We start from the raw sequence: 71,290 nt of genomic DNA, 5'->3' as shown, positions 1-71,290 counted from the left end.
GAACGGAGCTCAACTGGAAACGAGCAGAGCCTTCAGATGGGTTAAGATTGAAGCCTGCACCGTGCTGAGCACCGGCCATCGACAACAAAATTCTATTAAAGCAAAATCAATGCATTAGCATCGAGCTCCTCAGAAGCTGTTAAATTGCACAGCCCAGGCCAGAGTTATGAGGTGAAGTTGCACAAGGTGGGGCCTGTGGTGCCGACCCAAAGGCCACGAGCACCGCAGAAAATCACCTGGGGGAGAAACTGCACATGTGGCTCCTTTCCCTGAGCTTTTGGGTGCAGGGAGAAAATACTGGGCTGCTGGCAGTACGTGGCAGGTGGAGCTCCCAGCCCTGGTGCTGTCACAGCCAGGAGTTTGGCTGGTTTTTAATTGGATTCTCCATGCAAAGCCAGGCTGCAGGAATTCCCACACGAGGAGCTCTCGGGAGCCTCTTCCCACAAAAAGGAGGACTGGGGTCCCCAGCCAGCCCACAGTACCCAGAGCTGGGGCCATTTGGGGCACCAGCTGCTCAGATTTGGCAGGAAATAAGCCAAAACTTATGGTGCCCTCAGAGTGACCATAGGGCTCACAGCCCCACCCAGGACCCAGGAGCTGCAAAGGTTTGGGGAGATTTTGGAAAGGCCAAACCCCTGAGGGAGGTCAGGTTTTGCTCAGGAGTCTTCACGGTGTGGGAGCAGCTACTCTGTTCAAAAATCTGGCCACAAACCTTTATCACATGGTGCTGAAGCTTGATCATTTTGCCTGCATCGCTGTCCTCGGGGAACGTTTTAGGTACACATTTGAATTAAGTGATTTTTATTTTTTTTTTTTACAATATGATATAAAGAAGGGAAAATATTCATCTCTCCTCTTTTCTCTGTACGAAACTGGATGAGTTGATAGTTTTTCTGTCATATAAATCAGGTAGCACAAAAAATCATTGCATCTTTTCTCTGTCGTCGCTACTCAATATCTATCGTTCTGACTTTTATTCTTATTGGAGATCATCAAAACATTAATTAAAAGCCTGGTGATCAAACAGCCGAATATTTATGATTCACGCCCTTGCTTATTAACAAGTGGCATATTGATACACCACATACCCAAGCTGTTTATGCTCTTGCACTGAAATAAAACAGGAAGAATTGTTACCCTTACACACTGCTTTGAAAGATTTATTCAGACACCAGAGCTCCCTTCCTGCCACCATCCATGTCAAAATAAGCCATATCACCAGAAAAAAAAAAGATGTTCTATTTTAAAACAGGGAGATGTAATTAGCATCCCTTTGGGGCCTAATATGTAAGAATTTCAGTGGATCGGTCTCAGGTGTTTTTTCCAGGTTTTTGTTACTTAAGCTGAGAGGGAGAAGGACACTTAACTTTAAAAATGGCTGTCATTAGTGCAATAGTAATTGTTGGGTTAAAAGAATATCTTTGAGAATCTGCTAACAAACCTGCCCAGTAATTACTTGTCAATGCAAGTTATTATGGGTTTTATTACCTACTTGTAAAAGTATTTACAAGACTGACCTCCCCAGCTTTTTTAGAGATCAGGGAGGATATAAAAAGTCATTTTAAAAATCAATAATTATATATTAGCACGATGGGGGGTGAAGCCTTCCAAGCCAGTTTTACAGGCTATTGAGCCAACTCTCATGCATTCAAATGGCAGGATTGTTTCCCTAATTTTTGCCCTCTTTTTCTTTCCTTAATCATGTTTTGATAAAGTGCCATATTTATTGATTGCTTCATACCCACAGTTCAGCTCCTAAACCAGCAGGGGATATTCCCACTGGGAAGCACCTGTGCAGGATTTGCATGGAAAAGGAGCTGCCCCAGGTGACCAGGAAAAGGAATGTTGTGGTTTTGGGTGGGAGCTGCTGAGGGGACACTGGCTCTGTGCTGGTTCCCCACAGGCTGCTTCAGCCTCATCCCAGACACTCAGGGTCATGCTGGGGGTGCTGTTTTGGGATCAAACCTGTTTGGAACACCAGGGAACGAGGAAGGCAGCCTGATTTTTGGCAGAGATTGAAGAGGTGGCTCTGGCTGGGCTGTCCCCTGTCCATTTTCCATCGTCACTCCGGGGCTGGTGGAGGCACATCTCCATCACACAGGGCTTTTGTCTTCTCCAACAGATATACGATGCAATTTATATTTAAAATTCTCTCTATAAAGACAGTATTGATCACAGATTCCAGATCAATACCTTGCAATTACAGCAGGCTTTAAAGGCCATCTGTCCCCGAGCAGGAGCACCGAGAGAGCCACTTCCACGGATTGTCAGCAAGTGCTGCTGGTATGTGCCCATCTTCTCCCAGCACAGACGTGTCACTTCTGCTCCTGGGAAGCTGGGTTAGGAATTATGGAGCTGTAGCTCCTGGATATTGAGCACCCCAGAGCCCCCAGAGCAGCTCCTCCTTGGGTTTCACAGCAGGGTCACTGACACTGGGGTTTTCCTCACCTGGGTTTTCTGCCCCCCATCACAATTTGTCCCACAGGTCACAGCTTTTCTTGTCCTCAGCTGGAAATGGCCAGCAAGAAGTTCCTGAATTTCACTAGAACCAAGAACATTTCCCTAATGGTGCTGAAGAGTTTGGGTTGGACACTGAGGGTGCAAACAGAGCCTTTTTTATGTCACAGAATCATTTAGGCTGGGAAAGATCTCCAAGATCATCGAGTCCAGCCTTTGACCATTTGTGTCAGTCTGGACCACAGCAAGTGCAATATTTTTAAACATAACAAAAGAATAAAGGACGTGCATCTAAAGGCAGATTTCAATTACATTTCAGCAATGAGGTCTTAAATTGTCAGCACCTGAACTCAAGACCAGCCTGTTGGTTGATGGCCCTGGGTGAGCCACTGGGTTATTATTCCAGAAATGCTTCCTGGCTTTTCTTTTTTCTTCATTATTTCCTGCAGTGGAAAGCACACAGAATTTAGAATTCTTATCCTCCAACTGTCTTCTGAAGGAAAGCGAAAGAATAAAATAATAAAAATAAAGAGTTTGGAAGCTGACCCACCTTTGTACCCCACACGTGCTGTGCCACATTCCCCCCAGTCCTCCCTGCAAACACCTCCCTCCCATTTCCATCCAGTGTCTGAAAAACACAGGCTGCATTCTGGATGCATTTATTCCTGGGTAAATCCAGAGCCACCCTTTCAAACCCTGCAGATTTACCCTCTCCCTGCCCAGCTCCTAACGCCATCCTCGTGGTCCCAAGCTCAGATTCTGAACATATTTAGGCATTTTCAAAAACAAGTCCAGCAAACTTCAGTCTCTAGCTCCAGGCAAATTAAATCTCCTGCACTTGAGAAGGTTTTAAATTATGTCAAGGAGGTAATTGCAAAACTTTGTTATCGATGTGACCATGCTTGTAAAATAACACCAGTTGTATCACTATAAAGCACTTTATAGTGGTACAGCTCCTTTTGCCCTGCTGGACCACTTTTATACCAGTGCAAGCACTTTCATCCCAGTATTCCCCAGCCTAGTGGTGGATTTTTTGCTCTCATTCTGCCAGAAGAGATGGGAAGAGTAGGTGAGGTTTCAGACAACACTTGTTTCTCGTACCAAAATGTTTGCACAATCTTTTCTTGGAGAGTATTTTTGAAAGTGAACTCGCTGTACCACTGGACTTAGCTGCAGAGTAATAAACTTGCAGTTCATCATCCCTCTCAGCTCATGCCATGTCTTTAGGCCTTTGTAAAAAGCCCTGCTTGAGACAACAGATTAAACACTAATCCTGGCAGATCGCACGGCTCCACTTCACACCACCGAGCTGAGCAAATTTTTTTTTCCTTTCCTTTTTTGATCTAAGTAAAGGCAACAAATTCTTTCATTAGATTCCTTAGATGAGATAGCAGGGGGAAAAACGATCGGTATTTCATGAAGAAAACAAAAATAACATCTTGCAAAAATGCAGCCACGTTAAAGGCAGGGAACGCTTTCCCCATCCCCACACGGCATCACATCCTCCCAACTGCCCGAAACGGGGGAGATCTCTGAGGGCAACACCTTCCCTTGGAGGCTGGTCCAGGTAACATTTGAGAATGGCCTACCTGTGTGTGTCCAGGAGGACCTGCAGGTGCACACAGACCTTTCCACAGCACCACCAGACGCGGGCACACAGGTGTGAGTGTGTTGGTGCATCCCTGCAGCAGCAGGCAGCGGCGCCGGGGCTGGGGCAGCAGCTGGGCACTGCTGGCAGCAGGAACCTGCAGGATGTGCAGGGCAGGATCTTGGCTCTACCCCGCAGCAGATGCTGGAATGTGCAATACAGGTTGCAAAAGCTGACAAGCTCAACAGTTCTCATTTGGCTCAGGGTACTTCTCTGTCCTATGTCTCTGGTACAATGCGCCCTTTTGTCTCGTGCTCAGGCACCTCTTCTTAATCCTTTGTTGGTCTTTTTCTCTGTGTGTTTGTTTTGGGTTTTGTTACCTGGAACATGTCAGCACGAATCAGGAGGGACCCAGCCCCATTTCAGTGGTGGAGCACAGCTGGCCACGCTGGTGAGTCTGGACTGGGCTTTGCCCTGCCCCAGCGCTGGTGCTTCGTCACACGTTCGCTGTTGGCAGCACCCTCAGGTTCCATCTGTGACCCGTGCTGTCAGGATCCTCTTTCGAAAACAATAAGGAAAATAAAGAATCAAAAGCTCATTTCTCTTTAAAAAAACCCCACAAATGTATATACTCCAAAAGGCAAAAAAAGGCGAGATTAAACCCATTTTTTATACGAACAGCGCAGCCGGGACTCCCTCGCGAGGGGCTGGTGGTGACTTTCCCTGGCGAGCGTCTCGGTGCTCCTGCACTCATTTTGTACCCAGTGCATGCTGTACAGAACATATTGCCTGTAACCTGGAGAGGAGGGGGCCAAGCTGCTCCTCCTCGGGCACTGCAGCTTGTTTGGATGAAAAGTTGCGCCTTTGATGCATTTTTATACTGTACATATTTGTATATATTAACTATATTGCCATGGTATGAACACAGATTTTGTTATATTTGCTTGTTTCGGTTTCCTACAAAAAAAAAAAAAAAAAAGGTCCATAATGGGGGATATTATTTTTCTTTTTCCATCGAAAATACGCTTGTAATTTTTGTTTGTTTGTTTTCTTGGTCATCATCTTTTAATGGCTCATAAAGGAATTAGAGAGGAGTTTTTGGAGGAACTCGGAGAAGCAAGTCTGTGTTTGCATGAGACCTGCCCAGTTGCTGGCTAGAAAGGGGGGCGGGGGGAAGAGGGGAAACCTAATTCAAGTTTTGCTTTTAAAGCATGCTTAGTCCCATGGGAAACTCATACATGTACAATTATTCTCTTTGTATTTTATCTAATAGTGCCTGAATTATTTTTTTTAATGTCTTCTTGGAGGAACAATTCATAATTGTCAAAATTTGAAACATTAGCTTAATTTTGTTTTCATGACCTCTCATTTCTTCTCCTTATTTATTTTGTTGCTGTTTATAATGGGCCCCAAGGCCATCTCTGACATTGCAGTGTTCTTCTTCCACATTAAGGATGTTTTTAAAATTACTGAGATTATGGAGCCAACAGGCTGCTTTAATCAAAACCATGTTTCACTTGGTTTGGGTGATTATGAATGGGCCTCGCACGGAAAAAGCCCTTTCTGCCGGGAGGACCATACCATCTAGTGGCCCAGAGCTTCATCACACACAGGCACCTTCCCAAGATCCACTTTCTCCAAGCCTGCCTGGCAATTTGGCTTCCAATTATTTGCTTATTATAACGAACTTCAACTAAACAAATTGATAATGTTAATGGCTTTTTCCCCCCCCCTCCTCCCTTCGGTTGATTGCTAAATAAATTCGTATAATTTATACTAGAGGAGATTATTGCTTTTATTGTTTTGGGTTCCCCCAAACCAATTATTAACAATCAGGACTATGTATCTCATTAAATTTAAATCAGGTCAAACCTATTTATCTAAGGCCTTTTCTGATTTACAGGAAGATGACTGCATTCCAGAGCATTTAAGATGTATTTCTGTGTATGATTTTGTAGCATTGAAATCTATTAACGTTGATTTTTTTGTTCTGTATTTTCACCACGGTAAATACATTGTATTAAAAAAAAATCCCTCAACTTTCCCACAGAAAACATTACTTTTTATGCCCAGGGATTTTTTTTTTAATAAAATCACTGCAGTTTTAGAACTGTAATTAAAGCCCTGAATAATAGATCACACATCTTTATCTGTTGTGTTTAAAAGGAAAAAAAAATAGCCCAAACTGTTCACATAATCCTGAATGCCTCATTTCCATAAAAAAGGTTCCTATACATATATTATTTACATTTTTAAACATGGTAATTCTTCCCTTTGTGGCATAAAATGTCTCTTTTCCACTGCAGCTACTGGAAAGCGACTGCTCACATCTGAAATGTTATCGTAATTTGCATCAGGAAACCCAACTGCAGACATTAAGGACTTGGGTGTGTTCAATTATGATTTTGCTGGAGGCTGTCCCTCATTTTAATGCTGCACTCATTGAACTACCTTTCTGAAATCTAGCTGATATGGCTCACCACAGACATGCTTCACAACATCATTAGCTTTGCAAATGGCTTCATTTCAGTCAATGCAGACTTCGGGTTTTTTTGGCCAATTGTAAAATGGAAATTTGAAAAGGGGGGGAAAAAAAAGGGAAAAAAAAGAAAAAAAAAAAACAGATGCACTTAAAACATGAAAAGAATTATTTATATGATAAAAATATATTTAGATTTTCAAAGCACAAGACTGAACAGAAGTGCTCTTTTTATGCTTTCTGAAGATGTTACTGTTAAAAGTCTTTCTACATCAGGCTTAATAAATCTGTAATGACATTTGATGGATTGATTTCTGTGTGGGTTTTTCTCTTCTTTCGTTCTTTTTTTTTTTTTTTTTTTTTGCCTTTCTTTCTCTGCAGAGAAAGAAAAAGACTGACCTGGAGAGGCTGTGGGAGTGAAAAAACCACAGGAATGTGCCTGTTTCAGTCAAACTCACTCAGGATTGTCACAAGCTCTTTTCCCTTCAATAATAATAATTTAAAGTAAGAAAAAGGGAGGGGGAAACAACACCACCACGCTGTGTTGGTTTCTCCCAGTCTGCCCCTCTCCCTCCTCTGGCTGTGGGGTTATTTATGGGGTGGGGGGACACACCCACCCCACCCCATCCCACCCCATCCCATCCCCCTGTGCACACCCCACGCTGCCTCTGATCCTGCACACTGACCTCTTCTCTTCTTCCTAAAGTGATTTAAAAAAAAAAAAAAAAAGGAATATATTGCACACATTTCAAGAAACCCCTCTAGGGTAAAATAAAAAATATATATAGATGGCTAAAATAACAAATGAATCATAAAACTTCGAGATGGAAAAGGACTATTAGATCATCCAATCTATCTTGCTGTCTGCCAATACAGGTTTGCTGCCTTCCCCTGGGCTTTGTCTCGCCTCTCTGGCTGAACTCCAGCTCTGGGTCCTCTGCCCCTTCCTGCAGGGCCCTGAATGGCTCAGGAGAGGTTTGTAGGGACCAGATCCTGCCTGCAGGGAGGCTCACCTGCACTGCCAACCCCAGGGATTCCAGTGCCCCACAGCGCTGGAATGTGCTGGGCTGGGGGGGGCTCCACCTGCCTATGGCCCCCCTGGGCTGTGGGGCTGGCACTGGGATCCACAGGGATCCCCAGGGACCCACAAGGATCCCCAAAGACCCCCAGAAATCCCCAAAGATGCCCAGGGATCTGCAGGAATCCCCAGGGATCCACATCCCCCCTGTGCCAGAGCCTTGGTGCCCCCCCAGCACGGCATTCCCAAATCCTGGAGACCCCAAAGCAGCTGGAGGCAGCTCCCAGCAGCCTGGGGAGAGTAAATCAGAGACAGCTCTGATTTATTCCAAGGGTTGGACTCGCTCGTCTCCCTTTATTTTTTGTTTTTTTAATTATTGGTGATTCACTCCAGCAGAAGAACAAACAAACAAACAAACAAATAAAATCAACCCTTCAGCTTCTCAGATGGATGTTTTGGCTACAGGGCAGCTTTGAAAGCTGGTTCAGTTGTTTTTTGCTTTCATTTTTTTTCTCTGCTCCTCAAAACTGTCTTGAATTAATAAAAGTTAAATGTTTTCATAGGAAAATCAGGCTGGGTGGTTTGTGATTCTTTTATGTACAACACGAATATTACATTATTCAACAATTCAGGAATAAATTTAATTCTGCCTACCTTGGCTGAGTGTTTTACAATTGAGATGGTCTGGGGCTCGGGGGCACAGCCCTGGGAACAGGGCAGGCAGAGAGCAGAGCCTGGCACCAGGGTGGGCACACAGCTCAGGGGGAGGTGACACCTTCCTGAGACCACCAGAGAGGGCATCCCATCAATCCATGGAGACACCTCCAAGCAGGGCCAGGAGGGGCTGCCAGGCTCTTCCCAGGGGTGCCCAGGAGCAGCTGGGCATGAGGAGCCAGGATGGGGCACGAGGGCTGAACGTGGTGGGAAGGACACAAGGGGGAAGAGGAGCAAGGAACACAAACTGAACCAAACAGGTCCCACCTCAACATCAGGACAAACCTTCTGTGGAGGGGGCAGAGCCCTGGCACAGCTCCAGGGAGGGCGTGGATCTCCCCCTGGAGACTCCCCAAAGTCACCTGGATGAGTTCCTGGGCTGGCTGATCCCATCCCAATCCCAATCCCAATCCCATTCCCATCCCATGGGTGTGTGACCCCATGGTTTGCTCTGCAGTCTCCAAGCACAGAAGGGCCCCTGGAGCTGGTGGCCCTGCACACACAGCCCCTGTCCCTGTCCCTGTCCCTGTCCCTGTCCCCTCTGAGGGTGGGGCTGTCCCTGGCCCAGGACATCTCCAGGTGGGCCTGGCTGAGCTTTCCTGGGAGCTGCAGCTCCTGAGCCAGGCTGGGACCCACAGCCAGCACAGGGCTCTGTCACTCAGGGAGATCCTTGGGAAGGTGAATGTTTGGAGGAACAAACCCCTCACATCTGCTCCAGCTCCAGGGACTGCCCAGCCCTGCTCAGAGGCAGCTCTGGAGCAAACCAAGCTGTTCACTGGGCTCCAGAGCTCAGGCTGCCCTCAGGGAAAGAGCAAAGCAAACACCACAAAAACCAACCCAAAATTCAGCATTAAACAGCAGCCTGCATCCAGCTTCTCCCTAGCACTGGGAAGATCTTTGTCCAGGGAAGGAGCTGAGACCTGAGGATGATGATGGTGATGAAGGGGATTCTCCTGGGGTGCAGCACACACAGAGCACTGGGCTGGGACTCATCCCCCTCCATCCACAGATCCAGGGCTCTGTCCCAGCAGGGACAAACAGCCAAATAAAACATCCCAAGTTCACCTGCAGGCACACAGGGCCCTGGCTCTGGTGATCACAGCACAGCTGGCACCACAGGTGAGCATCAAAAGGGATCTGTTCCTATGGGGCTCCATCCTTTTGGGGACAAAGAGCTCTCAGGGGTCCCCATGGCCCTGGTACTTTAACCCCAGCCTGTGCCTGCAGCAGTTTTGTCCAAGCTGTGCCTGGGCAAACACCCCTCAAATCCTGCCTTGATTTCCTCTCAGCACTGCAGACCAGGCCAGGCTCCTGGAGCAAGGTCCAGACCTTGTAACTTTGTAAAATTTAGGATTTGGCAGAGTTTGCTGCAGTCTGAGTGGTAACCTGGCCTGTGCCACCTCCTCTGGCTGTCCTGCAAAACACACCTGGAACTGAAATGTGAGCTCTGAGCCTGTCGGGAGGCCCTGGCCCCCAGGTGTCCTGCAGTGACCAGGCAGAACAGGGTGCACCCCTGGCCTTGGCATTTCAGGTGGCACTGCACCAAGGAAGCATTAAATTACATAAATGATTTCCCACAGAAATCCACCTTAAATACATTTCTTTTTCTACATATATGCAAATATGTGCCAGCTTTACATTAATGCTCAGCTTTAATTTATAATGATGCAAGTACACCTACAGCTCCTCAGTTACCATTCATGGCCTCCACCAAAAAGTGCTTTTTGCTGTCCAGCTATCACTTATTTCTTCTTTTAAAGCATTCACAACCAAATTCACCCAGTCTGGCTTTCTGAGTGTGCAGGCCAGCAGTGTGGGCCAGCTCAGGTGGGATTAAGGTATCTGAGACTCTAGAAACTCAGGGCAAAAAGTCAGTAACAAATCTTTAAAAAAATAAAAATCCAGAATAAAAACCAAACCCAAAGCATTTCGTGCATCAGTATATTCAATATTCCCCTGTAACTGACAAGAGCTGAACAGTGTCACAAGCCTTAAAGAATTTTGTTTGCTTGTTTTTCCAAGCTAATAAAACACCACAGCTCTGGCTAAACTCATCCAGAACATATTGAGGTTAAATTAACAAAAGGAGAAGCCCCTGAGCCCAGGCAAAGAGCAATCATGCCTGGTTGGAGAAGGGGGAAATCACATTTTTATACGAAAAGTCCATCTGCAAGCAATTGTGCTAATGCTTCAAAGATGATCAGCTCAGGCTTTTGGAGTCAAACAGGAAAACAACCCAAAATCTTATCAGGAACGAGATTTTTCACCCTGAAAACAGATTCTGTCAAAATGTCAAAGGCCCAGATTTAGGTTCTGCCAAAAGAGACTTTAACAAGAGCCACTTTGAAGAGAAATGCTGAGTTCAGTTACCTCTGAACCTCAGGGAACAGCTGGAGGGAGAGCAGAAATCCAGCCCCAAACTGAAAGGAAACTGAAATTAAACAATGCCCATCTCCCCCTCAGCCCCTCCCTGAGCACACGGAGCAAACCCAGCCCAGCAAGGGCAGGTGTCCCACAGAGGGGGGAACCCCAAAACCTGAGCCTGGAAACGCTCCCAGGGGCAGGAAATGTCCTGGCCTGCTGCTGGCAAGCTGGGAGCTTTCAGGAGGTTCTGGGGGGAGTGGGCTGTGAGGAAACAGAAGGCAAAAAAAAAAAAAAATCAAATTTTGTGAAAAGTATTTCAGCGTTAATTATCATTTCACTCAGTTCTGATCTTCTCTTTTCCCAAACTATTTATGCTCAACTTTGACATTAAAATTTCATTGGGTTTGCTCAGATCTACTTTATTTAGCAATGTTTAATTAGACTTTTGAGAGCATACATATAGATATTAAAAATTCAGAACTACCCTAAACTGAAATAATATTTTATGACAAAATGTAATTTTTTAATTTTTTTTTTTTGCTCTTTCCTGATTTTCCAGAATGATCAGTAAACCAAGGAGCCTGTGGTTTCCCTGGCTTACATGGACAGCCCAGGCTCTGCCTGTTCACCCTTTCCCACTTGTTCCACTGAAGGGATGAAATCACAGGAAAGTTCTTTGTAATTATTCAACAAGACAAAAAATCAGTAATTAGGTCATGACTTTCAGAGAGGATTAATGAAAACATTTTACACGAGCAAAATGAGTTTTAAATGCCAGTGTGCCCCACAATTATTTATGTGGCTGAATTTGCTCATGCAGAAGGTTCTGTCCCCCGTTCCAGCCGCATCCCTTCGTTAACGGCACGATCTCCAGCAGGCTCAGATAATCTCTGCCAGCAGCTAAATCCGCCCGGTGGCAACACATCTCAGGAAATATCGATGAGGAGAGGAGGGAAAATCCGGGATAACCCTTCAGGATGGGCGGGTTTGCTCCCGTTCATCTCCCTGTGCCCGGAGCTCCGGGTGATGCCGGGCACCGAGCGGGGCAGAGCCTTCCTCCTGCGGGGCTGCACCGGCGGCTCTTGTGCTATCCCGGGTTAATTCGGGCATTTGCAGGGACCGCTGCTGGGGACGCGGCTCCGGCTCCGCTGCTTGGCCGACACCGCCACCTAATGCTGGGCCGGGAGCGCCGGGAGCGCTGGGCAGCGGGAACTGCGAGCCCTGGCACCGGAATGGGAATGGGAATGGTGTTCCTGGAGCCCTGGCTCCGGGAATGGGAATGGGAATGGTGTTCCCAGAGCCCTGGCACCGGAATGGGAATGGGAATGGTGTTCCCAGAGCCCTGGCACCGGAATGGGAATGGGAATGGTGTTCCTAGAGCCCTGGCACCGGAATGGGAATGGGAATGGCGTTCCCAGAGCCCTGGCACCGGGAATGGAGCTCAAGTGCTTTTCCTCTGGCACTGGGAATGCTGCTCCAGAGCCCTGGCATGGGAATGGAGCTCCCGAGCCCTGGCATGGCACTGGGAATGGTTTTCCCAGAGCCTTGGCATGGGAATGGTGTTCCCAGAGCCCTGGCAGCGGGGATGCTGCTCCCAGAGCCTTCCCTCTCCCCTGGAGCAGCCGGTGCCCCCCAAGCGCTGGGATTCCCTCGGGATGCAGCACGCACGGAACCTCTCTGCATCCCCCGGAGGCTCAGGGACATTTGGGAGGTGTTAAAACAACCCAGGCGAGCTCCTAGAGGCTGCAGGATGGAGCTCTGAGTGCTGGGAAAAGGTGTAAACAGAGGGGAAGCAAAGGGGAAAACTTCTGGAGAGGGAATATTATTCCCAAATTCCAGATTTCCTGTCCTGCAGAAAGGGCTGGAGTGGATGGGGGGCTTTGATTTCACACACACAGGAGGATAAAAAGCTGCTGGGGCAGCCCAGAGAGAGCTGATCCCACAGTGAGGGAGGGCTGGGAGGACACCTCACCTTCCCCTCCGGATCCTCCAGGAAGGAGAGCCTGGGGCAGCAGGAGAAGCAGCACCCAGAGCATTCTGTGCTTTGCGATGCTCATCCCAGCAGCCTCCTCCCTGGAATTCTGCTCCAGCTGCTCCCCCAACTCCTCATTTTTGCTGTATTCACCCCTGACCCAATCCTGGACTCTGTCCACCAACAAAGAACCCCAAACCAAGTAAAGCTTATCACACACCTGACCCTCGTTCCAGGTGCCAAAATGGGCATTCTTGCAATTAGCACGTGATTGCTCAATCTGCATAATTACACGTGGTAATCACGCTGCAGCCTGTTTGGAACTGCCAGGTCTCATTTGCCCCAGTAATCCTGGATCATATGAATATCTTCAGTAGGAACTTCTACTTTAGATGTTATGAATTAATATTAAGATGAAATTGAATTAAATGTACTGATTTTAATGTCATGAATGCACTCATAACTATTTTTTTCCCCTGAGAACCATCTGCAATTTAGAGACTTGCTAATCCTAATTAAATGCACTTTTCTCAAGTGTGTGCAAATGAACAGAGAAATCTGCTCGGGAAAGCACTTGCATATTTTCCTTTTTCACAAAGGGGGAGAAGAAACTGTTTGCTGGTTTAATATTAGCTCTTCCTCCTAAGTGAGAACAAGTTGCATCCTTGCAATTTCAGGACACAGAGCAGTCAGAGATGGATCTACAGGGGCAATTTGCTAAAAGCAGAGAGAAAGAGCCCTCTAACAAGTGTTGGTGATGCTGCTCTGAGCATTCACACCTGAGTTTAGCCATTTTGGACAGCGCTTGAACCCCCAAAATTCTGCTTGGAGGCTGCAAACAGGGCCTGGCACTCAGGTATCAAGCACACAGAATATTCTGTCCTGGTTCTTACCTTCAGCAGCTCCTCAGGCAGCACTGGAGCTGCTCCTTGGTTGGAGTTTTGTGAGCTCACAGCCCTGTCCCGAACAGCCAGCCCTGTGTGGCTGACCTGAAACACCCTGGGGACGCTGAGCCTGGCTCAGGGTGGCTCAGAGCTCACACCCACCCTGCAGTGCCCCCCAGCCCTGGGACCCTCACCAGTGGCACTGCAGCCCCCTGTGTGCCCCACAGGCCCGTGCAGGACTCACCATTTCATTCCACATCGTTTTGGCCATCAACTCCCACCTGTGGAAGGTTTCACCCTCCCCAGCAGAGCTGCTTTAGTTAAACCAAGAGCCCAGCCCAGCCCATTCCTGCAAACAGCCCAGCCTGGACATGCAGGGGGCTGTGCCCCCCTCGTTAGTGCCCCAAAGGGGGCTGGCTCACACTGGGGCTCTCACTGGTGAAACCCCTCTCTCCCCAGGAGGAGGTGCCTCGGACCTGTCTCCCCCAGATGCCTTCCAAGCTGATAATTTCAGTTTTTAGATGTGGTCAGAGGTGCTGGTGAGGTCTGGCACCTCAGAGTTCCAAGAACACAAAAGACCTAGAAAATTTGGAGAACACATTTGGTTTAAAAAACTTCATAATAATTTAATGCAAATTATGAAGTCTCACATTAAAAAACACAATTAATGCTCCTCTCAATGTTATTATCACAAAAAAATACATTTAATAACTCTGCTTCCTTTCTTGAAGGAAAATAACTGCAAGAGAAGAAAGCAAAAGTTTCTTCCTTATTTCAAGACAGATTTTCTGGGAGTGACTCAGTATTTTCATGGAACTGAACATGAATTTGGATTTGGTTATTGGCAGCTTCTCCCTCTCCCCCAGCACTGCGAGGATGGCGAAAGGTCAAGTGAACATGAAATTCCAGGCAACTCCTTTTAAGCCTTAAAAGCAAGACACAGAAACCAGTTTTGCAAAACACCAAGTCTATATTTACATCCACATGTAATAATATACTCAACTAAAGTGAAATACATCATAAATTAAATGAGTAATGTGTGCCTGCTGCTTGCCGACTTCCGGTTCCAACAATTAAAATAGAACAAAATGGAATGAAATAAATACATTTAAAAAAGAAAAAAGGAAAAAAAAAATCAACAATTTGTACCTCTATATATGCACTGTTATTTCCAAAGGAACATACAAAACCAGTAGTATCCCAATAGTTAATACTGATGGGCAAAGTGTGGTGATGCTGCCATGGAATGGAGTCTTCAGGTCCATTTTTCCATTCCAACCCCAAAAAAAGCCTTGAGGGAAACTGTACCAGCATGAAGGAGATTAAAAACAAACAAGCCTCAGGTCTGTTTGCTGCAACACGTTAAAAAGCAGCCCTGCCCCGTGAGGCACAGGCAGAGCAGCTCCAGCCCTGCACCTCCGGGCCAGGGAGAGATCACACACAAAAATAGATTAACCCTTTTCCAAGTGAATTCATCTTCAAAAATAGGCTATAAAAGTGCAAAACTAGGAAAACAAAAATCTAGATTATGTACATATGGCTCAGCTTATGAACAGGAAAACAGGTCAATAGTGTACAATTTCCTGATACACAGCACTTCATTCCATTGCCAGTTTACAGAGACATTAAAACCAGTCCCATTTACAGGAACCAAGACAACTGGAACATCTCAAGTTGCATAATGAAAAAACAAGAGTTTGTAGGTTTTGCTATTTTACATGTGCTGTAAGAGGGAAGAGAGAAAAACAAACAGTGCAAAATATTTAATTGTTTTGTTTTACTAAAATATATGGAAGTCAAAGCCAGGTACAGAAGAATTAACTCTTAACTACAACTTCATGAGAAAAAACGAGGAAGGCAAGTTAAAATATGCAACAGTTCTGCTTTACTGGCTGGTAACTGGCCATCTTCCCTTTACAAAAATTAAACTGCATGTGCATTAGAAAAAACTCTTGTTGTCTTCACAAAAAAATAAAAAGGAGATACTCTCCCATTTACAGGCTATTTCTCACTCATGTTAAACACCCAGCAGATGCTAAAACTTGACATCAAGAAGCTTCCAAGCACAGTCAAGCAGGCTCCACCACAGCCACATCCCTTTTGCAGTCTGCAGAACCCAAATTCATATTTCAAGGCTCTCACTGAGACTTTACAGCTTTGGACAAAGGTGCAAAGGAGTTTTTTTTTCTTGAAATGTGACTGTGTGGAGCTTAGTACAGAACCAAACATTTGCAACATGGAGATTATTATTGTTTCTCAAGCAAGTCCAGGGATTTTCTGTTTGGATGGTGGCAGAGGTGTTTTTAAGAGGCTTCTCTGAAGAACGGCAACCAGTGCCAAGAGAAGAATCCAGCCACATTTCAGGAAATCCAAAATGTCAAGTATTGCCTCATGCTTGCATTTAAAAGCGTGCTGGAAAGAGCCCCAGGGCAGCAGAGGCTCCAGCACGGCCTGGTCCTCCCCAGCCAAGGCAGAGCAGTGTCAGCACCGTTGCTTTAACGTTCACAACATTTATAAACCGGACACTTGCAGACAGTTTATTTGGAACTTTTAAAAAACTAACATAGTTCAACAGGAAAAAAAACCAACAGAGGAGAAACTTTCACTTTTATGAAAAAGGAGCATTACGCCAACAGGATTTTCAACTTCAATATTTACAGGTTACCTGAGGTGCAAGGATATATATTCTTTCCAAGAGAAACTCTTCAGCAGCGCTCAAGTATGTAAAAATAGAACTCCTACCTAATATTTGGTCAATTAATTCTAATGAAAAATACTCAAAAGTCAAGGTCAAGATATACATTCTCCACACACCTTCATAACCCAACTGTTTAGACTACCTTTGTATGGCTATTTGGTACAAAACGTTAAAAGAACCAATATTATAAAACTGTAGTGTTTCTATATACAGTACAATCACAGCTTAGTTCAGTAGCTTTCACCTCTTCTCTTCCTCAGGGGATGAACTGCAGGTACAACTCCATGGAATATGCACTTGTGTCCTTAGACCTGCAGGGGGAAAAGAGGAATAATATAAATGTGTGGTACACAGCTCTAAAATACAGCTCAGTTTTTGCTGTGAGGAGTGTCTTTAAAATAAAGGGAATTCCTCCCAAGTCCATGCTAAAGAACTGATACTTCCATGGAAGTCTGGATTGCCAGCTTTTATCTGGCAAATAAAGTCTACTTTGGAAGATGCTCAGCCCCAATGAGAATCTCAGGCATGCAATCAAGCTAACAACACCACCAGACACACCTATGCTTAGGAGGACAGTAAGAGCAGCAAGATTAGAAGAATACAAAGAAATAGAAGTGTTTTAAAAGCTGTCAGCTCAATGTCAGACAGCTCTGCTCCCAAAATCTTTCCATAAAATCATTTGTGCTGGCCCAGGTGCTACAGCATTCCAGGAATACTCCTTAAGTATTCCCCTTGAAAGGGAAATGCTCTGTAGCTCCGGGTTAGAAAAAGGCACACAAATTTATTTATTTCCAGTCCTGCAGAGCACTTCTGTCCTGAGCAGTGAAGGCACAAGGGTGTTGAGGTCTCAGATCCAGCTGCAGCACTGAGGAGATGAACTCACAGCACCAGGTCCAGCCTTCACCTGACCTCCTTCCCTAGGAGGGCACACCCACCCTCCCTCTGCTGAACAGGGAAAACCCTGTGGGATACCTCTGGATCCCAGGGAGAAGCTGCCCAGGAGCTGCCAGGAAGGGCTCCCTTCCCTCTGGACCCAGAGCTGGGGTCTGAGGAGCCCTGAGTGCTCAGCAGGGGCACAATGGGCAGGGGCTGCACCCTCAGGAGGGCCCAACCACCAACCCCAGCACCCACAACTGTGCCCCAGGCACCTCCTCTCACTTCTGCTCCTCCACCCTCGAGGACTGACTGAACTTGGACTTCCTGGCTTTCACTGAACACTTCCCACTGGAATTATAACTAATTAATGTATTTATGTAGTGCTACTCTGCCATTTCTCTTCAAAAAGGAGCATCCTGTACCTATCAAAGAAGCCATTACCACTACTCCAAACAATCAGCGCTGCCACCCCAGTAACTGGTGACTTTAAAAGGAGGAAATTTTTATCTTTCCAGGCTCAGACTTTCCCAAGCTCTCCTCATGCTGTGCAGGAACCTTTGATGCCATCAGCAGCCCGTGCAACATGAAAGGAGCAATTAGCTCAGAAGGTTTGTGTACCGTTCTGGAGTGATTCAGTTCTTCTTGTCACTGGGTCTGAAGGGTGTGTTCCCCACAAAGGGCTCGTAACTTCTCTTCTGCAGCAGGTTGCTGGGCAAGTGTTGGTATGACACTGATCTCTTTCCTGGAAAAGAAGTCATTAAGGGTGTTAGCATTATTTCCTGCTCCTCTCAGGTGCACATCAGCATCCAGAATCCAAAATACCTTGGCAAATCATCTCACAATCAGGCCTCAAAAATCTAGATGTTGCTATTATACGAAATTCACCATCCAGAATAAATACAAGGAGAATTAAAAAATAATTTAACAACTTTGTGGTAAGTTTTATCCAAGTGATGTCCAGCTCCAAATTTTACTCATTTTATTTGCATGAGAGAAATGTCTTTGCTTAACTCATCCCACAGCAGATGCCCTACCCAAGAAGGTCTAGGTGCTGCACCCTTAATGCCTAATTCAGTTCCTGTATTTGTTTGAAAACTGAATTTTCCAATGAGTATTTAAGAGGCAAACTGGGGTACTTCACTGCTGCCATTGAGGATTACATGGACCTCGTGACACTTTAAGGAGTGTCAATACTCACTGACTTGCAGCCCTTTGTTAAGCAATTTTCAGTCTAGTGTACAGGTAGTTTTGTGTTTATCTGAGAGCATTAATTCACATTTATAGATGTGAAATCAATGCCTGTTCCATATTAAGTCTTACTAGCTTAGGCAAGCAGTCAAAAACACTTCATAAAATTAAGGCAAAAAGTCCAGAATCATTACTCCCACAGGATCCAAAAAGCCCAACTGCCATCCATATTCCATCAAAGCTTCCAGTGCAGCATTGAAAAAACACTCCTGATCTTTAATTAAATTAAAATGGCACAGCCAAATTAATATTTCAACAGAATCCACGGAGCCATTGGAGTGTGTCACGAGCAATTGTCTTTAATTTGCAGCCTCTGCCAAATCAATCAGCCAACAGGTTATCCCTGATAACATGTTGCCATTGCAAAGGCAACTAATTTGAGAATAACACAAACTGAGTGGTTTCAGAATGTTTCTGTCTCTTCAGGGCAACACGGGATGGCAAAGCTTACAAGCAATAAGGGAAGGCATCATGCTTTAATCAAGTTTGCCAAGTGGAACATATTCTCCTGACAACTTGATCCAGCATTTAACATGCGACAGAACACGTTCAGGGCACCACAGGGATGTTGCCACAAGGCACACGGGCCCTCAGAAAAAGGTTTTGGCATCGTGGATTAGAAAATCAGCAGGGTTCAAGAGGAAGAGAGGGCAGAAAGCTGCAGGTCTGCACCTGCACAGCTCTGCAGATGGTATCACACAGCTGAAGTCTAGAGAAACTGCTGTGTTTCACATTTTTAACGAAAAGTAAAAGAATTTAAAGAAACTTTTATCTCTGCTCTCCACACACAATAAATTTCTGACACTGAGAGAGGTTGCTTGGCTGTTACCCTGAATCCTTCTCAATAACTATGAAGGTTTAGGTTGGGTACTTCTAAGCAAATTGGTTGAAAATCAAGGAATTACCCTTACAAACCTACATCTTCTAGCCCAGGGCTTTTATGGAAGTTGCCAGGAACACCCAGCAGAGGGGGGATTGTTTCAGAGCCTTTCCAACCCAGGTAACAGCCATAAAAAGTTGCTTTTCTCTCCCTGAGCCGGGACAGGCAAGGAACAATGAAATCCTCATTTCCATGACAACAATGCTGTCAAATTAGCTGCAGCCACAGTTCTGAGGCTCTAAATAACAAAACCAGCCCAAAGTTCCTGACTGCAGGGCAGTGTCTCCAGGCTGGCACCAGGGAAAGGAAGCAAAGCCCAGCCTGAGACTCCTCTGGCACAGGTGGAGCTTCCCAAAGGAGAACCAGGTGGATTCCAGGGAAGTCACTGTTTAGAAGCAGAGCTGCTCCTGCAGCAGGCTCCCCTGGCTCACGCTGCTGACACCTCCCCACACACTCACTGATCCCTCTCACATCACCAGGACAGCAACTTGTGTGTTCCTGGCCACCCCTGTGCAGAACCCAGTGCCCACGGTGCATTTCTCACAGCAGTTCAGGCTCCTCAGCCAAAGCCCTGCACCAAAGCAGGAATTCACCCCATTTCCTCACCACTCAGTGAGACTCAGCTGTGGAGCTTTTCCTTCTCCACTCCCTGCCCAGCCTGGGCACACAACTGTGACACCTTCCCTCACCTTCCCCATAACCCACCAGGAAAGCCTGCATAGTTATATATAAACATAAATTATTTATTTGTGATATATTTTTGAAGCCCACAACCTTAAAACAAGCAAACCAGAACAGAGTGAGCAAATACTTTTTTTTTTGCCTCATAACTAAATGTGGATTCAGAATCTGCAGTTTGCTGACCTGAGGGAACACACCCCTGCTTGTTACCATCCCAGACTAGTTCAGAAGAGCAACTTTACTGCTTCCAGAGAAAGGGAGCATTCAGAGTTCAGGAACTTCACAGACTTTCAGACTGCACAGCCCACACAGGCTATTCATTTTTATAATGGGATCTTCGTCTCAAAATTCAAAGTCCTGTATTTGTAGCTAAGTCCATGCTGAGCTCAGCTTCAAGTCATAAATACCACCTTCTACAAATAGTCAGACAACTGCTTAAATATCACCCAGCACCTTTTAATCTTGGCCTCCTGCTGACTTTTTGAAAATGTTGACCACGGACAAAACACAAAAAGCATGTATTTTGTACAAGTACCAAGTTCTCCCAATACATCACAAATCATTTATCTCTGCTAGGCCCAGAAGTTTCCACAGAGCATTGCTACACCATAATTAGAAAAGCAGAAATCTGTTGTCTTGATTTAACAAAGTATTCTGTTCCTACTCGAAATTGAACATTAAAAAAAAAAAAACCCATTGAAGAGCAGAAGTCTAAAATTTACATCAGTTTTATAATCTGCAATACATCCTTTTCTGTTCTTGAAGGGAACAATTGTCCATGGCAGGTTTTTTGGGGTTTTTTTTTTGGGTAAGTTTTATTAATATTCCAGAAGGTCCAAGACTTCTGGCACATTAAGCAGAAAGTCTCATTCCATATCCTGGATTAGTCAACATGTCTGGAGTGGTCTGATGAGCAAACAATACATGTTTCCCATCAGAAACCCATGGCAGAGGGGAAGGGGGAACTTGAGGAACTTCAGACCCCTCTTTAAAATTCAGCCCTTCCACGCCTAATTCCCCAAGCCAGGAGTTTGCTGAACCTGGATGTTAAGTTTAAAATCCAAGCACTGGCTGAACTTGGTACAGCTGCATTTTCAATGCTTCAAGGTGGGCACACACTCATTTATATCCCATTCCCCTCCCTGTGCAGTGGTGTGAGAGGAGGAAGGGAGAGGAAGGAGGGACTGTACCTTCTCCAGTCGAGCTGGTGACTTGGCCATTGCTGGATCCACAAGAACCATAAAGTGATCCAGAGCTGTATGGCTCATAGGGTTTGAGAGCAGTCAATCCATTGGGAGGATCAGCATCATCTGCACTGAGGAGCCCTTGTTTGGTTGGCAGAACAGAGGATGTGGGTTTGGTGCGAGGGTATTCCTGAGGTAGCAGATTTGCATATCTGTTTGCAACGTGAAATCTGCTCATTTCATATCTCCTGTAATTAGCCAGAGGAGAGTCCAGGTGCTCCACAGCTACCACGGAGGGTTTCATCCGTTTGGAAGAGCTTTCTCCATAGTCCAGACTTGCATTGCTCCCAGATTTACTACAGAGATAGTCTCTCCCTCGCTGGCAAGCCCAGCCAGGTTCACTGAGGTGAGACTCCAGAACCCCATTCATGCTGCTGCTCACCAGACCAGACTGAGTCACCGGGGCACCCAGAACTTTGATTTTATAGTCAGATTTCTTTACTCTGTCCAGTACTGGAGAGATCCTGAAACTGGAGTGCACTTCTTCTTGCTGAGGTTGTCTGTAGTTGTTTGCCTGAGCTCCAATGTTACTTTGCTGTTTATGAAACTTGAGGTTACTCGGGGCCGTACTGCTCGGCTCGCTCACGGAGAAGAGAGGGGCTTTGTTCTGAGGAGGGGCACACTGCTTGGCTTTCCCTGTCTGCAGTGGCTTTTGCTGTGGGTTTGTGGAAGCCTTGTTTTTATTGGGATGGAGAGGCAGAGGAGGCACATCCTTGCCCAGCAGGGCCGGGGGGCAGCCTGTGCGCCGGGCCTTGGCCACAGCCTTGTTCCTGTAGCCGTTCTTGTTAACGGTGTCAGGGTTGTACTTGTGCATCAGCCTCTGGTGCATCATGAGGACCTCGGGGTAAAATGTCCTGTAGGTACAGAAGGGGCAGGTGCTGGGGGCCAGCAGGCCTCTGCTTGCAATCACTGAACACTCCTGGGAAGTCTTACTGGTTAAGTCCAAGGGCTGCTCGTGACAGTCCACGACAGGTCTGCGTTTGTAGCTCTCAGTGCATTCTTGCATATTGTTCACATTTTTCCCACCAATAAAAGCACAGATGTACTGGACATCATCTTCCTCGGACGCCACAGAAGCCTTTCTCTCTCTTTTAGGCTGAGCTTCCTTGGTTTCCTTCTCAGCCTTTAGTTTCTCGGGGTAAGGAGCAGGCACGTTCTCAGGTACTTGATTCAAACTGCTACAAACAGAACCTTTGTTCGATTCCCTGGAATTGTTCTTTACTTTTAAAAAGACTGTGCTGCCCATTGCATTGCTCAAGGACAGAATTTCCTTTTGCTGCTTGGCAGGTGGGCAGCTCTCAGCATCTTTGGCACCATCAAAAAGCCTCTTCAGATTTTTGGTTTCTGGAGCAGCATCAGCAGCCAGCAACAGCGCCGTCTCCTGACCCCGCAGGGAACCTTTGCTGTCACCCTTCCCATCAGCTGCACTGTCACCATGCCTGTCCTTGTGGTGTCTCTCTAAATGATACCTCAGGGAAGTTTTCTGGGCTGCTGCATACTCACAGAATTCACATTTGTACGGCTTTTCACCTGCAACACAAATTTATCAGTAAACCACTCTGAGATTTGAAGTCTTGATTGCAAACACAAGGGAACACTGTGGACCCAAACACTAAAACTGATTTTTCTCTCCCCTTCCACACACTCCTAAGTCCCAAACTCAAGGAAAACATTTAAACAACAGTATCTTAATGGTTTTACTAACTACAGTGACATCTTCTGGCTGTGCTGGGATGTTGCCGCTGTGGATGGAGATGGGAGCTGACAACGTGTTTGGCAGAGACAAGAAAGGAGTGGAACTCTGAGTCAACCCCAACACGCTGCAGCCCCTGATCATCCCACAAGTGCCCTATTCCCAACACAAACAGGGCAGCTCAGCTGCAAACAGAGCTGCCCCCCCAAGAACACACAGGCAGCAGCAGGAAGGGTTTGTCTGGCTATGCAAAACAAGGAGCTGAGTTGAAAAAGAGACTCAGCTTTTCCCCAGGTAGCAGCAGCTGGCAGACAACCAACTTCACACCTGAGAAATTGGCTGGTTGTTAAATTAAAACCAAACCCTAAACTTTTGCTATACCACTAAATGTAGAAAAAATTAAAACTTTGAAATACATGGTTTTAACAATACTTAATACAATTAGAATTATTTTAAACCACTTCTATTTATGTAAATAATTCAAATAGATTTTAGTTGCAATTATTTAATTTTGTTTAGAATTAGAGAAAACTTTGTTCATAACATCAGCAATTTTTGAAGGCAGTTTCTGTTTTTCAAAAGCAAAATCAAGCATTCTATCCAAGTGGATTCAGCAGATTTCCCTCCCCTCCCCAAAAGGAGTAGCTCCCATTTACCTGTATGAGTTCTGAGATGAATATTGAGGTAATAATTGGAGCGAAAATACTTTCCACAGTAGCTGCATTCTCTGGAGGTCCCAAGGGTTTTAACTTTTGTTCTTTCCAAACTGTCTTCATTTTTATCTTTGGGAAAAAATACAGGCATATTATGAAGAGCAAATGCAAATTTGCAGTCTTGTTAAAAACTGTTTTTTTTATGACAAACATAAAATTCTGAACTGCAGTCAAACTCTACACTCTGCAAGTAACTTTTGCTGTGTTTTGCTGCACTAAGTAACAAGACCACAAGAGTTAAAGAGATTTCTGTCCACAACACTGTGGTCTGTGATAGTGACCAAGGAGCCCAGAGAACAAACAAAATTTCAAAGAAGATTCAAAGAAGAAGAAGAAAAAAGTTCTCTTTATTGCCCTACAGAACCTTGATGGAGAATGGCCCATCTCAAATACTCACACAGGTTGTAACTGCATTTTATTGAAGGAGAAGTTTGAATTAGTACAAGGGGGATGATTCAGACTAAAAACCTGCTCTGTGCACTACAGCCAGACACAGAAAGGTGGGGAGAGAAGGCAAATATGCCTTTTCTTTTAAATTAATTCTAGTAATTGTATTGTTTATGTGCTAATCAATGGAATGTCTGTAGAGCGACACTCCTTAGATTTGACGAGGCCAATTTCCTACAAGCTCCTTAGATTTGATGAGTATTTTATTATGGAGTGAGCAAGTGCCAGGGTGTCCCAGTGGTGCCCTGGGTATTCCAGGAATAAATCCAGGGATGCCCAAGCAGTTCCACTCCAGTGCAGAGGCAGGAGGTGCCAGAGGAGGGCGGCAGGGACAGCAGAATGGCAGAGAATTCACCCAACCACCACCAGCAGCCACAGCGACTGCGCTGCAGCTCCACTGAAAATCCAGACTGCTCCACTCAAGAGCCAAGGCAGGGCTGACTGGAAACCTCGGGAGGAAGGAGACCTTCGGCGTGACTAACAAGTCGGATCTATAATAGACTTGAAAGAGTTCTTTGAGGCTCCTGCCTGCTGGAAAGTGTCTCTCCTGGAAATGCTGCATGGCTCAGCCCTGGTGAGTTAAACAAACATCTCGTGTCTCCAGAGGTGTGACTCAGCAGCTCACACCAGAATCTGCTCTGCTTTAGGATAAGGCGCTGAGGAACAAACTGAGCAACTTCACATTAGGTAATCATTTCATTCCTCTGTTCCTGCAGGCAAAATAAAGGGCTGCACATTACCAGAAATGGCCAAGTCAGGCCTGTGTGGGTGCCAGGACATTCTGTACGCCGTGTCTTGCCCTGAGATTATGCAAGTGTCTGTTCTTTAAAGCCGGCTGGGAGCATGTCACACACAGAACGGCAGATTAGCTGCAGACGTTCTGCCAGGCCTTTTGTCCCCTGACATGCAATCTTTTTCAATTAAGGAATCATTCAGTATCACTTGCTTTTCTAAGACACTGTGACATGCAGAATTAATCCTGGGTAATGTACAGATGGAGTCCGTCCACGCTGTCAGCAATCCTTCCAGGCAGAGGAGTTAAATATACACCTCTCTTACATACAGGTCCACATTTATTACAGCCTGTGGCCTTACACAAATGACTCAAACATGCTGGTTCTGACATTCAGGCTTTCAAATTACTGTTCAAAACAAACACTGAACTTGCAGTTAGACAGAAAAAAGTTGTAAATTATTCTTTACTTCTCAGAGCCTCAAAAACTGCTGGTGTTGAGCACTGAACATTTTTTGCCCTTATGAGATAAAGGGGGGGAAGAAAGTGAAACTGGAATTATTTCTCATTAAATACTCTTAGTAAAAACATGTGCTGAATGAGAAGGGATATGGAACAGTCCAAAGCATCCAGTAAAGTTAGAGATAAGGGGTGAGTAAACAGTGACTTTTTCCGACTGTTAAACTCATTGCTACGAAATTGACTTCAATGATTACAGTAACTGCAAGAAGCCCCAACACAACTTCAAAGACCTCAAAATGGCAGCATCCAAACCTTCCTTATGCTCTCATTTTACTCTGTTCCCTTTCCCCCACCATAACATTCCCTATCTAGTTTTTTAACATTTCCTATCACGTTCTGAAAAGATAACGGAAAAGCACGACGCATTCTTTGGCTCTAAGGAGTTCCTAAAGAACTCCCAGTAACAGCCACTTCAGACTGAAGTGCTCCCCGTGCTACTCACCTAAATTAATTGTTTCTGGAAGGCCATCTTCAGAGCCATCCTCAGAGCCTCCCTCCATCCTCTCTGCTGCCCCGTTCTCCTCCAGGTTCCCAATGATGTCGGCACAGTAGGTCCTGGCAGCAGTGGAAGTCTCCCCATCGCCCCGCCGGTCCCTCTTGTGCACTCTGGAGTGAAGGACCAGCTGGTGGTACGTCCTGAAGGCTTTCCCACACTCAGAGCAGTGGGTTGGCTTCTCTTTGTTCTGGGATGATTTAGAATCCATCTCCATAGAAGGCACTTCACCAGCGGGATGTTTCAGTTTGTCCTGGGTTAAGTTACCATTCCCTGTGAAACTGCTGTTTTTATTTACCTTTGACTTCCCTGTAGTTTCAGCCTGGCTACCTTTATTTGCATTCCAAATTTCACAGAGTTCTTCTTTATCTGAAGATGACTCATCGTTGTCTGTACTTCCTTCTTGCCCTGGCTCTTTAATCTGCCCGTGGCCAACTGCAATTTTACCTTTGGTAGCCAGCTGCCATGCTTGATACGTGGTGAAAGGATCCAGCTCAGCAATCCACTTTGCAAGCTTCTGCAGTTTGTCCTTTTCTGGAACTGAATTTGGTCTTAAATTCAAGAATTGAAAAAACTCCTGGTTTTGAGATGTTTCTTCTGCATTGACTTCAGCAGTCACTTGGGGGCTTTCACCGTTGGGAACTGATTCTTTGGTATGCACTTTACTGTGCTCAATTAGAGTCTCTTTATTGTGAAATAGGAAACCACAAACCATACAGATTTTGTAAGGTGACGTTACATTTTCAGTTACGTGCTCCTGCACCACCTCATTTATTGTTATGGGGCCTTCAGAACCTTGCTGATGCTTGTTTCTAGAACCAGGTTTTCCAGTGTGCGTTCTCATGTGATTTTTGAGGAACCAGGGCTCTTTAAATCTTCGCCCACAAACATTACACCAATACGTGAAAGAATCTTTATGCTTTTTCATGTGCGCCTCAATGTCAAAAGCTTTATCAAACGTTTGCCCACAAACTTTGCAGCTCAGTTCCTCGCTGTCCTGCTCGTTGCTGGGTGAAGGTGAGCTGGTTCTTACCTGACACTTATCCAGAGGGCTGAGATACTCAGCCTCCACCCTGAGCACGGCGGGCTCGCACAGCGTGGGCCTGTGCTCAGTTAACACGTGCTTCCCCAGCTCCTCGGGGTGCTTGAAAGTCTCGTCACAGAACATGCAGTCCAGGGGCATGCAGCCCTCGGCCTGCAGCAGGAACTTCTCCTGCAGGCTTTTGTAGGAGATGGTGTTGGTTCCTTTGATGGTCATGGAGGCATCGCTGGTCTCCATCTGGGCTCCCACGGCGCTGGCTATTCCCTCGGGTCCGTCCATGTATGCCAGGAGAGGCTGCGTGGGCATCTTTCCTCCCTTCTGCTCCCTTTTACATCTCTTAATGGCAGCCTGCACTTCTCTGGGGGTGCTCCCTGATCACTGTAAGGACACTTGTAGAGTTCTCCAACATGTGCTCCAAAGTTTGCTCAGCTGGAAAACCTCTGCCAGGAAAACGATTTTTAATTTTTTTCTTTCCACCGGCAGAAAATTGTTTCGTCTTCAGCTTTATGTGCTTTCACACATCCCAGCAAAAGAATCCAAAGATTCACTCAGTGACAGGATGAGGTTTCTTTTGGATGGTTTCTTCAGATTTTTCAAGTCTACAGATACAGTCAGTTGCACTTAGCTTTGTTGCACAAACTTTTCAAATAGTTGCATTGGGTAAAACACACTCAAGGCCAAGTTCAGTGCCACAAAGAAACTCCAGCACCTGGGAAAGAGAGAAAAGAGTTAGTCAGACCTTTCAAAAGAGAAGTATTGTTTCCCAAATAATGAAAATATTAGGGCTGAGAAGCATCAAGTGCTTTAGAAGAAAGCATATGTTTAAGAGTCAACTTTTCTACCTGCCACAGTTAAAACAGTTTGGTTTTACAAACAACTGTTATTTAACTGTTTACAACTGTTATTTCTTTGCAAGACTTTGTCTGTCCTTTCTAAACGTGCACTTACCCAGTTACATAATGCTGCTGAAACCATATTTCAGTGCACTCCTGAACTCAGAACAATGCAGCAGCCCAAGTAACCTTTCCTTGAACCTGTAAAACCACAGCAGAACTTCACTTGTTTGTCCTCTAAAGGCTGTTAGGCAAAAGGCTTTTCTTTTTTCTTTTTTTTTTTTTTTTAAGACCAGATAGCTTGGCATCAGCTTTTATAGTTCTGGTACACAGGGAGTGTCAGCACAAATCTTTGTATTAAGAACCATTCACCAGGTCCCACTACTCAAAGCTTTCCCTATCACCCACAAATTTACAATGTCTGTGACAATTCTGGGCTGGTAAAGTAAGAACATCTCAACATTTTGTATTAACTAATAATACTGTTTCTTGAACAGTATTTAAATCTAGTGTTTAAATCATCCAAGAGGCCAATTATTACATTATGAAAACAAAATTATTCTATTTTTGAAGCGCCACAAAACAGAAAATTAGTTATTGATTATCCTCACAAAGGAAGGTTTAAGATTCCAAAAGATTAAATAGAATTATAATATAGTTAATCACAACTCCAATTTAAATCTGTAAGTCTGAGTTATAATGCCTGCTAGCAGAAACTCACGGGCCACCACTTGGGGCTGACAAATTATAGTTTTGTGGAGTGCAAGACTCCAGCTGATGAAATTCTGGGTAAAGTCTAGCAAACTAATACAGGACTAACATAAACTGCAGAAGAATTGTTCTGAGACATTTCCAAATAAAGTAATAACTAATGAAAAGAATTCATTCAAAATCTGACTCAAACTTTGGCAAATTACTTCCCAAGAGCCAGCTGGCCAGTGACCACATGACTTGAACTTATATACCCCAAAATACATGATGCTCTATAACTCCTAGAGCAGAAAACAGCATGGACACAGTTGGGGTTTAAAATTCACCTCAATTTCCACCTCTGCCTTGCTTTCATATGGAAAAAAAGGAAGCATTTTGTTTTATTTGACCCAAAGAAAGGACAATAATTCAATCACAGCCCTGCAATAGCTCAGGCTGCCAGCTTTCCACTATAAAGATGATTATCAGTTGATTCTCAGCTATTTCTGATCAGAGCTGGTTGGACAGAAAAAGTGGTCTCAAGCCATTAAATCTTAAACCATTTCAGCAGAAATCAGCCCAGGCAAGAGAAGCAGCTGGGGAAGGAAACCTCAGCACACACTGGCAGGAGTCACGGATCCAACATCTCCAACACTTCATCCACTTCCTGCAGCCTTGCCCTGAGAACACTCCTTGCTTTTAATTTGAAAAGTCAGCACCTCCTTTCCCATCATGCAGACCACAAGATCCTGGGGCCTAATGAACGTGGGTAAAAATAGAAAATAAAACACCACCACACCAGAACGCCAGAAACAGGAGAAAATTATTGTTGCCAGCTGTTTGTTTTTCATTTTTTGCTGTTTCTCCGAAGTTTAAAGTCTTTTCACTGCCTAGTCCTCTAACCCAGGTTTACACAATCAGCACAATTAATATCAAGAATTGTATAGTGTTTTTTATCCTAAACTGTTTCTGGCCTGGGCCAAAGACTTATCCCAAGTTAAGACACAAATGCAGGATCTTGCAGGGTAAGGTGGAGTGTAAGAGGGACCAGATCACTGCTGATGGCGACAGAAGCTGCATTTTCTGCAGCCAAAGTCTCTTTTCTAACTACGCCCTTTATCCCCATTTTCAGTTTCATCACTGCCATGATTAACACTTCCTCTCTGCAGAATGAATCAAAACCCTCCTGTAACAGGCAGGTTCACTTCAGTGCGGGGTGACACTTCTGCTTCTACTGCAGCCTTTGCCTTTCTCCGCTCCCCACTCAGCCCAGACCTCCCCTCACCCCCTACAGGCAGGTGAAGGAGCCAGAACCAAAGTTTGAAGCTCAAGTATTCAAAAAACTTTTTCCCTTTTGTAAAACATCAGGAGAAAACATATCAAAGGCTGCTGGTTAGCATGTTTTATGCTTCATGTTTCAACTTGCCTTTTTGTTTTATTTCTACTGGAGTTTTAAAAGGTATTTTTTACCCAACATGCTACAGCAAAGCTCAGTGAGCATCTGCCTGAAAATAACTTAAGTTTCAAATTTCAAAAAACAATCCAGGCAAGATTGAAAAAGTGGAACAAACTTAAGAGTTGAGTGCATTTGCTTTCAGAACCACAGGGAAGTGCTCTGCAGGAAGAAGTGTAAAAATCCTGCTAGAGAGAGGCCAGAGGCATCCTGGGGCACGAAGGCAAATCCAAAGGGCAGTGCCTGCAGTCCCAACGTGAACTGCTGGGACTCAGCAGCCACCACTTCCTTGCTCATGTCTACAAACAGAAAAAGCCAATTAAGGTTTGTTACACTCCCACTTTGGGGCACTACAGCAAACACACGATAGAGCAACAAGAACTAAGTCACTGGAGAAAGGAAACAGATGAGAAGCAGCAAAATCCAGCCTCAGTGCCCTGTTCTTCGTGGCATTCTGGGGTGAGGGGGGGAGAAGAGAGCTCCTTTTAACATGGCACCACACATGGCCCTACCCAAACCCAGCCTAGGATAAAACCAGGATTTTTTAGAATTCCAGTGAAAGGCAAAGATCACATCTAGAGAATGCCCCAGGTTGATCATGGGTGGGTGAAAATCCCACCTCCATCAATCAATAACATCTCCTCTGATAAGTCTTTGGAAACAGGGCTGCTTCAATCCCATCTCAGCTGTCTGGCAAACAAAACCTGTCCTCACAACCACACAAACACAGAGTGTACAACCAACACCTGAGTCACAACAGGAGTTCCACAGGAGCCTGGGACCAATTCTGGTAGCTATCAATGGGTTTGAAGCCCTTTGGAGACTTCATCAGAGCACTCTGCAGCCTCCACCAAGCTGTGCTGGCTGCTCAGCACTCACTGCTTTTCATGAAGGCTCTGAACAGTCCTAAGAACCAGCCACAGCTCATCCTCTAGGCAGCACTGCAAACAGAGCAAGATATTCCTGTTTCAGGAATCTGAAATGCCTCTTTGCAGCTCTTGCTCTTGGATACACAGGAGAGAGCAGCCACAGGCTGGGAAAAAACTGCAGGTAGCATTTCTGAAGGAAAGTGCAGCTACAACTAGACAAGAATGTATTTAAACTGAGAAGAAGAGAGAATACAAGTACTGGAGCCAGGAGGTGAGTTAGAAAGCTCAAGGCTTATTCTGTATCTGGTGATTACACACTTCACTCTGATTAGATCCATGCCTTTTACAAGCAGGCAGGGTTTTATGCTCTCGCTGTTCAGACAAGCCAACACATGCCACAACTACAACCCAAATATCCCCACCAGGATTTTATCCATTAGTAACAAACCTCTCTTCCTACTGAAGATAATATGTCTTGGATTTGAGGACCAAAAACGCTGATTAATTACATTCCTGTTATTCAAAACCCTGGAGGAGCAGGAAAACTGTCCAGAGTTGCCTCAATTCTGTCGCTTCCTTAGAAAAGTGGACAACCTGCAACACTGTGACTGTGGCTGAAGGTCTGTGCAGGAGTTCAGCAAATAAAATACAGTACCTGCATTTCTTGTGCCTTCTTTCACTTTCAAAAGACAAAAGGACACACCAGTATCAGAGATACTGAGTAAAGGAACAGAACAAAACAGGAAATCCTTCCTTCCAACAGCTGAAAAGTGATAAACTTGCTACAGATGAACTCAAGGTTGAAAATAAAAAATGACTTATCCCCCTGACAGAGCAAGGCAAGAAGTTCCACTTGTGAATTCCCTGCCCATCTGCAACAACCAGGGCCTGTCCCTCCTGCCCAGCCCAGGGCCCACAGCTTCCAGGGGCTGCCCTGAGGGCAGTGAGCAGGGCAGGAGGAGCCTGCACAGCTCCCCTGGACTTTTCCTGGAGTCACCAATCCACCTCAGTTCCAGGGTGCCACCTACTGCACTTGATGCAACTAGAAATATATTTCAGCTGAGAAGAACGAATAAAACGACTGGAAAAGTTTTAGCCTGAACATTTAGCACACTTCAGCTCACAAGTGAGTCATCCCTGGCTGAGTATTTCAGCAGGTTCACAGCGATACCCATTATATTTATAAACACCACAAAACACCCATAAAGATTCCACTGGACAGATGAGAACATCTTGTTTTCATTGCACTTGCCACACAACCTAAGAACCACACCAAAACCCTGCTGCATATAAATGGATTATTAAAACAGAGAAAAGTTTAATTAAGTGCCTGTAGAGAAATTTAATTTATTTTTATTAAATTGCACAACCCAAGACAACATATTACATAGTCTTGAAGATTTCTTTGGGAAATGACCTATCAGGAGTAATTTTATTGCATTTCTACTTCCTGCATTTCAAAATTTCCATGAATATGTAACAAGAACTCTAGACACACCTTTCAGAGAATAGCACAGTCTAACCATTGAATTTCCCATTTTAAACACATTACAGAGGCACCGGGAAGAAAAGTTGCAGGGCAAGTTTCAGGAAAAACAGCTATTCTTTGCTAATTCAGTGCTGCAAAACTATTGTTAAACTGTTAAAAGTGACCTGGAACAATTACAGAAGTCAAAGGAGTTGCTGCAACACTTTCTGAAAAAGAGAAGTGAGAAAACTTGAAGAGTTACAACCAAATCCAGGACACTGAGGTTACTTTTCTTCTCTGGCAGATAAAAACTCAGACGCAACTACCTCAACAAACCCAGATTCTTAAATTCAAGGCCAGCAGCAAAATGATCACTGCTTAGCTGACCAGCTTCTTCCAGCTGCTGCAAATCAACCACCTTATTTTTTACTGGACCTACTGAACTTGAGAAACTTACATGCAACTCTCATTTCCACTTAAAAAAAACCCTACAGTTTTCCTCATGTTTCAAGAAGTTTCAGGATATTAAGAGTCATTTTACATGAACTGTTCTTTCCTCTTGGTGTGTTTATGCCCCAGAACAGATTGCTGGTAAATAGATTTTACACTGCTGATTGCTTATTGGAAATTACAAGTTTAACACCTTTTTTTAACTTCCAATTTCAAAGATTTACTGTAGCTGTTCCAGTCCTTCCTAAGGACCACAGATACAACAAACCAGTTAACATCACTTTTAACACCACCTCACTGGGACCACAAATAAAAACTAGCTGATGTATGTTATCTGTTTTATCTGGGCACAGCTGTGTTCAGGTGTAACACTGATCACAGGCAGAGCAACTCCTGCATAAATAAATACACCTTCAAATCCTCAACTAAAACTTGAGCTGAGGCTGAACTTAAAACTTATTTAGGACGTTTTTTAACATACATATATATCACTGCATAAAGCTAAGGCAGCTGCACCACACCTACAAAGTTAAGCACTAATAGCACCCTAAAATAGTTCCTAACAATATTAGGGAGCTCCAGATTTTGGGATGCCCCTCCAGTGTCCGGGCTGAGTGTGGCTCTGCATGAGCCACCAGAGACCCCAGCTCCGTGCTGGGAGCAGCTCTGGTGTACCCTGGCATCCCTAAGCTCCCACACTTAGTCAGAAAGCAAAGCCAAGTGTCATTGTGAGGTTCTCACTCACCAAGTGTCCCAAAAGGTGAGTCAGATTTCCAAAGTCCACGGTGGAACCTGGGGTTTGTGTCTGCAGGTAGCAGGGGTTTATGGCAGCCACAGGACTTCCTCCGTGCGCTTCGGCAGAAGCGTGTGTCACACTCGGGGCAGGAGGGGCTTTCCTCGCCAGGCACAAGTGCCTCTGCTACCCCTGACACAGGGATAGTCCCTGACTTTAGGGAAGATGCTGCCGTGTTTGCTCCACAGACCATGACCTTATTTCTCAAAGAATACAAGTGTCCATTGCCCACGACTCCAGTGACAAAGTTATTTAAGTCAGCCCAGATAAAACCTGACTTTGCAGAGCAGCACAGAAGCCAAGAATTATTCCTCATTACTGGGCATTCTGCTGCTTTCTAGGGAGGGAAAGAACTACTCCCATCTTTAACAGTAGATCATTTCACACAGCTTCCCAGAGTACTCTGTGTTAGTGGAGGAGCACGTGAGTGATCCCAGTGCTGCCTGTCTCCACACCGAGCCTTTTATACCGACTGTGCAAGCACAAAACTGTTTTTTATACTTTGTTAACAGTTCAGCCTGATAAAGAACTAACACGAGCACTTGTAAAGGAAATGGAGATTCAGGGGGAGGAAGGGGAGGAAGAGAGTTGTTTGTTTCAGTTGCAGGAAAGATCAAAACGAAGATGTTCAGGTTGAAAAGAGAACATAAAAGATGACCCTAAACTGGAATTTCCACTCCCTCCATCTGCAAATTTAAGTCCCCCTCCTTAGTCTTCATCCTTCAGGCTTGAAGATTTCAAAGTTACCCTAAACTTAAACTCTTTCATGGCTTATCCTTTTTATCCCCTCTAAGAGACGCTCAGTTATAGTTCCTTCTAACACCACCACAGAGATTTCCAACACAGTGACCCTAAAACAATTCACAAAAACACAACCAGAGTGAGACATACACAGAATTCGAGACTGTTATTATCCAAGCATTTCTGCACACACACTTCAGAAAGATCTTGTATTGAAAGCCCTTTTGCAGTCAGATAAAACAGACACACAGGCGAGTCATTTTCCCCCCGAAGCCTCGCAAACAGGATTTTAATCACCAGTGGAAAATAACTCATAGTTAATAATGAACAATATTAGGAAAACTCCCTCCCCCCATCTCAGACATCTATACTAATAAAAACAAAGGATATCCTCTTTCTCTAAAAAACCTTTTCCTGTAGAGTCCCTTTTTCTTGAAGGCTATATGTCTACCAGGGGCTTGGAAGAGGATGGATGAGCTGAGTGTGTCTCCTCAGAGAGCTGAATGCCTCTTCTATCAAAGGATGTAATTAGGCCTTTTAAAGCAGGCAACGTATAAGCTTGCAGCATTCTGCACATGTTTTTCCTCCACTGAGCAAGAGCAAATATAAAAGAGACTAATTCTTGGCATTAAAGGAGGAAGCACTACAAGTAAGTATTGACTTTTAAAATTCAGAAGGACTGCTCAAACTGCCAGATTTTTTTCCTTTTTCCCGGTGATGAGAAGAAAATTTCTCAGGAGCCACAAAACCCAAGTGTACTTTAGACAACAGGAGTGGCCAATACCTGTTGTAGAAGAGCTGAAAGATACAAGAATAATCCTATCTTAAATAAGTCTGGGACACATTTCACCACTGCTGTAGGATGATGCAACTTCATTAAATCAAGAAGTTACATGCACTTAAACTGGCAATGACCCCTTACCTTACAAAACAGTTTATTGTTCTCTCCACAGCAGGTAAAGGCTCTCGGTGGAATGAGTGATACATTTTTATTGTTGAGTCAGTCTCACCTTACACAGGCTGCCTTGTATGTTTAGGCTTGGTTTTCATTTAAAAGAAGGTACTTTCAGAGACCTTAAAAGCAAATTTGGCTTTTTTACTTCTTGGCAGAGGGATATAAGGTCTCTCCAACAGCCACAACTACAAAGAAGTGGTAAATTCAGTTTACCAAATTAGACTTAATTCCTTATTACTCAAGAGCCAGGAGTTCCTCTGTAGCAATTACAGGCAAGTTGCATCCCTTTGGGCAGCATAGGTGAAATAACAGGAAAAGGGATTATTTTACTACTCCTGTATTTGAGAGAAGTGGTCACTTGCAAGGAGTTGCCTTTGTTAAGGCCATTAATGTGCCCTAGTGCTCTCACCTGGATTCAAGTGTGAACCCAGCTCCCACCCAGCACAGCTCTAACTGCTGCCCCTTGGAAGGAGCAGAGCAGTAGCTGATCCCTGTCCTCTGCAGGGCACTTGGAAGTTGTCACTCTCCCACACAACCACAATGAGGTGCTTGCAAAAGGCAGTCTTGAAAGATGGAAGAAGGTACAGAGTCCAGGGAAAAGACATTTACCTGTAGTCCAGTCACCCCTGGAGCAGCATCTGAAGGTACTAAAATAGAAAAGTGATAGAAACAAACACTTTCAAAAGCTGCCTCCCTTCTCCCATGCAGGTGGGAGATCTCCCAGAGACTGATGGGGACTTTTTAACTCCCCAGTGGGCTGCAGGGGTTTGATGTACCCAACAGCCTGGGCTGCACAGGGCCAAGCTGGCCTGCAAAGCAAAGGCACCATCTGCAAGGAACTGAGCTTTCTAACAGGCAACTTCAGACCCCAATTTTACCAGTGTAAGAACAAAACAGTTAAAAACATACAAGAAAGGTGAACAGAAAGTGGGGCCTCTCTGGGCCTCCTTTACATCCATCTTCCCTACACTGTAGCAAACATCAGTGCTTGCTGTAAACCTAAGCAAATCTAATTTGCTTTTTCCTGAGTACCAAAGGAGGAAGGCTGAGAGAACCCCCTGGATTTCACCCACCCAGTTCTCTGCTATCACAATAAAGTGCAGGCACAACACAAAGGCCTCAGTTTCCCTGATGCAGCTCAATCAGAGCACGCTGCACTCCCTTTATTACAGTGAGAAATGCAAGTGTACCTATTGCGCATAAACAAACTCAGACTTTGATACTTTTAGTTACATAAAATCTGCAGCACATAGAAAAGCACCATCCAGTCAATTATTCACTTCTGCTTGGATGGTTTTCTGCTCCAGTCTTGAAGTCACTCTGATTTCCCTGCATATTCTACCCACATTTCCTCTTGTACTTTCTTTTGAAATCCTCAAGGCAGCCTGATAAGCAATTCCATCTCATTGTGTTTCCAAACACGTATGTCACCTATATTTTTAATTTCAAACTCATTTTTCCCAGCATGTACACTGCTCTACTTTGAAACTGCTAAGTCTGCTCTTATCACACCGCTTTAAAAAAAAAAAAAAAAAAAAGGAGGAAGAATCAAGAGTGCTAGATTTATGATAAGCCATAAACTATGCTCTGACCAAAGTCATATGATTATAACAGTAGAAGTTTTTATGTATTTTTCCCATTGACATAAACCCACGTTTGGCATAAACAAGCTTCATCAGCAACAAAAGGAGATTATTTGGCAATTTCACTGAAGGAAAAAAAAAAAGTTGATTTCTAAAAGCAAATTCTTTAGAGAGAGCAACTTTCTGTTTGGAAGCACATAAAAACCTAAGTAAATTTAGGCCGAAAAAAGCTTTTTTAATCCTAAAATACAACATGTGTTGAGAATCTTACATAGCTTGGTCATATCCTTTTCCTTACTTTTGTATTCAGTTGCAAATCTCTTGTGGAATGAGTCACATCTCTCTCAGAGCACGCATACAGTAGTCAGCAGAATCCCCTCAGCGCATTCATGCACCAGGAAGAAAAACTTTTTCCTAAAGTCACCTTAGAAAGGCAGGGGGGGTGATCAGAAATGCCCCAAAGTCAGTTAAAAGTTAAAAGCAATGTGCAAATCATGCCGGTATGAGATGTGGGAAGGCTCTGAGGGGGGTTGGAAATGCAGAGTGTCCCCAGCGAGAGCTGAGCTGGCACATGGCAGCCCTGCTGCAACCCAAAGGCTCGTCCTGCTATATTTAAAGACAATACCTCAACAGTGAAGTATTACAACATTTAAAGTGAGATAAATAAGCATAAGACACAGGCAAATATCCTTGGTTATTTAATCATCCTGAAAGCAGCGTGGAAGTGTGAGGCTGAGTTCAAAGGTCAAACTCTTCTTTCAGCTTCTTGCAAAGAAAAGAAAGCTCAGCCCATTTTACCTTGGGGAAAGGGGGGCTGCTCTTTCCATATGCCAGCATTTCATAACACAGGAAAGAGGGAGGGTATTTACATATACACTGCATGGAATCTTTTCCTAGGACAATGCATTCCAAATCAAGATTCAGGTTAGAAAGAGCTGGGACAACAGAAAGTCCCAAAGAACAAAGGGAAGTTAAAATTTACTTAACGTTTCCCCAGAGCTTCTTAATTGCAAACTCTCAGATTTTTTTTTTTGTAACTAAAAGTTTACTGTAATCACTGGATTGAAAGTCTAAGTGAAAGCCACAGTTCCCTTTTAAAATAATTTCCCCCTGTTACAGTAATAACTTAGCACTTTGTATAAAATATGGTATTAATCTATCAGCATAGCTCTAAATGAAAATGCAGTGGTAAGAGGAGGTATTTCTGAAGGTTAGAATAAGTGCTCAAAAAGGAATTTTTGTGATCTAATGAAAGGGGAAACCAGAATCAAGTAGCCTTTTGTGTAAGACAGTCTGATAAAAAGGTGCTAAAGTTTATTATCTTCCTCTCTTTTCCAGCCCCTACCCTAAATCTTGCTCTCCCCACGCCTCCACCAAAACAAAGCAAAACCAAAAAACATTATTCACTTAAAGAGGAAAAGAAAGAAATCCTCTAATGCAAAGCCTGGAAGCCATTCTCTAAAGACTACTTAATATGAAACTTTGTTTACAAGACACCAATATAGCCTCCCCACCACACTCAAAACCAGAAAACATCCTCTTATTTAAAGAAATGCTTTTTCTATTTTGATCAACAAGGACGTCGGTATTCATTTTTATTTTAAATTCGGCCCCAACAGTGCCATATGAATGTTTTAAACTCATCTATGATATGCACTGTTTGAGAATGTTTAAACAAAGGAAGTAGGAAAAGCCTTAAAATACACAGCAAAACTTAATGGCTTCAATTTTTAAATATAGCCTGATTGCAGCATGGCAAAATTATTCTCTTATGCTCACAGTCAGCCTTCAGAAAGAATAAGTGCAGTCAGTGGAGTAATTTGTCCCACTGGAAATTCTGTATAAAACATCTACCTAAAATAAACAAGGCTTCGCAGCAAGAATCGTCAGTTGCCATTAAGGACACACCTTAAAGTTCTTACCACACAGTAACTAAACAAGTACAAACTAGTGGGGACTGTTTGCTACTTTTGTCTTAAAAGTTAATGAGATCAATTCGCTGCTCAGTATCAGATCCTCAGATCATTTTCTGCAAAATGCAGCAGACAAACAACCCCCAAAACACGAACATCCAGGCTTTGAGTGGCTGATGTGTTATCAGCAAGCCTGAGCTTCTCGCGAAGGGAAATACAAAAATTCACATTTAAACCTGACACCACGTAATAGTAAAAGGTAAAACGCTGAACTGCTCAGAATCTGGAGCTCTGGTACTGGAAGGCAGCTGTTGTTCCCCTGCCTTTTCTTTTGTTGTGCTTAATCTCATGTCAAGTCATTCAACCAACTCCAAAGCGATGAAGACATAATTGAACAACCTTAACTAAAAACTGATCTACTGTTCCCCAACTGCCATATATGCTGTTTAAAGATTAAAAAAGGCTAACTTATGAAAAACAATCCACAGAATTTAAATCAGCAACTCTGCTGCATGCAGAAGAGTTGCTTGGCTGAAGGCCAAGCCAATCAATAATCACTGTAATAGCCACGGTTCTAAAGTTATTTGTTTTTCATATTCACCACCCTGAAAAACTTAAAAGGCAAAACTTGAAAACTCAGATGCTGATTTCAGGAAAGAGCCTATAGAGATCGAAAATCCAAGTATTATGCTCAGCATGACGAGATTCCTCACTAGAAAAAAACACGCTGCAGAACGATCAGTGATCACAAAGCCACATTCCTGCTACAGATCTTAAAATATTGACTCAGTTACAGAACTAGTAAAGGGGAAGAAAAAAAAAACCCTCCTCCACCCTCGCCCTCTTCCCTCCCCCTCTGCCAAAGAATGCAGTTTATCCTACTTATTTGCAACTGTCCTTTTCTATTATCCAAGGAAAGGCTGAAACCTCAGTGTGGACATCCCAAATTAAAGTCTTAGTCGTATTCCCAAACCTCCAGTTAAGAGGAGCTCCTAAGAGCAATAAAACATGGCGTTAAAGCATTTGCAAGCCATTGTCATAGGCCTGTGCTCTGCTACCTTTGCAGCCCCAGCACCAGCCCCCACCAAGCATGGAAGCGTTGGTCAGCAAGTCAATGCCTGCTATTCAACTTGTAGTTAGGCGTTTTATTTCTGTGTCTTCCAGATCATATCACTCCTGCATTTCACGGCCTAATAAAATGTGAAGAATGATATGCTCCCTTCTCTCCCCCCCTCCCTGCATCTGAAACTGCGTTATTTCCCTCTCCTCTTTTTCACACATTCTTACAAAAACTTCCCTTTTCACATACTTCTATAAGAAAATATTTCACTGCAGCTATACTTCAGTTCCTATTTCTATTTTCGATTTTCACTAGATTCTTCTGCTCCTGCCTCCCCCTCAAACCCACTGGTAGAAACTGATGTAGTTTTAAACCTCTCAAGGTCATTTCAAAAATGGAAAAAAAAAAAAAGTTGCCTTAAAAAAAAACTCTTTAAATACACAACCCCCCCTAAACTAAACCCTTTTCACATTCAAACGCCTTTCATCAGCAGATCAATAACCCAACAGAAAGATTTTTGTTCCCCACCACTTCAAAACTATTACACTTCAATTCAAATACTTACTGGGAGTCACACAGCACATTTTATGGGATGGCTCATTAGAGAACATACAGACCTTACTGTGGGTGCAGGTTTTCTGTGCGGGAGACAAACAAACAAACAAAAAAAGCCTCACACCCCAAAACAGAAAGTCCAGGGGGCATCACGGAACAGGAATGAAATCCAATCTCTGGATATTCTAGAATTTTATTGTCCTCGCCTGGCAACCTCTTTTGTTGCTTAAGAAGTCAGTTGAGGCTTATTTATTTATTTTCTAAACTTCCTATTCCCCTTTAAAAAAAAAAAAAAAAAGAACCACGATGCTAAAGAAATGATCGGGAATGGTTTGGTCTTTGAAAGACAAAGGTAAATGAAACAAAAACTGGCAAAACGGATCAATAAACTTTTCATTAACAACCCCCCCTCCGCCCCATGAGCCACTTACTACAAATCCTTCTTCCAGGAACATCTTTGACTCACAAAGAAATAGTCTCTTGTCGCCGCACACCCCCACCCCGGCCGAGAGCGGCCCCCGGGCCCGGCCCGGCGCCTCGGGGGGGCCCAGCGACCCCCCAGGTGTTGGATGGCAGCGCGGCCCCGTCCGGGGGCGGCAGGGGAGGGGGCGGCGGCGCGGCGGCGGCGGCAACGCGGGGCCAGCGCGAACTTTGGGGTGGGAGGGAGCTGGGGAAGGGCTCCGGCCGCGCCGCCGCTCCGCCCGCCCCGCGTGGGGAGGGGGCGCCGGGAGGGGCCGCTACCTGCGGCCGCGGGCGGGGCCGGCATGGCCACACACACCTGGACCTTCCTCCGCCCCCCCGGCCCCGCACCGCCCTTCCTCCTCCTGCCGGCCCCCGCGGCCGCCGGGACAGCGCGGGGACGGGGGGGGGCTCCGAGCTCCGCTTTCAACCGGGGGGGGGGGTGCGCCCCAACCCCTTCAGACATGCCGGCGGCAGCGGCCCCCCCGAGCTCACTCGCACAACCGGCCCCTCACGGCAGAGGCCGCCCGAGGGACGGGGCTGCGCCTGCCGCAGGTGCCCCCGGAGGGGCGGGGAAGGTGAGGAGGGGGAGGAAGGGGCCCGGAGCCCCCGGCAGGTGCCCCCCAGCCCTGCCTCACCTGAGCAGAGGCGCCGCGGGGCAGCGGCCGCGCCGCGCTCGGGGCACTGTTTGTAAACGGCTCCGCGGCAGCTGTTGCTCGGGCAGCCCCGGGCCACGCCCCTCCATCTTGACACGCCCATGGCGGGGCGGGGCCTCATTGGCCACGCGCCCGGCGCGTTTCAATCAACGCTGGTCACGCCCCCAGCGCCACGCCCAGCGGTGGCCACGCCCCATCCCCTCAGACAGGACGAGCAGTGATGGACGCGATCCAAAGCACAGCCGCTCCCACCCAAAGATGAGCCGAGAGCCGGTGTCACCCCGGCACTAACGTAATTATAGCCAATACACCTCATCAGCATTGATCCTTGCGTGGATCACCAGGGACAGGATGACCACGACCCTTATTGTCGCGTGGCTGCAGCCCCGAATGCTCAGTGAGGGCCCTGGCACTTATCAGGGCTGCCCGAGGAGCAGGGAGACAGAATACACAGATTTACTGTAGAAATTGCCCCAAAAGAGCCGAGTTCGTGTTTTCGAACACCCAGCTGCTCTGTCTGGTCCAGAGGGATGGACACTGTACAGAGGAATGCAGTGCGGCAAGCAAAGACTTAAAATACATTTCCGAGTGTCCCACTTGGCACTGAGGAGGTTTTCAGGAGTTAAATGCAATCTGTAATGCTGTTAGCAAAGTGCTTAATCTCCGCTAGACTCTGGGGTTAGCACCTCCCTCAAGTAAATGGGATAAGAAGGAGGTGAGTTTCCATGCGGTCTCTGCTTTTTCCCCCAAAGACACACCGAGACCTGCTAAAGTCACTTCAGTTTACATCACTACATTTACATCGCACCCGGGGGCTTGTTTCCTACAATATAAAATCGTCCTGCCTCAATGGAGGACATTTCTAAAATAATTGCAGCTAAAATCATGTGTTTTGGGTTTTTTTTTTTTTAAGTTCTTCTCAAAATGTTCTCCCAGTCTAAAATGGGCAACCCTACCCAGGCTGAAATATGTGGCAAATAAAGATTAATCAAAACCTTTACAGAATGTGTCATATATACAAGGTAATTACTTACCAGGTAATTCTGGAAGGTGAAATATCTTTATTGGCAAATTTGAATGTTGCCTCACGCTGACTTGAAGCAGATTTATCTTCACGAAGTGGTCAAACCTGATAAGACCAAAAATTTTAAATACACATAATTAAGTCCTGCTCCTTCAAATGGTCATATGGGTTGGCAGAGCCTCGCTAATTTCCTGAAGTTTAAAATCTCTGTCCATCAGCTGTGTGAACCATGAGGAAAAGGGATTTACCTTGTGCTCCTTCACAGATTTCCAGGTGTTGAATCCCGGCCCTCGCACTGCCCTGCATGGAGTTTTGAACGGACAAAGGAGAGCTTATTGCTCAATCCCTGCTAGTTTAATGTGATTTTTTTGCAGTAGGATGTATCTGGAGCCGGGCGTTTATCCGTCCATGCAGAATATTCCTTCGTCTCGCAAGAGCTCTGCGTTTCTTTGGAACAAGCTGCACACCACCTTGCACTATGCGAACAAACCTGACCCCGTACACACTCCCGGTCTGAACCACAGGAGCAGTTTAAGTATTGATTATCTTCCAATGGCAGCGAGGCCCGGAGAACAAAGCAGAATTTTGCTGGAAATGGGTGTGGGAGGGACCAGTTTTTGCCACCCTAAATGACTCTTAACAGTCTGTTAAAAAAGTATTCTTTCTGTTTTGCTCTGATGTTAGCACTTTGAAAGACCTCGTATTAAAGAGTTAAAAACAAATTCAAGGCACGCAAACGAATGAAAATACTAAGTTTGTATTTTTGCTCTTAACTCAGTATTCTTAAAGCCTCTCTGAGTCAGGTGTTGTGGTATTTCTTGTTCTCATGACACAGCAAAAAACATTATTTGCCGCCTCCCTCTTTAATTTTTAAATATTTTACTTTTCCATGTGAAATCTACTGACCCCCTTGATCACGAGGGCTGCTCCCCTGAGCCAGGGCTCTGGCTAACTGTAAACATAACTTACCAGAGAACACAGGAGCCGCATGGTTTTTATCCACTGAGATATGGGACCTCTGTGGAAAACATAAGAAAAATAAAAAGACTGCTTCAGGAAAAAAGGAGAGGCTTAGAATATCTGAAAACTTTTTCTTCTTTTGCTCAAAATGCATCATATAATATCACATTACAGGAGTGAAATGAAAACATCCAATTTATTTTTACAGATTAGCCACGGTGACCTCTGTGATTTATGCTCATGGAGCTGGAAATGTTTGATATGAGGCAAGGGCCAACTTGGAAAAATAAATCCTAGATTTTCTTCTCCCTCTGTTTTGCCCCGTGTTGAGAACATTTGCTGCCTTTCTGGAGAGGCTTCCCCAGTCGATATTTTATGTATGAGGCAAAGCCTTCTACACCAAACGCCCTGGCAGACCTGTTTTTACTGCTCTGCACTATATGTTACTCCACAGTCTTGCAATATTAAACCTAGCCCCAAAGTAGACTTTAGAACCAGGCAGCACGCCCAAAATGGTGATAATCTCCTCCAGAACAACAGAAAGAAATAAAATAACACTGCTGAAAGCTGCAAAGTTTCATTGCAGTCCCCAACCTCCTAAACTACTTAAATGTCTGAGTCCTTTTAAATTACATTATGTACAATTACATTATGCAAAAATCCAGGCTGGAAGTTTTGTGATCTGGCTCAAGTCCTGCTCTTCTCAGAGCACACAGAGGGAAACCCTCGCTGTCAGGGAGAATGAAAACAGAGCTGAGCAGGCAGCAGGAAACCTTCACCTAAATTTAAAATCTTGCTGGGGTGTTTGTCTCAAACAACTGACCTGAGCAGCAAAACGCCTGGGCTGTCCCTGGCAGCAGATCAGCCCAGTTCCATTCTCCTGCACAGGGACTCTCTCATTTTAGATTCGTATTGAGGCAGCTATTAAATCTGGCCTGTCGTGTGATTAAGGCACAAATGGGGTTAAGGGGAGCTAGGCTCAGTCCCAGCTCTGCCCCAGACTTCCTGAGTGATCTTGGGCAAGTCTTCTCCCAGGACTCCCGAAATTTGGCCTTTTTGGGGTTTTTTTAAGCCCCTGCTCTAGCAGTCAAGTTATTACATGAAATTCTCTGTTTGCTGGCGTGAATAGATAAATAAAGTAAATACACAGTGTTTTAGGCTTTTAAGGAGATAAGCTTGCAGCCACAATCAGAGTGTGACCTAATGGCTCAAGAAGTCCTTTTTAGAACTGTTTGGGCTGTTGGACCACGAGCTGGAATATAAAATTCGACACCCTCCATTTCTGCACAACAACATCTATTTGCAAAATCGGGATCATGTTGCTCTTTCGCTTACAAAATAGTTTGTGCAACGTTTGGACGAGAGAGCGAGTTCAGAACACGGGATCGGTTATGGGAAGCTTTATCGGCGTTTTTGCGGCTCTGTTTGTTGTCGCGTTTTCTGCACAAATCGCCTCTTTCAGCACGATTTGAGAGCAGATCCCGCGCCGGGATCGCGCTGTCGGGGCGGCTGCGGCAGCGCGTGTTTACAGGAAACGCCTGTGCAGGGCCTGCGCCGGCACACTCGGCTCACATTTGGCTACCACGGGGCTCCAGCGCTGCCTGAGGCACGGATGAGCCACGAGGTGACAAACCGGGTCCTGCGACATCGCATCAGGCACGGGGCGATGGGGCTCGCCTCCCCCAGGAATGCGCCTGGCGCTGGGTTAGCGCCCGTCTGTGTCCCCAGCCCAGGGCCAGCCCCAGCCTCCCTGGGCAGCACCAGCTTTGTCCCCAGCCTCCCTGGGCAGCACCAGTTCTGTCCCCAGCCCCAGCCTCCCTGGGCAGTACCAGCTCTGCCCCCTGTGCCCTCCAGCCCAAGCTGCCTCATTCTCTCCCAACGCCCTCCCCGCTATTTGGGTGCTGCTTGGAGGTGTTTGGATGCCCCGCTAAAATCTGCTGTCTGAGCAGCACGTTGAACGCAGAACAGTTTGTTTTTGTAGTGATAAAGGAGTCGCAGGGGGGTTCTGTCCCTGTTTTATACATCCTGTCTGTGTAAACTCATAGATTTCAAATCCTGCGAGGCGCACTGACAGCCCAGCTATGAAACATTTTCTGTTTGACCTTGATTTTGTTTTGTTTTTTGCCGCATATGAACTTTAACAGACTTCGAGCGTGACGTCCTTTCTTTTTCCTTATCACAGCACACTAGAGTAGGAAAATACAAGTAAACAGAAGCTTCTTCAACAGCACAAAGATTTCTCAAAGAAAACATCTCACTTTTTTCCTCTTTTTACTCAACCTGCAGTTCTGTTCCTGTACTTTGTTCTGCAAAAGGATCCTTTTCAAAATGACTGCACAGCCCCGTGTGAATGTTCTCTTTTCTTGTAACTCATGGGGTGAAAGATCTCTGGGATCCTCCTGGTATTTAGTCAAGCCCAGGGTTGTTGTTTGATAGGCTCTATCACAACATCAGTAACAGAAGCATTGATGCTACTCAGTGATAGAGAGAGAATAAAGATTTGCATGGAGAAATAAAATCTTTTCTGAGATGTGGCTGGAGGAGAGAGAAGAGCTCTTCTGCATGCAGCCCTTCTTCCGAAAGGGCTGGGAGCAGAAATGAGCTTCACATGCAGCTGTGCAGGGCAGTGAGGGAACAGAAATGCATTGGTGAAACACAAATTCTATGAAAAAGGCTGCTCAGGAAGATAAACTGCTCTGGATGATGAAGTCCCTGCCCAGAATGGCTCAGTTATCAGCACCAGAGGCCTTAAACTTTTGTTGTAACTTTCCAGATTGTCCTTCCCAGTATCACATGGCTTTTACTCTGAATATCAAGAGTTAGATCTAGAGACTGGCTGTTAATCCTCTCCCTTCCTTGATTAGTTTGAGCTAACAGCCTCCTCACTCTCAATTTATAAACTGCTTCTTTCTATGGCTTGGATATGGCAAAATAAAAGCACATTCACTCATGCTAATTAGCACCTGACACCATTCTTCAATTAAAAACAAGTCTAATATTAAAAGCCCAACCCTGTGCTGACTACTCACATACAGAGGTAGGTGTGCACTTAACTGGTTCTAAAATGAAAACCTAAATATATTGTTTGGAGAGGATGACGTGCCTAAATTCTCTATTTGTTAATATAATTTTCCTTACTCCATTAGAGAGCTCAGTGCAAGCCTGTTACAAAATAAGTTGAAAAACTTTGTTTTACAGACTTGTGAGCTCTGTAGTATGTTGGATTCTTGGTGCAGATAAAGCAGAATTTTACAGCCATTTTCCAGTTCTGACACATGTGCTGTATGTGTAATTCAAATGTCACTTTTTTCCACTTCTCCTTTTTAAGGCTGTTTACTGTTCTGCCTTCAATTAGACAAGATTTTCTCCTCTTTGTCTTGATCTCAGATCAAAATTTCAAGCACACCAATAGTATTTATTACAGGATCTGTCATCTAAATAATGGAAGTAGATTCTAATAATGGAAATGGAGTCTCACAAAATGTTTCCTAACTGAAGAAGGCATTTCTAGATTAATTACTTTACTTCCTATGGCATATTCCAAGTGTATTCAGAGACCAAAACTGCCTTTAAGGGTGGCAGTTACTGCTCCTTGTAATTGTGATGTGGAGGCAGATCCTTAAGAACTTCTCATGGGCAAGGAAGCAAAATTATCTGCCCTGAGATAAAAGAGAGACTGAGGCGGCAGCCCTGCACATTAATTCAGAGTTAAGGAAGTGTTCATTCTGTAAAGGTTTTACTGTGAGATTACCCAGACTCTGTCAGGTGTAACACTCAGAAAAACCTGGCAGTTCAGTTAATTTTTGAGCCATACTTTTGCAAAAGTATTTACCTCCGAGTGTGTCCTCGCTGGGCTATATTTCTACTACAGCATTTAATTCCCCAAATTATCAAGAAGAGAGAAGAGGATACAAAAAGAGGCTTTGTGATTCTTTTCACGACTTTCACACTGTTAAAAATGATAATTACCTCTCATAAACTGAAGGTGCTGATAACATTAATAATGGATGGTGGGAATCTTGCTCATGTGTTTATTAATTTATAAACACCACAGAGCCTCAGAATGAAAGGTGTTCTATAAATAGAGAGCTAATATTGATCAATCCTGACATGGAATTACCATTCTTGGAGGGCTGCAACAGTTTTATTTTTTCCTTCATCCCAATCTGCTACCAGAAAGAATTCCCTGAGCTCGGGCCTTTGTTATCATCGTTTGTTTCTTCCTATTGTACTCGCAGCAGCACTTCCTCCTTGTATCAGAAATGCAGGAAGAAAAACCTGAGGCTTCTGGGTTCTGAATGCAGCAGAGCTTCTGTGGCACAAAATGTGCATTTGAAAGGTGCTAAAGGAGAGCAGGAATTGTTTCCAGCCGGGAATTAGCATGACAGTGGACAAAGGCCCGGGGAGTGCCAGAGCTCCCTCCTTCCAGTGCCAGCTAATGGGGACAGAGCTGCCTCATGTTCTCACTCACAGCGGATTGAGAATTACTCTGCAGCCCCAGAAGAAGATCTCATTTACTTCCAAACACATTCTCCTTTCCCCTTTCACCACTGACAAGTAACCCGACCCCCGTCCTTGCATTTCTTGTGTTTGTTGCATTTTCTGCTTCCCTCTTCTTGCAAAAATAAGGTTTTACAATGCAGGAGGGTGCTGGGGCAGGCAGGTGAGGATCATTTGCCATCTCTGGGCTGGGTGGAACGGGAGGGGAACACAAACCCCCACAGTTCCCAGATCTAATAAGCTTTCAATGACTTTCAGTACCGAGCCCAAAGTGCAGCCTCTTGTACCACTTGTGCCAAAACTTCCCAAACAATCCCACCAGGGAATTTTGGTCAATACACTGCCAATGTCACACACAGCAACTCCTGAGAGACAGAAAATACCAGTAAACCTGCCGGATTACCATTCCTGTAGGAAATGCTGAGCTCCTGCTTCCTCTGTGGGCCTTCCCTCCCAGTCCTGGCACTGCTGGGGTGCGGGAGGATGAGGGTGAGAGTGAGGATGAGGATGGGAAGGGGAAGGCTGGGGCTGGAGCAGAGCTTCAGCTGGTGCATTTCAATGTGACACTCCTGCTTTTAATGCAGCCACTGTAATTTCCAGCAGCTGGGGTTCCAGCCCAGCATTTTAGTGGCTTCAGGAGAGTTTTCACTCTGAATGCTCCTGTTCTGCAGGGGTGATGGGCATGGTGCTGCAGGGACACTGCAGCCCCCTGAAACCTGCCCACCAACAAAGCAGAGTTCCACTCACACGGGGAAATTCAAAATGTGACATTGGTGCTTTGCACAATGGAAGTATTGTGTATGGGACACAGGAATATCTTCCTGCAGGCTGCTTGGGTCAGGATATTATTCAAAGTAAAGAATCAGATTTTGCTTCATTTTTGCCATTGTTACATTATTTCCTGTATAGCAATTTTTTTTCTTCTCAAAAGAAATTAGCTCTTATTTCATAATGAAGTTTCTGAGAGCATTTCTTTTTAAATGAACATAATGATTTTTTTGTCCAGTTAAAAAGGATGTTTTCAAACAAGACAGTAACCCAGCTGAGGACACTCTAAGCTTAAACTACTGACAAGAGAGAAAGAGGAAGGTGATTTGTTCTGTGCAAGCAAAAGCAGAAATTAAACTATCAAATATGAAATCACAAATGTAAAACACTTTCAGTTTATCCATCTGAGGTGGTGTCATTGCAGGTTAAATAGGAGAAAAATTTGATATGGGGCTTTTTATTAGGAGAGTGTTCTCTCAGAATTATGGATATTTTAGTTTTATAATAATGAAGTTTCTGTAACAATTTGGGCAAAGACAGCTGGTTCCTGTGGTTAGGAAAACAGAATATTTGGGATAGACTACGGACACAGGCAGTGGGGAGCTGTGGGACTGTCGACCTCTCTCCCAGGTCTCCCACAGCAGCTTTTGGTGCTGACAAAATCCTTGCCCAACAGATGCAACCGTGGCTTTATCAGGGATTTCTGGTGCCACTACAACCCCGTGCTTGAGAAGGCCCTTCCTGCTGCACACTTCCTGCTGCTGCCCTGCCCGGCACTTTGCTCAGGGCTTGTGTCTCTGTCAGGCTGAGAGGTGAATTAAAGCCCTTAATGAGACCAGGAAGAGTGTAACCTGCTAGTGCTGTGTCCTCTGGTGTTGTGTGTGTGGGTTTAGATAAATACCTCCAGCAGACATTGGAAGGTGATAGTGAATGTGGTTGTTTCATACAGCTCCATAATTATGCTGCTGTGGAGTCCAATAGGTGGATTTTCAAGAGAAATTAGGAACTCGAGGAGTATTGCAAATGTGTGTGGAGCTGGATGGCTGCTTTAGGCATGTAATTATTCTAATTCGGGTATGTAAACCAGATAATTGTACATGGAAGCAGCTAATTGAGCAAATTTTAATTTGCTTTTACCTGTGCAGACACTCAGGAGAGATGGGAAGAGCTCGCTAGGAGTACGTGCCTGTGCATTTCAACTGCAGGCAGATTTATCTCCTGCTGTGGATCCACACAGAACTGCCTCTGGATCCACACAGAACTGCCTCTGGATCCACACAGAACTGCCTCTGGATCCACACAGAAATTATTCTGGATCCCACACAGAACTGCCTCTGGATCCACACAGAAATTATTCTGGATCCCACACAGAACTGCCTCTGGATCCCACACAGAACTGCCTCTGAAGGGAGGAGATCCCACAGTTGAAGTATCCCAAGCCATGCCGCGTGCTGAGTCACCTTCCCTTCCCTTCCCTTCCCTTCCCTTCCCTTCCCTTCCCTTCCCTTCCCTTCCCTTCCCTTCCCTTCCCTTCCCTTCCCTTCCCTTCCCTTCCCTTCCCTTCCCTTCCCTTCCCTTCCCTCCCCTCCCCTCCCCTCCCCAGGAAGGAGGCTCTGCTGTGCCCTCCTCCCTCCATCCCCTTTCCCAAGCCCACTCTCAGTGCTGCCCCTCACTCTGGCAGTTTTTATCCCGGTGATTTGTTTTCCTTCCTGGAAGTTGCAGCCGGTGTGGAGAGGAGGATGCAGGAGCACCAGGAGATCCCAGAATATCTTCCCAGCATTTCACTGCTCTCCCAGACTCCCATCCCATAGCAACATGCTGGCAAATCAAGAGCTGCCATCCTATATCCAGTGCTCCAGCTGTCAGCCTGGAGCAGTGCATCTCCTTGCTGCCTTCCCTTTGTTTCAGCTTCGGAAATAAAATCGGGAATTTGTAAAACAAAGGGGGAAGAATCCTTTTCTAAGGTAATAAAATCACTAATCCTTTTTACAGGTTCATAACCGCATTGGCTGCTTTGAACAAGGAGGCACACAGTGAATGTTAATGGATTTGTAGTAACAGTACACCTTGTATTTAATATAATAACCAGTTACATAAAGTCAGCAGGCTCACTAAACTCACCTATACTTAAGTTTATAAATATTTTCATTGATTTAAATTACTCTCAGTAAGAAACATTTGTCACCTGAACAGCCTTTGTTTCTACTTGACCATTTTTCAAGGGAGGAAAAAGACTTTTTTGAAGATAGCTCTGAATAATCTCATTTTTGATGCTAGCTCAGAGAGGGTGGAGCACTGCCCCAATGTCCTTGACTTTCATGTCTGACACAGGATAGGTCCAAGGTAATGTGAGTTTTGGGGCTTTTAAAAACCACATTTTGTAGGAGTGAGTGTCTTACAGAGGCCCGGGCTGCAGAGGTAGCAGGAGTCTCACTGAAAGCTGTTCATAATTCAATCAAAAGTCAGAGATGGCCACGGGAACAAGAGAAACGTTGGTGTGTTCACACCTCCACAAACAGAGCAAGGCATCCCCACACCCATCTCACAGATGGAGAATCTGTGCTTGGAAGGGCACAGGATTTACCCCAAGACACAAGTGTGGGACCCAACCCCTGAAACCAGGGAATAAAACCTTTAAAGAACCCCATACAATGCCACGTGACAGCCAATGAACCAAATCCATGGATCTGGCAGTAATTAGCCCAAGGAGAGGGAGAATGCAAACCCTGGGATTAGCAGGGCTGCTCCAAGCTTGGGTATTTGCACACACCCCCCTTTTTATTCACCAAAATGGAGAAAGCAATTTTTCGTCCTTTCTTTCCCCATTCCATAAAGATCCAAGGGCTGGATTTGCCCCTCAGCTGGGATTTCTGGCTAAAGGAGCAGCACAATTAGGATTTCTGTGCAGCAATGTTAGGTGAATCTCCATACACCCCAAATTCCCTGATCTGTGGATGGATGTGGAGATCCCGTGCCGCTCTTTGGGAAATGTTGGATGGTTTTGAGCACAGGGTGCAGGGCTGGTTCACAGACCTGCAGCAAGTCTGGTGCAGCCCAGGTTCCCCAGGTTCATTGTGGAGTTTGTTCCCTGGCCCATCCCACAGCACATGTCCCTGAATTTCTGTCCAGGGAGTCCCAGCCAGAAATCCATCAGCCCAGATCAGCTCCTCACAGCCAAGGAGGGGCTGAGTGGATTTGGGAGCTGCTGGCTGGCAGGAATTATTGACTCCTGGCTTTGGAGACACCACCTGCCAACCCCAGTGCCAAATCCCACAGGGAAATAGCAGAAATTCCCATTAACCACTCCGCTTCATTCCCCTCCATTCACTGTCCTGGTTTCTTCAGACTGAACATATCCAAACCCTTCACCCAGCAATATCCAGGAAACCCCAGCCAGGCTGTGTTCCTTGGGAAAGGCTGCCCAGGGTTGCTGAGGGCACAGTTTGGGATGGCAGTCAGATGCAGACAACCTAAATCCAGATTTTTCATCAAAATGAAACAAAGGAATCCTAACGCCATGAAATATTAAACTCTTCTCAGGGATTCTCTCATTGTTTGCAAGCCAAAGGTGCTCAAGAAAATTCCATTATTAAAAAAAAATCCTAGAACTATTACTTAAGTTAGCAGGAGCTGCTCATTTACAACACAACAGAAATTGTCTGTACATTCCCAGAGTCTCTCTAAGGATGTCTTGGACTGAAATATTTGTTAATACAAGACTTCAGCCAGTCTGCACATGAAATGAACCCAAACGAAAACATAAACCCAAGTGTTATTAATGTAACATCATGCAAAGCAATAGGAAATTGTAACTGCAGAAAAAGCAAGAAATCACTCAGGAAAATATCTGCTGTTCCAAGACTGAAGTTGGAATGAATTCCTAGAATCTTAAACTCTATCTTGTCAATAGAGGAGGGGCAAGCAGCACTAAAGCAGGTGTTAGAAGCAGTCTCAGGAATTAAGGGCAGCTCACCCCAGGAGCTGAGAAGAATTCAGGTGCACTTTGTATTCCTCTGGCTCACTTGTAGAATTTTCTTCCCCTGTATCTTTTAATTTGCTGAATGATTCAAGAGAATCCAACACACCTACGTTTAATTAGCTTTATAAATCAAAGGTGACAATTCTTTAGTAACCTGTATTATTTCCCAGCATGGCAAGGTAGAAAAATGCTGACAAACTTATTTATTGACCTGTTGTGCTCTGCAAGGACAGCCAATGCTGTATTGATCCAGCCCTCCCAAATCCTGTAGCAGGGCAATAACTTCCCAGAGTCTCCACATCATCACTATTCCTACACGAGTGACATCCCCCAGCCCTGAAAATGCAAATGTTCCCATCCCCCTCCTCTGCTTTGGGGAATTATTGTTAGGAATTAAAGGAGAGGAGAGCAGGCACCTTCACATTTCCTTGGTTTGCCTCTTTCATCAGCAGTGCTCGTTTGGAACTTTGCTTGCAACTTTAATTATTTCCTCACTGAGCAGCCCCAGCACTGACTGAATTCCCTCTGTGTCACCCAGGACCCCACAGCCCCTCATGGGAAAACCTCCACGAAGTCACCAGCCTTGACTTCACATTCCCTCAGGTCCCCTCCTGTAACACGTGGATTTAAGGCAGATTTTAGAAAAACCTGAAAAGTCTGAATGCACCAAAGTCTTTGGGAGAGCAGCATTTCCTTTTGTAGTTCATGGCAAAATGAAACAAATAAATGAAGACTTCAGCATTTGACTGCTGGGATCCCTCAGTGACAGTTGCTCGTGAGCCAGGGTGACAAGGTCACGTTCCTTATTCCTCATTCATTTAACTGTTTGATAATTGGGAGTACGATGGAAAGCAAGCAATCCTCGCAGTTAATAATCTTCCCAGACCCCAGGGTACGGGCTGGAAAATGGAGGGGACAATGGGGAAAAGTTAAAAATTGTTTCCATTATCTGTTACCATGAGGAAAAGGGGGGAAAATGTGTCTTTGGAAAGACATTTTCATTTACATTTCTAGCAGAACCCACCCTGAACATATCAGCCAGCTAAAAAAACAGGGAACACACTGAAAATAGTTTGGAATATTATTATGATCTAGCTGATGTTCTCATTTCCCCATGTGCATTTTTATGCAAATGCTGTTAGTTTCACCACCTCCAACCATCCTGAATTCCCACTGAACCATGGCAGGGCTGAAGATCTTCATCAGCACACGACTTTATTACATATATGCACAATTATTTTAGGTATTAAAGTGACCAGGCTGGGAGGTTTGGGTGCCAATGACAAAGGCCATGAGTCACAAACCACTTTCCCTCCCCAAGACCACATTTGAGTGCGTGACCAACTCGAAGCATTCCCTAAGTGTGGGCTCCACCAGGGATGCATTCCTGAATCCAAATCAATCTCTCCCAAATAGCTGCAGGTGAAAATTCTTCATCCGTGCTTGCTGTGCACTCAGGGAAAGATGCCTGGTCATACAAGCACAGGCCTGTGCTGCTGTTTATTTCAGGCCAAAAATGGAAGTATTTCAGGTTTTTTAATGTGTTCTGCAGTTTCAAAGCTGCCTCTGGAAAAGCTGGATATTTTCCTGACTGTTGTATGGGCTGGATATATAATGCTCATAAAGCAATTAAAAAAATAAATTTAAAAAAAAAACAAACCAACAACAAAAAAACCAAAGCACCCTTTCAGAACTAAATGTAATATTTGTATTTTAGATGGTATTTTTTCTAGGCCATTTCCTTGTGAAGCCTGTCTCAGACTAATATGTAAATTTTCAAAAAGAGGAATGTTTGGATAACCCCATGGTTTGAAAACAAGCAAAGCGAGGCGAGATCCACGCTGGGCACCCACAGATGGATAATATTTTGTTTTTCTTTGTGAACGTCTTTTGTCTTGAAGCTGGTGTGAAAATCTAGACGAGGGCCCCACATGATTGATCACCACAAGCATCAGAAGGAAATGATTCACCACAACACTGTAACTGAAACTGCTTCCACACCTGATTGCAAACTTCACACTGGGGGACTAATTAACTGCTGTACCTGCTCGGGAGTGCAGGAGCCTCGGGACACCCCAGCCCACATTCCAGCTGGGAATACCCACTGCTCTGCCAGAAAGCTACATGCCACTCAGAACTGAATAAAGAGGTCAAAAATACAGATTTTTTTTAAAATTATTATGTTAAATTATAATATCATTAAGGTATTTAAAAAAAAAAATAAAGTGTAACCACAATATCTACCTAAAGTTAAATGTACACAATTTTTTCTTTTTTGTTTTCATCTTCAGGGTTTTCCTACTTCTGCCATGAACTTCACTTCAGGTACACTGTGAACATTTGTGAAGCATTTTCAGTATTAGGAACATAAGGGTCATATTGTCTGAATTTAGATATAAAGCAGTACATGAAATATCATCCAGCTCCTCGTGCATCGTGCTCAGAGTTGAGCCAAGGTCTCAGCAGATTTGTCAGCAGAAATACAGTCTGCAAACACAGTAATGTATTCCTAGCAAAGCACTGAGACAGTGATGGGAAAGAATGAAAAATAACTGGCTGTGAGGTTTTTTAGGGGAAAACAAATCTATTAAATAATTGTTTTAACCTTACAATGGTGATATGGCTGCAAATGAATCTACTGCAATAGTAGTTGATAACCAGTGTCCAGCAATGTGCTGTTGTTTTCCACTGCATTTGACAAATAAAAGAATTCTTCCCTTTTGCTTCCTGTTTCCACCACTCAGTTTAAGTTGAAAGCTATTTTTGAACACACTTTCAAGCATTAAAAAAATAGAAGTCTCACGGTTTGGCAGAGTGTGGAATGGTTTGGCAATAGCCAAGAGCCTCCTTTGTTCTCATTTTCTAAAGGCTTGTGAGTTCACTGGGATGGGATGAAGGAGTTGGTGAACTCTCCAGGAAAAGGAAGATGAAACCCCAGGAACTCAGTGCCACAGTGCCATCAGTTTGGGGCTGTTCAAGTACCTCCAGCCTGGAGCACCTGGGATGACTCCTTGCTCATCCATGTTATTTTCCCTGCTAACCCTGGTATGCAGAGCTCCATCACTGGGATTCTCTGGGGGAAGATTTGGGTATTTTGGGAGCTGCCAGTGAAGGATCAGGGCTGGAAATCGAGGTTTAAACACCCATGGCCACTCCTCTGCCAGCCCCACAGGATAAATTACAGCTTGCATTGCAAATTTGCCCTAAACTGCTGAAATCTGGAGATGTTTCCCGACAGGCATTTGGCTGCATATTTTCCATGTAAATGAGGCTTGGACTACACCAGGTTTTCTGTATTTTACCTTCTGAATTTGCAGCCACCCCAGCTCAACAGCAACTGCTCATTTCCTAGTGGGGAATTCACGTTCCATGTGCAGGAGTTGGTAATTTCATCTCTGTGTCCCCAAAATTAATCAGGAATTTACTCCCTATTCCCAGTGCTTCCTCAAGATAAAAAAAGTGCTCATCTGAGGTAGGGCTCCTCCAGAGTGCTGTGGTCTCACAATTCTGGGTCACACTTCCCAGCTATCTGTAATCAGATGTTACATTTCTGCTCGAGTTGACGCTCATCCTCTGGGAAGAAAAGCTAAAAAAATCTAATACTTATTAAAACATCTCAACCTAAGAAATAAAGTTCTTCCTCTAAAAATAGAGCAAGGAGGAAATGCCTCCTAACACTGAACACTTTCAGCTCTGTCCTGCAAACAGCAGCTCTGGAGAGGCTGAGTCCTGGTTTTCCTGGATCTCCTCTCCCAGATCCCCTCACCAGTCCAACCCAAAGACCTGGATATTATAATAAATATAAATAATATAAATAAATGGGAGCCCACTTAATGAGCTCTCCAAAACTGTACAGTGAATTTTTCATTGTGGGAAGTGCAGCCACTCCTGGAGTCGAATGCAACAGCTCATAAATAACAGGCAAAAATTCAGGGCAATAGCAGAGGAAATTCTGGGGGACTGCAAGGTAATTTGTCACTTGTGCACTAATGGAGATTGGGTTGTGACACTCCTGCTCCTCTGCCTCTGTTTGAATGAGCATCTTTCTTTTCCACACACCCTCTCGTTTAAAATTGGTGTTCTCTGTAGCAAAGGGTGACCACAGGAAAATGCAAAAGATAAAATATTTAAAACGAAACCACGAAAGGACACTGCTGCATCTCAAAGGGCTGTTCTAAATATACACAGGCAAAATGCAGACAAATCAAAGAAAATTGCAAAGAGCAGGTGGAGCAATGTCAAATTGTTTGTGCTGCTCAGCTGACAGGTGTGCCAGGGTCAGTAATTTGTGAAAAAGTGAATGAAGAATTATTCTATCTGTCCATTTCACATATGAGCATTTTCTTGCTACTAATGTTTAACTGTGGCACTCACCATTTCCCAAAATCAAAAGAGAAACATCTCCAGAAAGGACAGGAGGAATTGGATATTTTCTGTATATTCTCATTGCAGAACTGTTTGTGCATCTCTCTATTTTATAAATAATATTTCAAAGGCAACAGAAGTGATGTTTTGCATAGTGTGTCAACTCCAGGAATTTCACCAAGCCTTTCAATATTGGGGTTTTTTTTAAGATTCAGTTCTGGGAGGCAGAGATGTTCTCATGTGTTTCCATGAGAACTGCAAGTACTTTCTGGAAGTTAATTCTTTTTTTTCTCTTGGTCTTTCTGAATGAAAACAAAAGCTTGAAAATATGAGCCGAGAATACCTAAAGTCTCCCAAATCCCAAACAAATAAGATGGAGGCAGTATTTTTAAACCCCAAGGCTTTGGGAAGTCACTCCCCTGACTATTCCTACCACGGTTGTCTGGCAACACAGCCCTGGCAGTGGGACACAAATAATGCAGAGAGGCAGCAACATTTTCACATCTCTGCACGTGTGTCCTGGCAGCCCCAGCGCCTGCAGGTGGGGATTGGAGCAGAGGAGAAACTCCTCTCCTTGAAACCCATCTTTGCAGGAGATCAGGGTGGGCAGTCAAAGGCAGGGCCTCTTCCTCAGCACAGGCACACACACAACTGCAGGGGCTTTGATTTCACATATCAAGGTGATTTATATATATTTTTTTTTTTTTTTTCACTCTCCAAATATAATTATTCACTGGAAAACTGAATGGAACAAAACAGCTTATGCAGACAGGCTTGCAGTGCATCTGTTCTTTTTTGATCTAAATAAAACAGCAAAAATCTCACTCAGTATCTTGACAAAACACACTTCATCTTTGTGTGTGAGAGATCTTTCCTCCTGTAAAGAAACCTGCTCCTGCCTCCTTCCTTCTCTTCTGCTATCATCTAGACATCAGCATATTTGTATTCTCTACTTTTGAATTTTCTTTCCCCCTCTGCAATTTCCCCTCTGCAAAATGCGCTGCTGACACCACATCAAAATGAAGTAAAATCCTTTAGGTGACAGAGGAGTGGCAGCTGAGGCTGGCTTAGATTATCCACAGCAGCAGTTTTTATGGAGCTGTGCAGGTGAGTGGATAGGGGTGCATTTGTGGATGCATTCTGCAATTCCATTTAACAAAATTATAACGAGTGGATTATAAGATTATAATTATTAACGAGCCAATTCTAAAATCCCAGTTGACCTCAGTGGGGTTGTATCCATAATAATCAAGTTATGAAGCACCCCAGGAGTGAGGCCAGAGCTGAAAGCTGCTGCCCAGCCTCAGTGCAGGGAGGGGGAAGGCATCCAGAGGACCTGGCATTGAGCAGGAGTTTCCCTAAGCACAGAGGCCCTGTGAGCCCTGCTGGAGGTCAGAACGTGTGACAGGGACAGTTCAGGGGAAATGCAGGAGTTTGGAGCCTTTGGGACCAATGGAACACCCTGGTGAGGAAAACTGTGAGGGGTTTCACCCCAGCTGGTGCCTGAGGATGTGGGAGCAGTCACAAGGCTCTGCTGCTGCCTCCCCATCCCATCCCATCCCATCCCATCCCATCCCATCCCATCCCATCCCATCCCATCCCATCCCATCCCATCCCATCCCATCCCATCCCATCCCATCCCATCCCATCCCATCCCATCCCATCCCCATCCCCATCCCCAATCCCCAATCCCACCTGGGACCAGCCTGGCCCTTTATTCCTGTCTAGGACAAAGCCAGCCCAGCCTTATCCCTCATCCTCCATTCCTATTTCTGCAGCCCCAGGATGAAGCCCTGATTAACAGGGTCTTTCACACCCTGATGTTTCCAAAGAGAAGGAAGGAGAGTTAGATGGGATATTGGGAATGAGGAATTGTTCCCTGGCAGGGTGGGCAGGCCCTGGCACAGGTGCCCAGAGCTGCCCCTGGATCCCTGGCAGTGCCCAAGGCCAGGCTGGACATTGGGGCTGGAGCAGCCTGGGACAGTGGGAGGTGTCCCTGCCATGGCAGGGGTGGCACTGGATGGGCTTTAAGGTCCCTCCCAACCCAAACCATTCCATGATATGGGTCTGCCCTGACCAGGAACTGCATCCAGGGCTGTCCAGAGCTGGAGCAGCACCTCCTGCTGCTGGGCAGGACAGAGGCAAAGGCCCTGCCTGCCCTCAGCTCCCTGCCACAGACTTTCACTTCCACCCAGCAAAGCTCCTCTCTTATGGGGAGGTTTCCCTGGGCTGTAATTAGATTCCAGGGATTTAATCCCCCGGGAATGTAGCAATTACCATATACCTGACAAGTGCTAAATGCTGCATTCCGTGGGGATTATCACCTCCGGCTGAACACAGAGAAAAGGGGAGGGCAGGAAAGATTTCCCCTTCCTCATGGGCTGGGGAGTGGGATGGAAGGATCCTGATTCACTGCAGCTGCTGGGGAGAGCAGGACACCGGGGAAGGCATTCCTGAGAGGGACCAGACAAAATGTTTATCTCTCATGAAAAGAACACGGCAATGCTGCACATCTGGGTCACCCTGCTCAGTTCCTGTGCTGCTCCCTCCAGCTGGGCTGTGTTTACGGAGGGATTTTTATTAATGCTGCTGCTACACGGAGCAAACACACTGCAGAATAAGGGAGATTAAGACAATTGGTTTAATAGACTTCAGGAATAAGTGACATTAAATCGAAATCGTATGCACCAGGAAGAGGCAATTGTGTAGAGTTTATGCACCTTGTGATGCACAATTTATTACAGCTTGTTTTAAAAGCACGGGGTCGTTTTAAAGCTCTTTCTATTCTTTTGTATTATCTCAGTTATTTACAAGATGCACAGTGGTGCTGTGAGGGCATCCTTCAGTGCTGATAAACTCCTTGGGAGAAGCAGATAAAAGGCAGAATTTCCCAGCATGAGAATGGCAGTGTTTACATCTACCTCCACTCCGTTGCTACGAAGCATTTTGCAGGTTTAGCAAATTGCAATTAAGGGAGATTGCTCTGTGTCCCAACCTTATGCATTTGATGGGAATTAAAGGTTATCAAAGTAAAAGCCTTTGATTTTGCAATGGACACCCTGCTGCAGCAAAAGTTGGTAGGATCACCTCCATGTTCCATGGCAATGACAACGTTTTGTCCCCAAGAGCCACATGCTGGCTCCCTGCACTTGGGAATGCACAACATGGAATGGTTTGGGTTGGGAGGGACCTTAAAGCCCATCCAGTGCCACCCCTGTCATGGCAGGGACACCTCCCACTGTCCCCAGGTGCTCCAATCCCCATCCAGCCTGGCCTTGGGCACTGCCAGGGATCCAGGGGCAGCCCCAGCTGCTCTGGGCACCCTGTGCCAGAGAAGAACATTTTCCTAATATCCCATCTAAACCTTCTGTCCGTCGGTTTGGATCCATTCCTCCTTGTCCTGCCATTACATGCTCCTATAAAAAGTCCCTTTCCATCTTATTACCCATCAGTGGCATCAATTCATGTCTGTGAATCCTCTATAATATTTTTATGTTATAAAAAGAAAACCCTGCCCTCCATATCCAGTTGTTTGCATTCCAAGGGCATATATGGGTGCCAAAATGGTATTTTTAAGCTTTCAGGATGTTAAGCCAAGCTTTTTGTTGGTTCTTCCTGAAATCCAAGGTCGCAACTATATCCATTTGAGGCGGGCTGGATCCATACAGGGCTGGTCATGTGACAGCATCTGCATTCTCCATCACATCCCAGCCCATTGTATGACTGAAATAAAGCAGGAGCAGGGTGTGGTGATTCTGCATTTCCTAACTCATTAGCAAGTCCTTTAAGATGACTCCTGTCTCTCAGTGGCACGGTAAACCAGTTTAAACAAACAGAAAGAAAATAATTATTAATTGGCTATCAGCAATAATAGGCCATTGGATTTCTTGAAAATCTCACTCCCAGGACAAATCCCTTGACAGCAGCAGCAGCTCTTCTGAAAATTGCATTCAGAGGAGCTGATGGGGTTCCTGTCAGTGTTCCCAGGGACATCTCCCTGCTCTGGACACAGCCTGGGACACCCAGCTCATCCTGCTCGGGACGGCCCCACACGGAGCTGCTGGAGGCAGTGGCAAAAATTGGATATTCCACAGGGAGAATGGTCTGGGTGCTGATGTTCCTGCTGGCACGGGCATTCCCACCTGGTTTGGGCACCCAGGAATCACAAGCCAGCCAACCCTCAGCTCTGCCCTGCTCTCCTCCATCCATTTCCACCCTGTTTGTGCAAACTCAGCCTGGCCTTGGCCAAACTGCTCCTTTATTCCTGCAGCAGCAAATTGCAGGGTAGCCCCTGCCGGTGGAGAGCTCGGATAAATTCGGGGTTTGTTTGGGTTATCCTAGAACAGAAGCCTGGCAGTTCTGTGGCTCCCTGTGCTCCCCATCACCTCCCTGCTGTCAGCAGGGCACTCAGACCCATCTGCTGCTCTGAAAGCCCAGCCCTGCCTCTCCCCACATCCACCACTCCTGCCTGTTGAAATCAGCCCCAGCCCTTTCACTGCCTTCACCAAAATGAGGATTCACTTAGTGGCTAGGGAGAGAAATTAAATAAAAAATAAAGGGTAAGGGGAGGCTATTGACAATTTAATCCTCTCAGTGGCTCTGGGCTGACATTAAAACTGTTGCAACCAAACCCAAGTGGTTAATGACACTTAAAAACCTGTTCCTGTTTCTGCAAGCTGTCACAGGGCTTTGTCTTCCATGGGGGAAGAAACTCAATGCTCAGGCAGTGAATGAGACACATGCATGTGATCAGGGTGATCAGAGCATGCAAAACACATCCCAGCAAAACACACACCGAGGTCAAAGCAGCAGGAAAATGAAAGCGTTTTGTGTTCCTCGTTGCCTGACTCACTGGATCCCTGGCCAGGGACGTGCCTGAACCAGACTTGGCTGCTCTGCCTTCCAAGCTCCGAGGTTGCATGTTCCACTCGGCACCTGTTCTGCAGTAATTCGGAATTAATGTCCCGGCCAAAGCCTCAAAGGGATGAACAAGAATGCGAGCTGAAAACTAGTTGCTTCTAATTGTCATGAAAACAAATGTCAAAAGAACATGTGTTTCTACTTAGCTAACTCTGCTTACCAAGTTTGAAGCTGTTTTGTGTTAGTTTCTACCATTTAAATTAAATGTTTTGTCTCTGACATACTTGATGTGGCTTTAAGAAGCTGTGCTTCCCCCCATCCCCCTTATGAATCTTAATGTTTGCCTGGATTTGTTTGTAACATCAGACAAAAGACTGGCAGGCTGTGCCAGAGTGACATAGATTTCATGTTGAAACAAAGCAAAGCCAAAAAAAGGGAAAAAAAAATCAATTAGGGGTCATTAAAACCCAAAGTTTTCAATGAAAGAAATACTGTAATGGAATAGTAATACTTTGGGGGTTAGGAGTTCTTTTAATTCCTGAAAGAGCCATTCTGCAGGGCCCCTCCTCCAGCCGTGCTGTGAATCTGCTGCGTGCAGAGTGAGTCAGCTCCGGAGCATCCACACACACAGCTGTGCATTAGCATTGGAGAGGAGGGAGCGCTGCGAGTTCACGGGGACCTGGGGCAGCAGCGGTGCCTGGACGGGCCAGAGAGGGCTCAGACACACCCGTGAGTGTGTGTGAGTGTGTGCACAGCCTGCCCCTGCCCTCCCAGCCTCTTCCCAATGGGAGTTTTCCATGGATTCCCTTGCACCATCATGGAGATGGAATAAACAGAGCAGGGGCTGTTAAAAAATCACAGTTTAGCGTTTGATGTCCTAAAATGTGGATGGCAGCTTTTTGCTTTTTTTTGCTTTTTCCCCCTTATTCCTCGTTCCTGGAGGCCATCTCCTCACAAAAGGAACACTGCAGCTTTGTTTCCTAAGGAGTGGAAGTTCAACTTCTGCTCTTTCCATAACAAGTGCGTTCTTAGAAAGGAAAAAAATAAATCCTGCTAATCACAGCCCTTCCCTGGAGCAGGGCAGTGGGGTTCTGTGGGCATGTTACATTATCGTTTCCCAAGGATGAGCCTGAGACCCAGCTGGGTTCATGACCTGGAAGTGCAGGAGGAAATGGGCACAGGAGGCTGGAGCAGGAGTCACAGCCTGAGAGCTTGGGAAGTGCTGGTGTGCACAAAGCCCAATCCAACAGCAGGCACAGGTGAGTCACTCTGAGGTCACTACCTGTGGCAGGTGTCACTTGGAAGGCTCCCAGTGCAGATGTGGTGGCTGAGGCTGCAGGAAAGCCTCAGGTGAGAGCAGCAATTTTCTGTGCACCTTTCCCATGGCATGAGCAATAGTGCAGGTGCCAGGTGGGTTTGTTGGGATCTGCAGGGGATCTATTTGTCTCACAAAGGCAAGGGGATTTAACTCACACATCTAATTTGTCATGAGGGCTTGGGAGCCATTTTAAAAGTGGAACAAGTGCCTCTGTGGTCTTTTTTGCAGTGTCTTCTTTTCCTGCTCCTCCTCCTGCCTCCTTGATTCTGGCACTGGTCCCAAAATGCACACCACATTCAGGAGAGGGAAAACACTAACCCTGTATCATTTGAATAAATGAGCTCTACATATATCACCACTTACAGTTCAAATTATGCAAAAAATCCAAGATAAATGAGGCTGAGCATAAAAGGCCCTTGGTGTGTAATTATAAATACTAAAATGGAGTATTTTTCCAAAACAAGAGCTTTTTTTTCTTTACATTTGCATACTCTGTCGACTTTTGACCCGCAATAAAAATGTAGCAGGAGTTGGTAAGTGACTGAGTCAGAACAGGACCTTCTGTTTGCATCATTCCTGCTGCCTGCTGCACTTTCAGTCCTCAGCAGTTTCCTCAGATTTACAGTCCTGGACTGAGCAGCTCCAGTGGGTAACCAAAAAAGCCCTTGCCTTGAAACGTGTGAACTGTTAGATTAAAATTCCTGGGCTTCAGGATGTATGCAGAAATTCCATGGGTTAAATCAGAGATAATAATAAGCAAGGATCAGCCCTTGAGCTGCTTTTGGGCTGGCTGTGTTTCCCAGCCCAGCTGGAGCAGGCAGGCAGGATGCTCTGGCCCTGGGCTCCCAGATGTGTCTGGCAGGGCCACAGCCCCCAGGAGCAGCTCAGGGAAAGAGGGAACAACACTGCCACAAAACATAAAACCAGCACTCAGGATTTCACTGAGCCTTTCTTCTGCCTCATTTCTGTCTCTGTCCTAATCTCTGAACTGTGTGGATTATTCTAGAACAGAGGGCTGCAGTTGTGTTTCAGGGAAGTTGGTGCAGACTTCCCCAGTTGTTCATCTGCTCAGGCAGAAATGCTGAATCCTGCAGCATTTCAAAACACCCCAGTGCAGTTCACAACTTTCACGTTAGAAAATACTTGGGTGATCAAATCCCAGTTCCTTCTGCCTCAATTCACAGAATCCCAGAGTGCTTTGGGTGGGAAGGGACATTGAAGGTCCCCCAGTGCCACCCCTGCCATGGCAAGGACACCTTGCACTGTCCCAGGTGCTCCCAGCCCTGCCCAGCCTGGCCTTGGGCACTGCCAGGGACCCAGGGGCAGCCACAGCTGCTCTGGGAATTCCATCCCAGCCCTGCCCATCCTGCCAGGGAGGGATTCCTTCCCAGTAATGAAAATAATGCACATCCAGCACTGGGAGCAGATGGGAAGAGCTGAGGTGTGACAGGGCCTGGGGACAGCTGCATTTTACCTGGTCAAGGAGGGTAACAATGGAAGGGTAACAATGGAAGGGTGAGAATGGAAGGGTAACAAAGGAAGGGTAACAATGGAAGGGTAACAATGGAAGGGTAACAATGGAAGGGTAACAATGGAAGGGTAATAATGGAAGGGTAACAATGGAAGGGTGATAATGGAAGGGTAACAATGGAAGGGTAATAATGGAAGGGTAATAATGGAAGGGTAATAATGGAAGGGTTACAATGGAAGGGTTACAATGGAAGGGTAACAATGGAAGGGTAACAATGGAAGGGTAACAATGGAAGGGTAATAATGGAAGGGTAACAATGGAAGGGTAACAATGGAAGGGTAAGAATGGAAGGGTAACAATGGAAGGGTAATAATGGAAGGGTAATAATGGAAGGGTAACAATGGAAGGGTAGCTCTGGAGCAGCAGAGTTGGGGATGGAGCTGCTGCAGAGCTGGCTCCCAGCTCCCTGCTCTGGAATCACCCAGCTCATTTCACCACCTTAGTAACACCAAGATATGAGGGCTACAGGTGAGATAAAATTTCTCGTTCCTCCGACCTGCCTTGCTGCAGTAAATCATGCAAATGGCCCTGCTGACCTCCGTGGGACCTTTCCTACAGCACAGGTCCCCGTGGGCTCTACAGTAGCACCACCAGATCTGCTTCCAGTTTATATTTAAACAGAAAAAATAGAGATGTCTCGTTCAAGCCCAGCCTGAGAACCACAGAGATGAAAGGGGGAAGGGGAAATGCTGCAGCAGCAGCTGAGCACTGCTGAGCACATTTTCAGCCCAGCCACCCAGCCAGGTTCAGCCCTAAAAACCCATTTTGCTTGCCCAGGCTGAATTTGGCTTTCAGGTCAGAGAACTGCCCCAGCAGAGCTGCCCAAGGATTTTCTTTGAGCAGCCACGTGGGGCCAGAAATGCCCATCCTGCGGCTCCAGCCTGGCCCTCTGGTGTGCCCATCCCCTCTGGAAACGGGGGATGGATGAAGGGTGGCACGAGGCCAGGGCAGCCTGTGCAGCCCCTCAGGGCTGTGCCAGCCCTCTGTCCCCCAGAGGATGGAGCCCAGCAGCACCAGGGGAGCAGAGGCAGCGCTGCTGCTCCTGCCCTGCTGCAAGGGCAGGCTCCCTGATAAGGCAGATTCAGTGTGGAGCAACCCCTGGGGTTACCCCACTAATCATATTTCTGGTTCATTTCCACAATTACAGATGAGGTCAAGTGCATCCTCCATTTTAATGAGTTTCCTAAAATCTGGCAGCTTGTTGTTACCAGGCAGGTAATTTGTGTGTGTTGGGTGGTTTAGATCTCATCTTCCTCCCCCTCTGAATGGCAATAAACCAGCACCTTTCTGTGCAAATGCTGCCTCTTTTGAGATGTTGGTTAATTTAACTTCTGTTTATTATTATACATTGTGGTTGTTGCCTTCCCTGCCTGTACACTGGTTTCATTCTCTGTGTTCTCATTTTAACTGATTATAACGGAGTGGGAAAGTGCAGGACCTCTGGCTGAAATTCAAAAGAAAATAAATGGATCTTTTATGGCCTGAAGAATCTATTCATTACTAAATCATTTATCTTTGCAGGAGGAGTGCCTATTTTCAATATGCCTTCCTATTTCCCTAATTTTATTTCTCTCTAAGCATGAAAATAAATCTCCATTGAACTTCCAGAGAGAGCCTTTGCTGCTGGAAGTCCCAACAAGAGCCTGATTACCAGAATTAAACACCTCTCAGAGGTTGTGTACAGCGCCTGGGCATTGCTGAGGCTTCCCTAAAAATGAAACTTGGATGAAAAAGTAAACCAAGGCTGTCCTGGTGGGGCTCTCCAAGGCACAGTGCAGCGAGGAGCAGAGCACACACACACGACCTTTAAACACACTGCTCGTGCTTTTTGGCTTCCTTCAAAGATTTCTGAAGGGGATGAGAGTCATTAAGCAGGAGGGGAGGGAGGAGAGGCATCAAGATTGTTTAAATTGCTTTCTCTTAATTCCAAATCGTCTTCCTCTGGTGAATCCTAACTTTATTGCTTCTCTTGCCTCTCAGGGCAGAGCAATTACATTCTTACCTTGAACAAAGGCTGAACTTTGGACAGTGTTTGGAAGGGTTTACAAATAAAGTAAACAGTTCTGCTGCATAAAACATATGTATGTGAGCAGGACTTCCTCCTTCCCAGATGAGCCACATTCATGTAATTTCATTTGTAAGCTTCCTCAGCTGCTGTTTGAAAAAGTTTCCTTTCTGTTTGCAAGAACCAGGAGGTTAAAACTCACAACTTCCCCCCCTCCAATTGTTAAACTTTGGCAATTCTGTTAAAGTTCCACCAAATGCTGCCTTTACCAGCTCAGATATTAAATATTGGCTTTCAGTTTCAGCTTGAGCTGCTGCCTTTGTTCAGGCTGGATGAAGCCCAAATAGGTTATCTAGTTTAGTTCTTACTGCATGGCTCTGGTGGGGCTTGACTGGGTGTTTTTATGTCCCAGTGTAGAAACCAGGAGGGGGGTGGATTTGCTAATTTTACATCTCCATTTAAAAAAAAAAAAATCAGAACATTTTTCCAGACCCAGGTTAAAAATTAACAAATCAGAATGTTGGACTTTTAACTCCTCAGGCAGACAATGCAAAGCTGGGGCAGATTTGAGCTGCAGGATTGAAAATGCAGCTGGCAAGGTGCCATTTCCAGGTGTGCCACCTCAAAGATGCCACATTTATCGGGGGTGACACCTGGGATCTGTCACCTCCCCGTCCCTGGCTGCTGCACAGGGATCACCCAGAGCTCGAGGAAGGATTTACAGACATTTGCAGAGCCCTTTTTCCTCCCTCACTGAGCCCTGTGCCCCGTGCCAGGGCTGTCTGTGGCACCCTGAGGGACTGCTAGCACAGCTATCAGCGTGGCAGGAGGCTGCTGGTGGCTCTAAGGAAAATTTGGTGTTTGCTGTTGATTCTACTCTACACCCCAATTATCCAGGCCCAAAAAAGAGCCTTGTCACCCAGGCTGGGTCCCTGGGGACCGATTGTACGTCCCCAATAATGAACAGTGCTGGGCAAAGGCTGGGGAACAATTAGCTGGCTGAGTTTGATTTGAATAAATAGTGAGCTGGGAGCTGCTGGGTTGGATTCTGCATCTGCATGGGAGCAGGGGCGAGCAGCAAGAACAGCCCTGCTCTGTGTGCAGCCCTGGGAGCAGGCAGAGGCTCCACAAGCTCCTGCCTTATGGTTTATTGTGCTGCACCGGGCTGAACAACTGGGAATGCCATTCCCAAGTGTTCACAAGGCAGGACACTCTTCACCCTCACCCCCAGCTGGCCCAGGAATCATAATGCTCTTTGAAAATACAATTATTGGTCTGTTTCAGAGCTCTTTGGCTGCCTGGAAATCTTACTTTTAATTTTAACTTCCCTATAGCACCTGCAGAAACCTCTTTTTTTTATTTTTAGTTTTTAAGGAATATAAAAATGGATATATTTTATATTAATTATTATTAAACTAATATATTTTCTATTGAAGGAATATAAAAACTAATATATCTCTTTTATAACTAAAAATATAACTAAAATTACATATATGTTTATATATTTATACTGAACTGTGGGACACTGATAAAAAATAAAATAGAATCCAGGAATTTGTCAAGCACTACAAAATGGACAGGTGGAGGGAGAGCTTCCCCTGCAGCCTGGGCAGCCCTGCAGGAGCTGCAGGTCAGCAGGATTACTGTCAGCCCTGGACCAGAAAAGCAGAGGGAGGCACTGGGAGAGGAGCAGAAGGAAGGAGTTTGGGTTTCCTGCCCTCTCTGCATTCCAGAATTATCCAGATGAGCACCAGGAGGCTCTGGCAGGAATCAGTCCCTTTTCTGGGTGGGAATTTGGCAGCTCTGCTGCAGGAGCCTCCTGTGCCTGTGCCATCCCAGGTGCCATCCCAGGTGCCATCCCAGGTGCCATCCCAGGTGCCATCCCTGTGCTGGGGTGCCAGAGCTGCCCCGAGGGAGGGCTGGGCTCCCTCTCCAGGCTGGCTCCGAGCTGGGGCCACCCCAGGTCACTCTGGGTGCCACAGGGATGGGCACTGCAGGAAAACCCCAAAGGGCATCAGGGAACAGCCTTGGGGCCACAGCCAGCTCAGAGAGCCCAGGAGCAGCAGTGGCCAGCAGGACTTTGAGGTTTTGGGCACATTTTTCAGTTGTTAGGCACATGAAGGGCCACCCTGGCCAGCAGAACCAGAGGAGCCAGGTCCTGGTGCCCCTCTGAGATCAAAAGCAGCGCTGGGCTTTCAGAGGGGCCACCCTTCCTCCTCCTCCTCCTCCTCCTCCTCCCCCAGCCCTAATTAGGTCTCTCTCCTTCTCCCTCCTCCCCTCGCGGTTGTTCCCAAATTTGCTGACCTCATGTAATTCCTAATTTGACAAGCTGCCTCCTTTTATTTTTCTTTCCCTTTTTTTTTTTTTTTTTTTGCTATTTTTGTCATAACAAGTTGCAAAGAGAGCAGGCTGTCTATGGCAGCCTCCATTCACAGGAATGTTGGGACGTTTGGGCACAGCCCAGAGGAGAACCAGCTTTGTCTCCCTGCAAAGAAATGCCTGCAAAGGCAGCAAAACAACGGGAGGGGAAGCTGCTTTCTTTTTGTTCCAAACGATTCTGCCAAGAGCACACACACACACACACACACACAGAGAGGAGGGGAAAAAAAATTAAAAATAAAAAAGGCACCTTGGGGAAACAAAAGGTGAAGTTGCTAATAAGAGATAAGTTATTGGCCTTGCATTTCAGAGGAAAACAAAGATTCTTGGGTGCCTTTTATTTGTCCAGCTCAGATATTTCCTGCTGGAATAAGTGCTGGGTGAGAGGCAAGCAGTCAATGGCAGGAATTACTCGAGTGCTGATGTGTTGTTTTGGATTTTCTAAGTGAAAAGCGTTGTTTGTTTTGGAGTTTGTTTTGAAGTGCTTTTTTTTTTTTTTTTTTTTTCCTGGAACAACCAGAACTCTGCTTTTGCTTTGCTCATATCCTTGTTTTCCTGCTAACACTCATCCCTTAGTTGCTTGGTGACTGGTGTTAATCTGCACATCCAACAGCATTTTTACAACCACCCTGATACAGAAACAAAATGAGTCAGAAAATATCTGGGAGAATTTTTCCCCCCTATTTCTTTTCTTTTTTCTCCCTTTTTTTCTTCCTTTGTTTTTCCCCTACTGTATAAAAATTAACCAACCAACAAACTCTGGCAGGAGACCCAGCCCTGCCACGGCCAGTGAAATATTCTCTTTATCTTGCTAAAACTTCCTGAGAAACAAAGTGCAAGTCAATAAATATAGGCTGATTTCAAAAACAATTAAAGTGTTTTCAGGGTTCTGGGAAGCAATGTTTGCACCTAGCAGGGATTTTGCAGGTGATGCTTCTGCTGTCAGCTCTTCCAGTTCTGCATCCAGCCAGTCCTTCAGGAGGGAATTCAGCTGCCATTCCATGGAAAATGCTTGGTTGGTTTTCCATGCCCCAGGTAGTGGAGCACAGGATTTACTGCACTTCTTGTCCCTGTCCTGCTGCAGAGCTGGGATGGCAGCCCAGGAGCCCAAAGCAAACCTGAAACCACATTTCCCTTTAATGAGCAGTGCTGGATGGCCCTGGAGTTTCCATGGGAATTTTGCTGGAATGAGACAGGATGATTTGTATGGAGAAAAATGCAGTTTTCCCTCAGCCAGGGTCCCTTTCCCTGCAGAACAGATCTGGCCTGGCCCTGGCAAGGGAGCTCACTTGGACCTTGTAATCCCTCATGTCCTGGCTGGATTTCTCCCCTTATCAACTTGTCCAGAGATAAGAACAATGAACAGAAAAAGGAGGAATGCTGATTCCATCCTGCCCCTCAGCAGCACTGATTTAATGATCAGAGAGCAAATGACAACTGGCTGCATCCCTGCAAACCCAAACACATCCTGGGCTGTGCTCTGCCTTTGAACCCTTGCCCAGTTTCTGTTCAAATTCTTCTGGTGAGAGGAACAGATTTTTGTATGGGCTCCAATCTGCTTCGATTTATTGGTGAAAATGGCTTTTTAATTCCAAAACGTAAGCACTCCATATTTTACAGCCCTGTGAGTCTGCAAACTGCAAATAATGCAACCCCTTGGTGTCATAAAGCCACAAAACCAACCCCCAAATCCTGCATGGAGCCTCAGAATGCTGCACAGCTCTCAGGATGTGCCAGGCTTCTCCCAGCTTTCCTCCTGACTCTGTCCCAGAAGCTGCTGAAACTCAGAAATCCAAGGCCATGACAGCTCTGAAACTGGTGGTTTTTTTGTTTTGTTTCGTTTTGTTTTGTTTTGCTTGCTTGTTTTGCTTTTTTTCCTGCTCCTGAGGAAAACATGTACCTGATGTTTTTAACCAATGGGTGAATAGCTTAAAGGTTTAAAGTCACAGAGCTGGAGCTTCCTGTGGCACAAGCCAGAATTGGAGTTTTGGCCTTTTGGAACACACCTAAAACTCTGAGTCTGATCAAGGTGGGTAAAGAGAGCTGGTGCTGCTCTGCTGGCCAGTCTGTACAAAGCCAAATTTTGCCCTTTATTTTAATTATTAGAAGAAATTCCTCCCTGGCAGAGGCTGCCCAGAGGAGCTGTGGCTGCCCCATCCCTGGAAGTGCCCAAGCTGGAAAAACCTGGGATAGATTCTGTGGCTCTCAAAGCTAAGGTGGCATAAAATCCAGAAAAACCAGGATAAAACCCAGAGCATTCACCAGGCTGCCTGTTTATATGGACACTAATTCAGGGTTTTCACCTCACACCTCCCAGCTGCAGCCCAGGGAATATCCTCAGGAATAAACACAAATTCACATTCAACCCTTTGGTTCT

The 71,290-nt window shown here is 45.4% G+C and overlaps 2 protein-coding genes across 5 annotated transcripts in view; one reads left to right on the top strand and one right to left on the bottom strand.

Moving 5' to 3' along the window:
• The window catches only part of TSHZ2 (teashirt zinc finger homeobox 2), a 210,291-nt gene extending 203,466 nt beyond the window's left edge, over positions 1-6,825 (top strand). Inside the window, exon 3 of the mRNA XM_050982001.1 lies at positions 1-6,825. This exon is cut by the window's left edge and continues 2,220 nt beyond it. The gene's annotated coding sequence lies outside the window, so the exon portion shown is untranslated.
• A 9,241-nt stretch (positions 6,826-16,066) lies between these two features.
• Positions 16,067-41,321, bottom strand: ZNF217 (zinc finger protein 217). 4 transcript variants are annotated; one of them, XM_050982113.1, is made up of 7 exons: positions 41,207-41,304; positions 27,695-27,780; positions 25,654-27,455; positions 23,453-23,578; positions 21,050-22,633; positions 17,669-17,792; positions 16,067-16,485 (listed from the first exon to the last, which is right to left on the bottom strand). In XM_050982113.1, the coding sequence occupies exons 3-6, from the start codon at positions 27,050-27,052 to the stop codon at positions 17,683-17,685; spliced, it is 3,219 nt and encodes a 1,072-aa protein (XP_050838070.1). In that variant the 5' UTR covers positions 27,053-27,455; positions 27,695-27,780; positions 41,207-41,304; the 3' UTR covers positions 16,067-16,485; positions 17,669-17,682. The 4 variants fall into 4 exon arrangements, with proteins under 4 accessions (XP_050838070.1, XP_018772962.1, XP_050838069.1 ...); XM_018917417.3 differs by lacking the exon at positions 41,207-41,304 and adding an exon at positions 40,541-40,639; XM_050982112.1 differs by lacking the exon at positions 27,695-27,780 and having other exon boundaries at positions 41,207-41,321.
• Positions 41,322-71,290: the final 29,969 nt, after the last annotated feature.

The sequence above is a fragment of the Serinus canaria genome, chromosome 20 (assembly GCF_022539315.1).
Source record: "Serinus canaria isolate serCan28SL12 chromosome 20, serCan2020, whole genome shotgun sequence".
Classification (NCBI taxonomy): domain Eukaryota; kingdom Metazoa; phylum Chordata; class Aves; order Passeriformes; family Fringillidae; genus Serinus; species Serinus canaria.
Note: the sequence above shows the minus strand (reverse complement) of the source record. Positions and strands in the feature narration are given on the sequence as shown.

Excerpts from the sequence above, each read along its gene's own strand:
- ZNF217 (XM_050982112.1), bottom strand. The coding sequence starts at position 27,052 with ATGCCCACGCAGCCTCTCCTGGCATACATGGACGGACCCGAGGGAATA. Across the intron at positions 22,634-23,452 it reads TCATCTCAGAACTCATACAG|GTGAAAAGCCGTACAAATGT; the intron begins GTAAATGGGAGC and ends TTTGTGTTGCAG. Across the intron at positions 17,793-21,049 it reads CACCAGCTCGACTGGAGAAG|GAAAGAGATCAGTGTCATAC; the intron begins GTACAGTCCCTC and ends CTTCTTTTCCAG.